Here is a 72,089-nt window from a genome sequence, read left to right as displayed (position 1 = left end):
CACTTGCAGGTCAGGCCTTACTGTACTTTGTGATTACCAGGTTTTGTGATGAAAACCAAACATTAGTATCCATCTTACAGGAGTTTCCAGAGTAGCATACTTTGATTCAAAAATTCAGCTGCAGCAGTATTTTATTAGCAGTATTCACTGAATACTGACACTGCTAAACTTTCTGCAAAGGAAGTATATAACATGCAGACTGAGTTGAATTTGCTACCCAGCTTCAAGCAAGAATTGAATTAGATCTGTCATGTAGACTTGCTTTATGTGTACCTTATGTTGCATGTGTTTGTTTGCGTATACAGCCATTTTATACACAGTAATCTCAGATTTTAATATGCAGTATTATGCAAAACCACACAAAAATACTTTATTCCTTTTTTTTTTTTTTCCCTCCCTTAGAAAGAGCTGTTCACAAAATAAACTCAGCAATTAAAAGCAGAAATGAAAATAAGTTCCCAAACTGCCAATCCTCATCCTGCTCACTTCCCCCCAAATAAGGTAATGAAACAGGAAAGCAAACATGAAGGCTGTTCAGCCAAAGTGCTGTACTCAACTGCTGTCCAGTGAAGGAGCTCAGAACCTCCATGGAGACTGAGTACAAACTTCTGTTTCTCCTGGGGAGCTGCAGTGAACTGGCAGTAGAATGTCTCTTCACAGCATACCTCACTGGTGCTACCCCCAGAAGCAATGAGTCTGCTCAAGTTGTCACACCATGGCTCCAGACAGCCCAGAAGGCTGATTAGAGCAAAAATCAGATTTCAATAACAGCTCAGATTTGGGATGGAAGCAACGTCTGTTTGGCATCAAGAATGGGCATGTTTGGATGAAGGAAGGTAGTACATTCAGGGACATCTCCTAGAGTATTTCTTGACAATAATCTCTCTGCTTGAACCTCCTGAGCACTTCTCTCTATTTCAGCTACATGATGGATAGTGAATATCTCAAAATAAGTGAACACTCACCTTTGTAAGGATTGCAGTATGCAACCATTATTAGTCCCCTTGCTCTGTAAAGCCTTCTGGATCAGGACTAAATAAATGTTTCAGCAGAAGCTAGGGTTGTGTCTTTGTCTGTTTAACTGTAAAAGGCAACTTTATTTGTTTTTTGCTATTAGTTGTAATGAAAATGAACTGGAAACAATGAGTTCGTTGCTTGGTAACTAGTCAGTGTTGCAGCAAACCAGGAGAAGAACAACAAAAAAATAACAACCTGTAAGGAAGATATATGTTTTAAGTATTTTACTTTTGCTCTCTTTGTTAATTTCTGTAGTAATTATGTATAATATATATTCACTGGCAGCACAAATTTAAAAATTGCAAGAACTTTACAGTATGGGAACCTGAGTATTACTTCATGCAAACAAAAACTGCTTAGACTGAATGCCTGAAAATGGACAGGAAGAATTTCTTTATGAAACTCAATTTTTTAATTTAACTTCAGTTTTGAGACTTGTTAGCAGAAGAAACAATATTCGTGGTCTAAAATGTAATTTCACTGCCCTTCACAGAATGGTAAAAAATTAATATTTATGCCAGGCTGTTAGCCCAATTTCAAGAATATCCTGGCTTTTGCTTTTGTTAGATTTTCCTGTCTTGAATGCAAGCAGCTAACATATTCCAATAAAACTTCAACTTGCTCTTAATTCCTGAAGCCTCCAGCAACAATCGGTATGTACTCATGTGGCAAAGCCTCAGCCTTTTTATCACCTCTCTTGACAGAAATGCTGTCACATCATATCTGTTCTTTTTGTAATCCTGTGAATTTATTTCAAGAGGGTGGTAGTTATACCTCACATCCATTTACAATGCAGCGTATCAGCCTAAAGATACCACATCTTCTCTGTCTTCTTGCTTCTACACAGAGTGGGAAATATATGTCTGTCACCAGGTCAAATGATGCACACAAAGCAGGAGGATGAGATGACTGAAGACAACTTGTACCCACAAATTATCTGGAATACCATCAAGTGCCTTGGCACTCCATGGGCTTTCAGGACAAGAATCAAGAGGCATCTGTTGTCTTAGGCTTTCCATAGCTTGACATGAGGGCAGCGGCACTCATTACTTGCTCTGTACAGCTTAAACTAGGCTGAAATGCCACAGGAACCAGTGGAAGCAACCAGTGTGAAAGTCACCTACAATGAATGTGAATTAGATCCTGCTGAAGATCATGTCTACCTACTAATGTGATTTACAAGACAACCTATTATTATTATTATTATTATTATTATTATTATTATTATTATTATTATTATTATTATTATTATTATTATGTTTTCAATTACACTTTATCACCTTTTGGTTCTCCAACAAAATAGTAGTTTTTAATCTGATAGCTACAATGCCTGTTGGTCATCTGTACAGGCCTTGGTTTGGACAACTCCATCTAAATTAGGTTTTTCTCATAAAAAGAAAGATGACAGTTTGATCCTAAGCCAGGAAGCATGTATATAGCTTCAGAGTCCACAGTAATGAGCTGAGTCTGGGCTGAGGAACAAAGCATATCTGCAGCCAGCTGAGAAAGAAGCTGGGAGCCAGCCAGACAGAGATTGAGAATCAGAAGTTAAAAACAACAATTCAAGACCTTTTGGAAATTGCTGTGTTGCGTAAGCCCCTTGGTGTGGCAGAAGAGCCTGTCCTCAGGGTACTATAAGACAGGCCTGTTTTGCATTGGTCAATAAGTGCTTCCTGCTAATGTCTGAAAAGAGAATTTTCAATACAAATATTGGTCAGACTATGAGTTATTAAAAGGTAGCAGCAATTTTTAAAAGAAGGGGGATGCAGAATGGCTTGGCCATTTCAGTGAAGCCACTGAGGTGAGGAACACTAGAGCAAGGGATCATGCTGGTGAACCCCTTCTGCAGTGGCTAAACCACAAGGATACCCTCGGCAAAACTGAGGAAGAGAAAGCGAGGGAGAGAGAGAGAGGGAGGGAGTCAGTCCCAGCCCCTGTCTCTGGGCTGGGAGTGAGACCTTCTGGGGAGCAGCAGCTCTGACTCGCCATGGATGGAGGCAAAGGGTTGGCCACCTGACCCCCCTCAGGTAGAAGAGCAGCCCCTGGGGAGCGTGGCGATCAGGAGCAGGCAAACAGGGTGTGGTGCGGCAGTTTGCACGGCTGTTTGCACAGGCAGGGTGTGCAGAGCAGGGCACGGGCCCCCTCTTGGCTCAAGGTAAGAACTCGGCTAGCGATCATCCCTCTCCCTGAAGAGGACCTAACTGCGGTATCCACTCGGGCAAAAACCATTTCCAGGAAGCCAGGGGCAATCCAGACAGAGGTGCCTCTCAAGAATGCAGCTGTCCAGGTCTCTGGCTGCACTGAATGTCTTAGCCTGTCAGTCGTATCGGGGGAGAGCAGAGAGGACACCTGTGTGTGCTGTGACCAGGTGAATGACTTACTCAGCCAAGTGGCTGAGCTGAAAGAGGAGGTGGAAAGATTACGGATTATCCAGGACTGTGAAAGAGAAATAGATTGCTGGAGTAATACCCTACCATCCTTGAGAAAAAGCCTTGAGGTGGAGGCCTCAGAAGTAGAGGATCCTCTGCCTTCCTGTCACCTGGCAGAGGGAGGGGACCTGAGAGAAGAGGGGAACTGGAAGTGGATCCCTGCTAAAGGCAACAGGTGAACCCGCTCCCGACTTCCCTCACCTTCACGTGTGCCCTTACAGGACAGGTATATGACCCTGGATCAGGAAAACCAGGTAACTGAGGTTACTGACAAAGATCCATCCAGGGAGCTGCCCCATGCATTAGGACTGCCTCTGCTAAGAAAAGAGGAAAGTAATTGTTGTAGGAGATTCTCTTTTGAGGGGAACTGAGGGGCCTATATGCCAGCCAGACCCAACCCTCAGGGAGGTCTGCTGGCTCCCTGGGGCCCGGGTTAGGGATGTTACCAAGAAACTCCCAGGGCTGGTGCAGTCCTCTGATCACTACCTGCTAGTGGTCATGCGGGTGGGCACTGATGAGGTTGCCAAGGGTGATGAAAAGGGATTTCAGAGAACTAGGCTGAATGCTTGTGGGGCCAGGAGCACAGATGGTCTTTTCCTCAGTTCCTTCAGTGGCAGGAAAAGCTGAAAGGACTAGGAAAACACAACTGATTGATGTATGGCTTAGAGGCTGCTGTCATGGGATGAACTTTGGGTTTTTCAATCATGGAGAAGTTTAGAGAACACCAGGTCTGCTACCAAACAATGTCATAGAGCTATCAACAAGGGGGTAAAGGATTCTTGGCCAGGAGTCAGCAGGGCTCATAGAGAGAGCTTTAAACTAGACTTGAAGAAGGCAGGGGACAAAACTCCTGGATGGTTTGATTTCCAGGACACCGGGTCTGCTGGCATTAGATGGGAAGACCCTGTCCTGCAGGGGACAAAGGGTCCTGGGGCAGGAGTTAGCAGGGCTCATTCACAGAGCTTTAAACTAGATTCAAAGTGGGAGGGGATTGTAGCTGGGTTTGAACTAGTGGGGCATTGTTCTAGTATTAATGAAGACCAGAAGGCCTCCCACCTCCCAAGGGTGCCAGCAGCATGCTCAGCTCACTCCCTGAAATGCCTGCACACCAATCCACTCAGCATGGGGAATAAACAGGAGGAGTTAGAAGTCTCTGTGCAGTCTAAGGTTTATGATCTGGTGGCAATTACAGAGACGTGGTGGGACAGCTCACATGACTGGAATGTGGTTGTGGATGGCTATGTCCTTTTTAGGAACGACAAGTCAGCGAAGCGAGGTGGTGGAGTTGCTCTTTATGTGAGAGAGCAACTAGAATGTATTAAGTTCTGTCCAGCGGCCGATAAGGAGCAAGTGGAAAGTCGGTGGGTACAAATTAAGGGGCAGGCTGGCATGGGTGATACAGTTGTGGGGGTCTATTACAGACCTCCTGATCAGGATGAGGGAGTTGATGAGGCTTTCTACATGCAGCTGAAAGCAGCCTTGCAATTACAGGCCTTAGTCCTCATAGGGGATTTTGACTACCCAGATATTTGCTGGAAGGCCTACACAGCCAGCCATTCACAGTCTAGGAGTTTCCTCCAGTGCATTGATGATAACTTCTTAATGCAAATGGTGGACACACCAACTAGGAGAGGAGCTCTGCTGGATCTTGTCCTCACCAACAAGGAGAGTCTAGTTGAAGCGGTGATGGTCAATGGCAGCCTTGGCTGCAGTGATCATGAGATGGTGGAGTGCAGGATCCTGTGTGGGAGGAGCAGAATACCTAGCAGGACCAGAACTCTAGACTTCCACAAGGCCAACTTTGGCCTCTTCAAACAATTGTTAAGCGAAGTCCCATGGGACAGGGTACTAAATGTTAAAGGGACTCAAGATAGTTGGTGAACATTCAAGGACCACTTCTTGCAAGCTCAGCATCAGAGCATCTCAATGGGTAGGAAATCAAGTAAGGGAGCCGGGAGACCCACATGGTTAAACAAGGAACTGCTGGGCAAACTCAAGCAGAAAGAGAGAATCTATGGGTCATGGAAGGAGGGGCTGGCCACCTGGGAGGAATATAGAACAGTTGCCAGAGGATGTAGGGAGGCAATAAGGAAAGCTAAGGCCTTCTTGGAACTAAACCTTGCTAGTGAGATCAAAGACAAAAGAAAGGGCTTCTTCAAATACATTGCAGATAGAACTAACACTAGAGGCAATATAGGCTGAATGAGGTGGGTGCCCTGGAGACAGAGGATATAAAGAAGGCAGAGGTACTGAATGCCTTCTTTGTCTCTGTCTTTACTGCTGCAGAGGCCCAGATCCCTAAGGCCCCAGAAGAAGTCAGAATGAAGGAGGAATTTGCTTTGGTAGATGAGGATTGGGTTAGGGATTTGTTAAGCAATCTGGACATCCATAAATCAAAGGGTCCAGATGGAATACATCTGCAGGTGCTGAGGGAGCTGGCAGAGGTCATTACTAGGCCACTCTCCATCATCTTTGGTAAGTCGTGGGCAACAGGAGAGGTGCCTGAGGACTGGAGGATAGCAAATGTCACTCCAGTCTACAAGAAGGGCAAGAAGGAGGACCCAGGTAACTATAGACCAGTCAGCCTCACCTCCATCCCTGGAAATGTGATGGAATGACTTATTCTTGGCACTACCTCTAGGCATATCAAGGATGAGGGCGTCATTAAGAGCAGTCAACATGGTTTTACCAAGGGGAATGTTTGACCAACCTTATAGCCTTCTATGAGGAAGTAACTATGAGGTGGATGGATGAAGGTAGAGCAGTAGATGTGGTTTATCTTGATTTCAGGAAAGCATTTGACACTGCCTCCCACAGCATCCTCATAGATAAACTGAGGAAGTATGGGCTTGATGGTCAGGTAGTGAGGTGGATCATGAACTGGCTGAAAGGAAGAAGTCAGAGAGTTGTGGTCAATGGCACAGAATCTAGTTGGAGGTCTGTGACTAGTGGAGTCCCTCAGGGGTCGGTGCTGGGACTGGTGTTGTTCAATATTTTCATCAACGACCTGGATGAGGGAGCAGAGTGTGCCCTCAGCAAGTTTGCTGATGACACTAAACTGAGAGGAGTGGCTGACACACCAGAAGGCTGTGCTGCCATTCAGAGAGACCTGGACAGGATGGAGTGTTGGGCCGGGAGAAACTTGATGAAATTCAACAAGGGCAAATGTAAAGTCTTGCATCTGGGGAAGAACAACCCCATGTACCAGTACAGGCTGGGGGCTGACCTGCTTGAGAGCAATGTAGGAGAAAGAGATCTGGGGGTCCTGGTGGACAGGTGGTCAGCAATGTGCCTTTGCAGCCAAGAAGGCCAATGGCATCCTGGGGTGCATTAGAAAGGGTGTGGTTAGTAGGTCAAGAGAGGTTCTCCTCCCCCTCTATTCTGCATTGGTGAGGCCACATCTGGAATATTGTGTCCAGTTCTGGGTCCCTCAGTTCAAGAAGGACAGGGAACTGCTTGAAAGAGTCCAGCGCAGAGCCACAAAGATGATTAAGGGAGTGGAACATCTCCCTTACGAGGAAAAGCTGGGGGAGCTGGGTCTCTTTAGCTTGGAGAAGAGGAGACTGAAGGGTGACCTCATCAATGTTTACAAATATGTTAAGGGCGAGAGTCAGGAAGATGGAGCCAGGCTTTTTCAGTGATTCCTAGTGATAGGACAAGGGGCAGTGGGTGCAAACTCGTTGTGGAGTCTTTTTCACTGCAGACATTCAAAACCTGCCTGGATGCGTTCCTGTGTGATGTACTCTAGGTGATCCTGATCTGGAAGGGGGGTTGGACTAGATGACCTTTTGAGGTCCCTTCCAACCCCTAAGATTCTGTGATTCTGTGATTAATCTGAAAACTTGAGAAATACTGAGGAACAGGAGTTGGGTTTTTTTCTTTTAAGACAGAAACTGTGCTAAGAGCATGGAATTCCTCTTTTAGTTGTTTAAAACTTTTATGTTGCTTAATGCAGATTATTGTTGAAACAGAAATGTGGCATGGCAGTACAAAAAAGCAAACACTTTGATAAAAAAAATATATGACTTTTTGTTAAGAAAGCTTCCATCAATGAACGTATCTCTGAAAGGTTTAAGTACATGTATTTAGCTCTTCATAGACATGAAAACAGCAGAACTACATGCTACTGTATAGCAGTACATTTTGACCACTGAGTGAGCTCACAGCTAGATTGAGTGTCTGTATGACTTACCTGCTTGATTTGTCTTTTACCTTTTGTGGGAAATGGTAGCCCCCCTGGCATCAGCTTGCAACACCTTTCTTGTGCTTTTGTTTGTTTGGTTGGTTTGTTTTTTGTTTGGTTGGTTTGTAATTTCTTTTAGCTTTTTGAAAGCATTACTGTAGAATTTAGAGTTTTGCCTCTAAAAGTTTCTTCTAATAGTGCATTTATTTTGTTACACCTTGTGAGCTGATGATGTAAATTTACTTTCTCTTTGTGTGAGTCTCATGCTAATAATCTAAAATGGAGAAGTTTTTACTAAAACAGGAATGAAATTGTATTAACAGAGTTAGATTACCTATACAACAACTCCTTTCCTAGTTTTGGGGTAGGATCTTTTTTCTGTCCTCTCCATTTCTACTGGAAAATAATTAAGATTGGTTCAATTGATTTCAGTGTTACCTTGCTTCTGCTATATCATTGATTGCACTATTACACTGGTTTCAGCATTACATTACATAGGACTTTTTAATATACATAATTTATGCAATTTATCTTTCTCACTGCTTCAGTGGTAGGTTTTATTCATTTTTGCATGCAGTATTCTATTTCATGTATTCATTAGAAAGAATTAGCATAGTTATATTTATTTAATTTATTCCTCTTTATTTGAGAAAGTAGCAATGATGAAATCCTGGACCAAATGAATTCAATAAGAGGCTAATGACCAGCCTTAATTTTTTTATTAACTCAGCACACTTACCATTGCTGAAATACAGGAAGTTAATTTTATGAACACATAGTTTCTGCCCTTTCCTTTTTGCATCTCTTGAAAATATTTAAGACACTTACTTCACTTTTTAGATTCTGACTCTTATCCACAGCCTTAAGATCATCACCACATGCACTCTGCAGTCCTCCTGGATGCCTCATGTGCTAAATCAACTTTCGGAGAAGTGTGATCACAAGGACAATTTTGTATTCAGCTGCCTGTGACCAACAGGATCTGTTTGGGGCTTTTTTTGGTCTGTTTTCAGTTTCTACTTTTTAATTTAGGATGAGGAGGTCAAATTGACCACGTGTTGCAAGAAGGGATGGTTCTTCTGTTGAGCCTTCTCAGAGGAGAGAAACTGGAAGAAGGGAGACAAAAGTGTCAGCATCGGTAATTGATAGAGAAGTCAAGAGATGGCTGCTGAGATTTAATGAGCAGCTGACTATGTCTGAGAGATGATAGAAGGAGCTTCCCAACTGGGCAACACCTCTTGCAATCCAGCAAATATTACAGTTAGGTGGAAAGGAGACTGGTAACAAGGACTTGCCCTGCAAAGGCACAGTGAGCAGGGAAAAAGATTTTTTACACTTTTGCTCTTTAGCTTATTTTCCACCTGTGATATTTTATGCTTTTAGAAACATTTTCTTATTCAAGTTTATTTATTAATGTGCTAAAAATAGCTTCCAGTAGTTTTGCTGACACTGAGCTAATTTGCCATAATTTTAAGCCATTCATAGAGTCTTCACTATGCTTTTTTCACTGTCGCTATCAAGCTGTCATTGTCTAATGTGATAGCCCCTTGATTAATTGAAAAAAACATGTACAATTTGAAAAGTGGACAGTCTGGGTGTGGTTTTTGTGGGGATCTCTTTAGCTCACACATTTTATTTTTCCTATTACTATAGCATTCCTATAACTATTTTTTGCTTCCTTTAGTGTATACACAGCCAGAGTACTTGTGTATATTGATGGTGGCATCCTCCTCATAATTAGCAGGCAAAGTATAACATAATTAACTGGAATTTGTATGTTAGCATGGTCAGTAGTACAGAACAATTAACAGCCATGTACTTTAGATACATAGTTCCGATTGTTGTATCTTTATCATCTAATGATCTTCAGTACATGGACCATTATAACACCATCATCTGGGACTGAAGTATTATAATTTTACTAAGAGAAGAACAAGAAAGGATATATAAAATAGAAAGTATTTTGTTGGAAACTAGCAAATATGAGTATCCTGATCATGAGACTAATAATTTAATTATGGGTTTAATATTCTTTTGTGGATGCAGCTCAACAGAGTTCTAATTTTAAAGATATCCTCCATGCTATTGAGTATTGTGGTTTTTGTTTCATTTGTTTTTATTCTAAAAGATGCCATTTTTATGAAGACAGCAGAAGCTGTGTTACAGGAACTGATGGAAGTGTCAAGTAAAAGGACAACTACTGTGGTTAAGAAAGTGAATCCAACTTCTGACTGCTCAGCAGGCTTTCTGCATCACTTGATAATAAGCACCTTCATCTTCTGCAAGTTGACAAGTCAAAAAACAAGTTACTCCTTTCCAGAAGTGAATTTGTCAAAAATTCACTGGACAATTTATAAGTGTGTGTCTACTCCTACTCCGTGCTTCCTGTGCGTGCATTATATTGTTTAGGTATCAGTTATGTACTGCCTGTGGTCTGGGGAGATGTGGGATTGTAGCCTAACCTGAATGCTAGCATAGATTCTCTCTCTGTTTGTTTTTGTTTGTTTGTTTGTTTTTTCCTGCAAGACTTTTGTTGGTAGTGGGTTTCCTTAGCTCAGCTCTGTTACCCCTGGGAACCGCAAATGATGGCTGTTGCTCTTACTATTATACTATGTGTCACAGAGATCTGCTTTGACTTTGAAAAATAATGCTAAAATCTCAGCTCCTTCAAACTTGGAGAAATAGCAATACCTAACTCAGAGAGGAGAGGAAGCAAGTATTTTGAAAGTGAGCTCCAGAAAACCAGACCTCTTCATTAAGGACATAGTGACTTCTCAGTGGTGTAACCTTGGTAACTGCAAGTAGCTTTAATTTAACTTGTAAACACACAGCTAGGGGAAGGATAGGCAAACTAAGTGAGGCTGCTGTCCTTAATGTCATTTTGCTGTTACAGTGTAAAAACTTAGGCTGTGCATCTGGTGAGTTAGTTTTCTTGGGATTTTCAGTTAGACTTTACAAATGACGTATCCAGAGATGTAACAGGAGAAAACATTTAATTTCTCCCAACAGGCAAACAAAATCTACATAAGGAAAATCTGATGATTTATCTTGGGTGAAGAGGACACTTACTATAGCATCAAACCTAAATGTGAAAATCCAATTGCAATAGTTTCCGAAAAGAAGAATAAATTTGCTAGGACTGCTGTAGTTATCATGCTTAGAGGAGCTTAGGCATGTTGTATCTATCTATGGATTAATAGCTTTCTTTGTCAGTCACAGATATTTTCATACAAATAAAACCATAAAACCACTACTCTCTTTCTCACAAGTAAGGGAATAATGACCAGCAAGACAGGGAAGAGAAGGGAAGGGAAGGGAAGGGAAGGGAAGGGAAGGGAAGGGAAGGGAAGGGAAGGGAAGGGAAGGGAAGGGAAGGGAAGGGAAGGGAAGGGAAGGGAAGGGAAGGGAAGGGAAGGGAAGGGAAGGAACACACACTTTCACACAGAATCACACAATTATTCCGTTTGGAAAAGACCTTTAGATCATCCAGTCCATTAACTTTTGGCTGATTTTATTCCCAAAGCGGTGGATGTTGGAGTATTAAGACAATACATATCATAGCCAGTCTAAGATGTGCCAGCACTGCTGATGATTGAACCTAGACAATCTCATTTGCTGGTGAAGGTATCTGTGGTACACAGGTAGTGGGAAGTGAATTTGTCAGCAAACAAGAAGAAAAATCAGAGGAACTTAACTTCAGTTGTGAAAAGGGATACTAGCATGCTGCAAGGAGGAATCTGGTAGTGGTTATATCATCTAGTTTTGCTTTATTTGCAACTGGTGGAGCATCCTTGAGGACATCTGTAACTTCACTCCTAGTTCCAGTGGCTGCAGATGATACTGTGGACACATTCCACAGGTGATGAGTGAGCAGGTGACACAGATGAGGCTTCACATCGTGTGATCTTCAGGGAGAATTAGTCTAAACTCATCTCATCTGTGCTGTTCCATCTCTCACCAAGGCCAAGTGCGAGGTCCTGCACCTGGGTCAAGGCAATCCCACACACAAATACAGGTTGGGAGGAGTAAGGATTGTAGACAGCCCAGAGAAGGACTTGGAGGTAGTGATGGACCAGAAGTTTAACATGAGCCATCAATATGCACTTGCAGCCCAGAAGCCAGCTGTATGCTGGGCTGCATCAAAAGAAGCTGAGCCAGCTGGTTGAGAGAGATGATTCTCCCCCTCTATGAGACCCCACCTGGAGTGCTGTGTCCAGTTCTGGAGTCCCCAACATAAGAAGGACCTAGAACTCCTTAAACATGTCTAGAGGAGAGCCAGAAAGATGATCAGCAGGCTGGAGCACCTCTTCTATGAAGACAGGCTGAGGAAGTCAGGGATGTTCAGCCTAGAGAAGAGGAGGCTCTGTGGTGATCTTATAGCAACTTTTCAATATCAGAAGGGGGCCTACAAGAAAGCTGGGGTAGGGCTTTTTACACAGGTGTATAGTGAGAGGACAAGGGGCAATGGTCTGAAGCTTAAAGTTGGGAGATTTAGGTTGGACGTTGGGAAAAAGTTCTTTCTTGTGAGGGTGGTGAAATGCTGGGACAAGTTGTCCAGGGAAGATGTGGATGCTCCCTCCCTGGAGGTCTTCAAGACCCAGTTGGATGGGGCCTTGAGCAACCTGATCTAGTGGGAGGTGTCCTTGCCCATGCAGGGGGGTGAAATTAGATGATCTTTAAGGTCCCTTCCAACCCAAACCATTCTGTGATTCTATGATTCTATGAAAAACTTTTTTGACAGAGGAGAAAAAAAACAATTATATTTGGCAACATAAATCATCCATAAGGTAGCTTACTAAAGCTAACACTTTGTATAAAAATATTTAGACATTGCTAAGAAACTGTGACTTAATAATCTGTCTAAAACGCAAGTATTTTGTAAGAAAGGTTAAAGGATATTTGTTTGTTTGTTTGTTTGTTTGTTTAAGGTATTTTCTCCCGTTCTGGTTATTCTCCCAGAAGTTAGCAGCCCTCATTGACAGGACTTTATGTTTGAAGGGGGAAGAGAAAACAAAGCCTGCTGCAAACACACCCAGGGTTTGCATGATGGGGGTTGAAGGTCTGGAAGTCAAAAAGGATGCAGGAGACAGGGAACACCTCAAGGGTATAAAAAGGTGTCCCTCTAAGAAGGTGACACAGCCAGCAGCCCAGCTGAAGTGTCTCTACACCAATGCATGCAGCATAGGCAACAAATAGGAGTTGGAAGCTATCGTGCTACAGGAAAGCTATGATATAGTGGCAATTACAGAAACTTGGTGGGATGAATCCTATGATTGGAGTGTGGCTATCAAAGGCTATAAGCTGTTCAGAAGGGACAGGACAGGAAGAAGGGGTGCAGCTGTTGCCCTCTATGTAAAGAATTGGATAGAGTGTGAAGAGTTGTCCCTAAAAAATGGCCATGAGCAAGTTGAAAGTTTATGGGTGGGAATTAGGGATCGAAACACTAAAGGGAGCCTAGTGGTTGGAATCTATTACAGGCCACCTGATGAAGTGGAACCTATCGACGAAGGCTTCTTACTCCAGCTTGAGGAAACATCGCGATCGCAGGCTCTCATCCTGCTGGGGGATTTTAACCATCCTGACATCTGTTGGAAAACTAGCAAAGCAAGTTGTTGGCAATCCAGTAGACTCCTGGAATGCCTTGATGACAACTTCTTAAGTCAGGAAAATGATAGTCCTACGCTGGGGGATGCATTACTGGACCTGATTGTCACAAATGCAAGTGAGCTCTTTAGGGGTATCAAAGTTGAAGGCAGCCTGGGCTGCAGTGACCGTGCACTAGTGCAGTTCACTGTCCTAAGGGGTAAGAGGCAGATGAAAAGCTTAGTCAGGTCTCTGAATTTTAGGAAAGCAAATTTCCAGCTCTTCAAGGAGTTAGTAGATAGGACCCCATGGGAAACAGCCCTCAGGGACAAGGAAGCAGAAGAGAGCTGGCAGATCTTTAAAGATGCTTTCCATAGGGCACTGTCCTGGCTCAAACCAGGCACAAGAGGTCTCAATCTCCTGGTATAAGAAATTGGGCAAGGAAGGTAAGAGACCAGCATGGCTGAGCTGAGACCTGCTGGTCAAACTAAAAGGCAAGATGGACCTACACAGGCAGTGGAAGAGGGGACAGGTATCCTGGGTAGGGTATACGGATCCTGCCTGGTTATGCAGGGATGAGGTCAGGAAGGCCAAGGCACAGCTAGAACTGATGAGGTACGTCCCAGAGTCCTGAAGGAACTGGCAGATGTAGTTTCCAAACCACTGTCCATATTTGAAAAGTCATGGCATACAGGTGAAGTCCCTGGTGACTGGAAGAAAGGACATGTTACGCCCATATTGACAAAGGGTAGAAAGGAGGACCCTGGGAATTACCAACCTATCAGCCTCACCTCTGTGCCTGGGAAGATCATTGAACATACCCTCCAAGAAGACATGCTAAGGCAGATGGAGGACAAGGAGGTGATCCAGGACAGCCAGCATGGCTTTACCAGGGGCAATTCCTGCCTGACCAACCTAGTGGCATTCTACAACAAAGTGACTACATCAGTCGACCATGTGAACCCCATAAATGCCTATGGAAGTTCTGCAGTTCTGGAAATCTTCAGAACTCTACCAAAAGCAAGTTTAGCTTCAACCTTTGCAGAGTCACACCATCACAGAAATGTTGAGGTTTCCAAGGCCCTCTGGATATCATCTACTCCAACACCTGCTCAGAGCAGGATCATCTAAACCAGGTTGACTAGTACCATGTCCAGTTGTGTTTTGAATACATCTGGGGACGGAGACTCCAGAAGCTCTCTGGCAACCTGCTTCACTGCCTGGCCACCCTCATAGTTAAAAAAGATGTGTTGTGTTTAAGTGGAATTTCCTGTATTTCAGTTTGTGCTCAGTGCCTCCGACTTTGCTGTCCTGGTTTGAGCCAGGATTAAGCCAATTTTCCTTTTACTGATTTTTTTTTCCTTCAGTGAGCTTTATTTTAACTAGCAACAGTGTGTTCTTCTAAAGCTGATAAGACAGTGGAATGTTTTTCTAACTGCTGGGTCTTCAAGGTCGCACCTTCACTCTGCTGGCTCAGACACTACGGGGAGATCTGTGACCCCCCACGTAGGAGGCTGAGTTAGACAGACAGCAAAACTGGCCAGAGATATTCCATTCCATATATCTACATAAGCTCAGAAGAAGGTCAGAGATCACAGAAGACAACTTCCTTCCTTCTTCTTCTTCCCTCCTCTTCCATCCATGGCCGGCACCTGGGGAAGACACCGTCCATCCATCACCATCGACCCCCAGGCTCGAGCTCTCCTGACCCTCATCACTCTCTGCTTTCTCCAGCTGCAGCTCCAGAATTTCTCAGGAATTTCTCCAGCTAAGGAGAGTGCTGTGGGAGTTGCTGGGGGTGGGGGGAAGGTGAGAGGCTTTTCCACATACCTGAAGATATCTGTATATAATTGCATATATATTTTCTTATATTATTAGTGTTTAATTAAAGCTGTGTTGTTTAGTTTTCAGTCCAGCCAAGTCTCTCTTTTTCTCTCTCTCCTTCCCTACCTGAGTGGGAGGGGATGGAGAGCGTTGTTGTCGGACCTGAGTCAAACGGTGACATTTACCCATTACCACTGAAATGTGTTTGCCTCTGCCATTTTTCCTCTCCCATGTCAGGTATTTATGGATAAGATCTCTCTGAGCTTTCTCTTCTCCATGCTAAACTGTCCCCTCTCTCTTAGCCTTTCCTCATACAGCAGATGCTCCACTCCCTTCATTCTTTTGGTGTTTCTTCACTAGACTGTGGTAAGGCCATGTTTCTCTTGTACTGGCGCCAGAACCTCAGATTTGCCTCAGCAGTGCTGAGTAAAGTGGAAGGACCACCTTCATTGACCTACTGACACATTCCTCCAAATGCAGCCCAAAAGACTGCTGAGACTTCTTTGCCTCACAGGTACATTGCTGGCTGATGTTCAGATTGTCCACCAGCACTCACAGGGCATTTTTCTCAAGAAAAGTTACTCCTCAGCATGTATGGGTGCTTGGAGGTTATTTCTGAAGAATCTGTATTTCACTTTGTTGAACTTCATGATACTCCTGTCAAACCATTTTTCCAGCCTGTCCAGATCTTTTTGGACAGCAGCACATTCTTCTGGCCCATCAGTCTTTTACCCCACTTTTGTACAATCTGTGAACTTGCTGAAGGTGCAATCTGTCCCATTGTCTAGGTCTTTAATGAGGATGTTAAGCAGTATCGGTCCCTTGGGAACACCACGAAGGACTGACTTCCAACAGGTGCTTTGTATCACGGCTTTTTGAGCTATCTGTTCAGCAGTTCACCCCACTGTTCACATATCTGGCCATAACTCTACCATTAGTTTGTCTGTGAGGATACTATAAGAGATAGTATCAAAAGCCTTACTAAAGATAAGATCCAGTGCTCTCTGTACAAACATCAGGCCAGTCACCTCATTGCAGAAAGCTATCACATTATTTAAGTATGATCTCTTCATAAAGCCATACTGACTATTCCAGTCACATTCTTGTCCTTCTTGTGTCTGGAAAATGTTTCCATGACTTATTTCATCACCTGCCCAGAGACTGAGGTGAGGCTAACTGACCTGTAGGTCCCCACACCTTTCCTTTTGCTCTTCTTGAAATAGAAGTAGCACATGCTTTCTCCCAGTCTTCAGGAACCTCTCGCAGTCACCATGACATATCAAAGATCATTAAGAGTGGGCTTACAATGCCATCAGCCAGTTCCCTCAGCACTTGTGGGTGCAACCCCTCAGACCCCAGGGACCTATGCATATCCAGATTGTTCATGTGGTCCCTAACCCAGCCCCTCCCTACTAACACCATGTCTTCCTTGACGTAGACTTTCTCAAAGGTCTCAGGACCTGGGATTTCTGAAAGCTGGTATTAACAGAAAAGTCTGAGGTGAAGATGGCAATTGGCATCTTGGCCTTTTCTGTGTCCTTTCCCACTATGATTCCTCCTTCATTCAGTAGTGGGACCACATTTTCCTTAGCCATCCTTCTACTGTTGATGTTCTTGTAGAAGCAATACTTGTTGCCCGTTCCTGCACAATCCATGTGTCTGTAGTCTTCCTGGATCATCTGTCCTGCTGCCAGCTTTCATACACTTTGTTTTTATCTCTGAGTTAGCCAGCAACCCTTCAGGCCTCTTGACACCTTTGCTTCATATACAGTTCACTGATACGGACCACTCTTAAGCTGGGAGGAGGTGTTTCTTGAGTATCAAGCAGCTGTCCTGGATCCTGCTTTCCAAGACGTGTCTTGGGAGGAGTGGTTAGGCATCACCAGGCCAAAATGTAAGGCATCCTACAAGTAGCGATTTTTTATTTGATTACCAGAAGTTTCCAGGAGTACCAGTCTGATTAGCTACCGTCATTAGTGATAGACTTTCAAGGCACACATTCTTATTGATGCTGAAGAAGGAAAAAACAAAGAGAATCACTGAATTCAGGCACTAATTTGCACTCATTATTCTGTTAATCTGTTCTAAGATAACTATTTCTGAGGTTGAAATGTTAAAAAGAAGCCATTTGGAGTCTTCTCAGTACTGTGCTCCAAACATACCACATGTAAGATGATAAAAATTAGAAGACTATTGGTGCTGGTTTGGTTTGGTGGGATTTTTGATAGTTGGGGAAAGGCCCCAGGGCTGGCTCCACTAAGAAGCTGAGAAGCTCCCCCTTCTCCAAAATGAGCCAAGGAGCCCTTAAAGGGGCAATAGATGCACCTCAGCGATTAATATACGAAAGAAATGAAATAAAACCTGAGCAGAGCCAGCAGCTGGTGAAAAGTGCTAATCTGGAGGGGCAGAGCAGTGCTGGTGGTTGGTGAGGAAGAAGGGGAAGAAGGTACCCAAACAGAAGTTTCCCTGCAACATATGGTGAGATGGCAGCTGTCCCCCTGCACTCATGGAGGATCGTGGTGGAGCATTCCCTGGGGGCACCAGGAGGGGTGAATTTGGCCAGTAGACTTGGATTCTGTGGCCAGTGGACTTGGATTATGCAGCTTTGGAAGACCCTGGCACCAGGGGAGGTGATTGTTCCCGAAGCAGCCTGTGACTCTGTGGGAAGCCCCGGCTGGAGCAGCTTGCTCTGGACCTCGTGGGAAGGCCTCATGAAAGAAAGGTTTCTGGAGGACTCTCTTCCATGGGAGAGACCTGGTGAGGAAGCAGGGAAAGACTGTAAAGAATGCTTCTTCCTGGGGAGGAAGGAGTGGCAAGAACCACCAGCCTGTGAACTGACTCTAAACCCCATCCCCCTGTGCCCCTGGGGGGAATGAGGTAAAGAAACCAGGAACAAAGTGATTTGGGCCCAGGAAGAAGGAAGGGGTGGGAGTAACATGTGTAAGCCCTGCTTTTTGTGCTATGTTCTATGTGTGTTTGATTAGTGTGAAACTAAATTATTATTTTTCCCCAAGTTGAGTCTGTTTTCCCCATGATCTTAATCAGTGAAGAACTCTCCTTGTCCTTTGTCTCAACCCATGAGCTTTGTCCTCCTCATCCCAGAGTGTGTGTGTATGTGGAGCTGAGTGAGTGGCCATGGGGCTGGTTCTTTGTTGTCATGTGTGGCCCAAACCACGACACTATCTAACTGTTAGATGGATTATATTTGTTGAAGCTGGAGTTATGCTTTGTAATTGCATACCCCTGATACATATTCATGTGGACTGCCTTGCAGTTAAACTTTTCAAGTTCAGTATTCAAATGCTAGTTTTGCTAAAATATATTCCTTTTTTTTTTTTTTTTTTTTTTTTTTTTTTTTGGACTATACTTAAAAAATCTCATCTATCCTTACGCATCAGGAAATACTTCAGTTAATAAACAGACCTGCAATAACAGACCTACTGTACTGTAGAACATTCAAATGAAAAGTAGTACCCTTACAGTCTTGATAAGGTCATATCTGTCAGGATAAATCGTTACTTTGTACCAGTCTCCAAAGGTTTCAATATACTTTCAGATATAAAACAAGAATAGTCCTACATGAACATATCATAAGACTAACTCAGATCCAATAAATATAAATTGTCCCTTTACTATAAGGTATGACACCAAGTTTGAAGAACTAATAAAAGAGGAACTAAAAATCAATGGTTTGTTCTGTGTTTTTTTTCTTTTTAATTTTATCTGACATGAAATGTTTGCCAGAATCAAGAGTTTTATTTGTTTTTTTTTCACTGATAGGCTTTCAGAAGTGATATTTAAAATAGACAATCTACACAGAAGACCTTACAGAGAATTCTTTTTTTAATCTGTCTCAAGGCATCATGTCATTAATGGCAATGGCAAACATAGAAAAAAGTAGCATTTTTGTTTTTTGAGTAGGCCTATAACCAAGAAATACAGCAATGAAAGTGTCTTTCTGAACTCTAAATGAACACACTATCGAATATGAATACACTCTGAATACACTATTTTTAATTTTCTTTTCAAGGACTTAAAAGTTCAGTAAAAAATATTACCTGGTGGAAGAATCTGTTGAGCAAAGTTGAGAGATTTAGATGTTCCCTTCTCAATAGCATTAATAACAGAGAGATATGCAAATCTGTGCCCTGCCAATTGTAGTTTTCCAACTCAGGCTCTCACAGTACTGTTAGGTCTTGCAATGTAGTAAGAGAAATGGGGAAAAGTACAAATTTCTGGACGTTCATAAATTGCATGGATCATTATGTGGACCAAATGCCACTGGGGTGCAATCATCTCCTATCCTAGCAACTACTGGATATATTAATAATATTATATTTTTCCTTTATTCAATCAGCAGGGTAGCTGATGCTAAGATTATATACATTTAGAGAAGAGAACTAGCTTTTTAAAAAGTGTAATGATGACATTTTAAATTCACACCAATTACCATAACTATCTGTGCCATATCTTGAACAGATCTGATAAAAAGAGTGTTTCATTGTTAATTTTCTGTGATTATTTGAAAATTCAGCTGTGGTTTTACTGCTGCAAATTACTTTGGTAAAATCTTTAACCTCTCTGTTACACTAGGCTCTTTTGCCTGTATAATGCAATAGCAATGTGCCTATCACCATCAGTGGGCATGTTACTGTAAAGAGTGAAAATATATGATACTACTAAAGTTTTGATTCCTTTATCTGAGACTTTAAATAAGCATGATAATGTGGCAGCTGGTATGAAATTCAGAGGAAAGGGAAACCAAACATTGTGCTTTTTCAGTAAGGACACATTTCCAACAGTCACACTCCACCTCAACAGCTCATGAGTGTTGGCTCTGGAAGATCCCCAGTAGTGTGAGTGTGAGCAAAAGGAGGCACAAGGTGAGGGAATATTTTTCAGCTTGCTGACAGTCCTCTCCTGGCTGTGCCTTTAACAATAAGTCTCCTTTTTGGTCCTATTTGCACCTTCTCTCAAAATTGTCTCTGTGTGTGCATCTGTGTAAGTAAAGTAGATTAAAAGAAACAGAGTTATTACACATTTAAAGCAGAAAACTGACAAATTTTTGCCTTGTCCCACTCGACCTCTGTTTGCTTCATTTACCTGCTGGCTTCTGAACACAAATAGACATCCCTGTGTATTTGCTGTGAAACGTGCTGTCTCTCATATTTCCCTTCATCCCATCTGCCATTTTGATATTGTTTCTTCTATTTTCCTAGCCATTTTACAGGCATAAAAAAGGTATTCCTCGGGCAGAGGGTGGTATTTCCTGGGCTGGCAGAAGCAGCCAAGCATCACTGAATGTGTAATTACACACTGCTTCAGTGTTTGTATTGAATGTGCATGTAGAAATACTTGTGTTTGCAAATCCAGAATACTGAAGTTGCCTTCCTGATATCTTCAGATCAGGTTAGTGTCTTTCAGTACCCTGTGGATGGTTTTCATCTAGCATGTTAAAGAAAGCACGGCTACTTCAGACACGGAAGTTGCAGCTCTGAGGCAGTCAATAACACTTCATTCTTTTCCTCAGAAATTCCCAGCAAAGTGTTCATTGTTCATGCTTGAGGCTGCAAAAGCATGTGAGCTTCATTTTCTTTACTCTTTCTTCTTTTTGTTCCCACTGCAGTTCTTGGGACTAGCAGCAAGATTGCTCCAGTAGGGATTAAATTTGGTCTGTACAGTGATTTATTCTGTGTATCACAATAACAGATAGTAAAAGGCTGTAAGAGAAGATTGACATGAGTTGGAAGTGTAGATAAGCTTCCTTTCCCATTCCAGAACTAACAGAAGAAGAAAAAGGGACTTCGTTCTCAGAGATGGGCCCAGATATTATGATGGAGAATGTGTCCACAACAGCTGAGAACAGCCTTTAGCTTGAGCATTGGGAAAACAGAGCCTTGCTTTCAGGTGGTACTCCCTTCTCAGCAAGACTGGGAGTCTCTTGGGCATTCCACAGGTGAATACAAATTATAAGCTGCCTTCCTGACATGATTTTGAGGTCTTCAGTTCCTGCCACTTGCAACAGTGAGCCTTCATGGAAAAAGGTAGACAGCTGAAACCTGCTCTTCTTCTGACTTCCTGTGGCTCTTCTGGTTTCTTTTTTGTGTCTTCAGTTCTGATCTTTGGTCCTGGCCAAAATGGCAGTGCCTGCACTTGGTGGTGGTACCTGCAGTTTCCCTATTTCTCCCTCCTGGACAGAACAGCCTTCCTCTTCACAGTCCTGGCTTTCCCATGATTAAGAAAGGCAGCACTGCCTCTTTCCTCACATTTGGTTGCTTTCATCAAGAAAACTATTTGAAACTCCCTTCACAGTCCTGGTGACCCTGGGACTGTAGGGTGTTTTGCACTGGTTGGGTCTGGCTGGCAGCTAAGGGTTCTGCGTCCCTCTCTTGAGGACATCATGCAGCTCACTCTGCGTGGAAGATGTGGGGAGAGCTATTCAGGACTCAGGAGGCAAGCCATCCTGGTGCCATGATCTCTTTGGTAGAGCCTGAAAAGAGTGATAAGTGCTCACCACAGCAATGGATTTATGGTGCAGGCACTACTGTGATCCTTGGCTGAGGTTGACTGTTTCTCTGTTTCCCTTCTCACTGGTCACCTCCCTCACTCTCAGTTTTAATGTGCTTTTACTGTGGCAGCTTGTAGCCATGGTTGTGTTATTAAAGCTTTCCACTCTGCAAGAAGGTCCAGATGCTGGTTGCAAGCTGTGTGCACCGCAGGACATCAGCAACAGGAAATAAAATGAGAGTACAGATAAGTGAAAGACAAATGCTGTTACAGCAGCTGCTGAATTTCTACTTGTCTGGGGTGAGAGTGTCTTTGCCTCTGCTATTGCTGGGTCTGGTTGTGGCACACCCATGGTCACACTTACATGCAGTACCATTGCAGCTTCCATACATTCATCTAACACATTCAAAAGCCAGGCTTGGCTGGTGAGAAGGAAGATACAGCTTTTATTTTTATGAGCTATTGCATTCATTTCTGGGACAGCATTAATCAAAGAAATAACAGTAATGTTCAAAGAGAGGAAAAAAAATGTCTGAAGATGCCATGCAGGCAAATCCTCTCACACCTGTCTGGTATCTTTTTATTAATAAAGACTCTTGGACCACAAGCTAACCTGATTGTCTAGCAAGGTGTTAATAGCTGTGTCTAATAACAGGCTGGATTGCCTGTTGAAAAAGATTTAGAGTGCTCTTGGAGTGGTGGGGATCTTTGATAGTGTAAAATCACTTTTTGAAGCAGCTACAAAACAAACAGTTGATGTGAAGAGGAAGCAGAGGGTGATGCTTACACCTTATAGAGAAGATGAGAAAGTACATTCAGAGAAGCAAAGACTGCAGAAAGTGGATGCTCAATGGCAGTGAGATTTTGTGAATATACAACACTTTCCCAAACAACATGGTGGCAGTGGCACAATAATAAATGTATTATCCAAACACATCTGGTTAGTGTGTCAGATAGGCAGAAAGAGTTCTGCAATACCTGTAGCCATTAGTAGCAGTTTTAGCAGGGGCTACAGACCACAGAAACTACAGATAAACTGCGGCTAAAAGGTTTTCTAAAACAGCCTTCACACAAGCAGTTAAAGCAATATAAAGTTCACCACTTCGCTCCTAATAATGTAAAAAGATCTCCACTATAGTGTGTTTTACCAGGAGGCTACAATTAGAGATGTGGTGATGTTTTAAAGTACACAACACCTCTTGGTATGTATTACTGGAGCTGATAAAAAGCTATAACCACAGTTTCTCTTGAACAGTAAAAGACAGACCTGCTGATGTGACTCCCCTCCCCCGATGCTGAGAGACTTTGAAAGACTGTGTATGAGGATTAGCTTAAAAGTGAATAAACTAGGCCTCTTTTGAGAAAGGGAGAACACATCTTGGTATCTAAAAGAGATGTTTGATATGGTTAGGAGCAGACTTTCACAGCAAAATTTTTAAAGCTAAAGCTAATGAAATTCCAGAACAGATCAGATGCTTGTGAATGGCTTCTACGGTCTTGATTACTTGGTATTGCAATCAAAATGAAAGATCAATGAAAGAAAAAGGGAGGGAGAGGCAGAGGCCAGACTTACGGTCACTTTTCTAGAAAAAGTGCTGAAGAAACCATAGCCTGTGTGGGGTGGGAATGGACTGCAGAGGGTTGGGTCAAACTGATGAATGACAGCTTTTAAAAGCTGGGACAAAGAGAGAACAGCATGTCAGCCAGGATGAGAAGAGGGATAAGAGCAAGCTGAGTCAAGCCAAAACCAAGATAAATGGTTCCCACTCCATAAAGAAATAGTAAGCCAGGGCAGAAGGTTACACTCACAGTATAGCATGTACATTGTGATCCTCAGGAGAAGCCCCAAGGGAATATTCAAAAAGGAGAATGAGCAGCAGAAGAAATGAAGTTTGGTCTAGCAAATAAGAAACAGACTGGGTATAAAGCAATGTTGATGTGTTAAATGATAGACAGTATATTTGGGATCACTGTCATTACATATTCTCTCAGTGGCCAGAGATACTGTAAAACCAGTACAAACAAGGTCTTGGAGCTCACGGACCATAATTATTATCTGCTACCATGGAGAGGCAGTCAGGATGGTGTTCATAAATATAATTAATATGTTGGAAAGTTATGAGTTAGTTCAGTTCTTGAGTTGCAGGGGTGTGCAGCTAGCATGTGTGAGAGTTTAAGCTGTCCTAAATGCACTGTAGGCCAGGGAAGCATTTCAACAAATAAAAAAAGTCCTTGCTATTAATAAGTAAATTGATTGTCCACCTGTTACTGTGTGAGAGGTGTGGAAAAGCCTCACAAATGTAAAGGCTGGAAATGCAGTTAATGCCATGGGTTTATCTTGAATATAAACCAAAATTATATCTCATGCCCAAGATAAAAAGGCACAAAACAGGGAAGGGCTGTATTTTTATAATAGCCAATGTATGCAGGAAACTGGGCCACCTTTTATCTCAGCAGTTAGCACCAGGAGCTAGCTGAGAAGGTAGGGGAAAAAGTAGAAAAAGGCAGAATTTACAGGAGACTATTGTCTCATGGACTGTATTCAACTCTTCATGGACACAGAGTTTCTGTGCTATTTAGAGTATGACATAAGAGACTGCGGGGGATACTGTTTTGTTAGTCAGCTTCTGAAAGCAAAAATGGACCTGCAATTACTCACCCAGGTGGCAAAGTCATGTGTATACAATTCCTCAGCCTAAGCAACATTTCATGAGCTCTCTAATTTTTTTAACCTATGAAACTAAGCAGCCTTCTCCAGGCATAAAGATCTGAGGTTTGCAGAGATTATTTTCCCCATTTTCTTTACACTACTGAAAATCAAAATCCTACAGGCCATCTTCCACTATGAGATGGACAACATGCTGTTAGAGGAGAAAAAGCAGCTATCAGCATGGCATAGAGGAAACCAAAGAAATATCTTTGCAATGCAAAAATAACTCTTATTCCTGCCAACAAAGTATGAAAATGTTAAGGAACATCTCTTGGTTACAGAGGACAGACCTTGTGAAGACTTTTCATGAGGAAAATGATGAAAATGTGAACATGGATCAGTGTAGAGCTCCTTTTCAGGCTATTGCACTGGTCAGCACTTTCATGTCTATGCACCTATTTATCTTCCTCAGGCCTAAAAGACTGTTGTTCTCCTAGCACTCAAGGACAGAAAAGCTGGGGAGGGAGTTTTTCCAAGGATGTGTAGCAATAGGATGAGGGGCAATGGCCCTAAACTAAAGCAGGGTAGATTTAGATTAGGTATTAGGAAGAAGTTCTTTACTATGAGGGTGGTGAAGGACTGGAACAGGTTGCCCAGCGATGTAGTGGAGGCCCCATCCCTGGAAACATCCAAAGTCAGGCTCAACCAGGCTCTGGGCAATCTGATCTAGTCAAAAAGTTCCCTGCACACTGCAAGGGGTGCTGGACTGGATGACCTTTAAAAGTGTCTTCCAAGCCCACACATTCTATGATTCTGTAATTCTAAGAAAAAGATTTAGAAACCCTTTTTTTAGTGGGATATTCATCATGCTAGTGTTGTGGAAAAGGAAAATACCAAAAGCTATAAAGAATTACAAGGTGCTATCATACTTCGATGACTGATGATCTAATACTTTATGGTGCTTGGTAACATACCAAGGTGGCCCTTGAGAGGGTTTTCCAAACTCTTAGAAAGCTTAAAGGGCTACCTATTTAGGACAGTTCAAGGGCAGCTCTGGATCTACCCGTTTTTAAACTCCAATGACACATCAACACAGCAATTCCTCTCTTCCTATATGATGCTACTGCTGTTTCCCATTCTCAAATCAGACAGTGGTGAAGGGTGGTGTAAATTCCCAGTAGACATGCACTCCATGTACAGATATAAGTAGCCACAAATCAGCATAGACAGAACAGTGTGTTTGCAGGCACCCATGTAAACACAAACAGCACTCATGTAAACATGAGTAACACAAATGGCCTGATCTTGCTCTTACTCACCAGCTAATAAGGCCCAAAATTCAGCAGCTGGATGTCATGGATACACATGCACCCCCATGAACACAAATACTAGCTCACCTGGATGTCTCCAGTAGCTGGTTCTGAGACCTGTGGTACCTCTACTGCCTGAATCCTGGGTTCTTGGTCTCTCTAGTAGCTTGTTCCTAAACCCACATTTTACCCCATAAACACCTACCAGATCTACTTGCCAACTACTGCAGCTCCAAGCTCACTGCTAGATCACACCAGCAGATGTTTACATACATACGGAATATAAGGAACACACACACAAAGCAGTTCTAAAGAGAAGCTGGTAAGATAATAAAAGCTGTCATGATCAAGTACAGGACTTGATTTATTGAGCTCTTTTAACTCTTGTCATGGCTTGGGCCCAGCAGGACAACAAAGAAACAGCCACATGGCCACCCACTCAACTCTACCCCCACACACACACTCACACTCTCTGGGATGAGGAGGACAAAGCTCATGCATCAAGACAAAGGACAAGGAGGGTTCTTCACTGATTAAGGTCCTGGGTTCTTCACTGATTAAGGTCCCGGGCAAAACAGACTCAAAGGTCCAGGGAAGAAGGGAGGGCTGGGGGTTACATGTGTAAGCACTGCTCTTTGTGTTGTCTGTGTCCTGTGGGCATTGGGTTAGTGTGAAATTATTATTTTTCCCCAAGTTGAATCTGTTTTGCCCGTGACCTTTATTGGTGAAGAACCCTCCTTGTCCTTTGTCTGGACCCATGAGCTTCAAGCTGGGCTTTGTGCTCCGCATCCCAGAGTGTGTGTGAGGGGTGGAGTTGAGTGAGTGGCCATGGGGCTGGTTCTTTGTTGTCGTGTTAAGGCCCAAACCAAGACAGGAAGCATGGCCCTTTGTTAGGGGGAACTTTATCTGCTGAGTGGATCTGCTGGCTATGTCAGTTGAGTCAAGTGATCAATTATATCACTTAAGTGACTGAACCACCTATGACATTAAATGTATTATAGACATTTTTAGTAAGAATCACATTTGTATTTTGATTCAGATGCATGTTGCAATTACTATAATCTGCTAAGAGCATCTTGTACTTCTGATTTACATTCATTGCTTTATTGATCTGCTAGTCTGTGTAGGATAGCTTCAGATAAGGAAGTCTGATATTAAATATTAAATTGCCCATGTGTGTAATATTGAAAGTAATCTGGTCAAGAACTGCTGTATTCCAACATTAGTTGGTGCCATGGACAGAATATTCTTGAGGTTTAACATTACCAGTTATTGCAGTTATTGTACTAACAATTTGGCAAAAATGTGATTTCTGATTGAGCATACTAGCTTATTTTATTCCTTTTTTAAAATCTTTGTTCTGATCAAGGAAGACTAGTGACATGATTGCTTAGAAGAGATATAAGTATTTAGAAATGTTCGCAAAGATTGTAAAAAGCTAGCCCATAAATTTAAAAAGGATGGATGAAAAATCCCGAGTGGGAATTTTCTTTGATAGAAGAACACTCTACTGATCACAGAGATATTTAGGAGGAAATGAAGAAATGGAGAGGTTATAACAAGTTGAAGTTGAAGTAGGAAAAGGGAAAACCAGGTTTGTGCTGGCTGCTAGGAAGTTGCAGCAGCAGTAGAGAAGCGAGAAGAGTAAGCTTATGTAAGATAAACATGCTACAACCATAGATGAAACAGTAGTAAGAAACAATATCATAAATATGTTGTATAAAATGTGACAGATGCAACTATAAAATCAGAAGAGGCTGTTAGAATGAAAACTGCAGCGTTAGATTGCAGCTGGTGTCCCCATATGCAGGGATCACCTACAATGGCCTAGGCAAATAGAACCTGGTCAAGAGATGGCTGCTATGTATACTGAGAATGATAAATGGTGAGGAGATACCTGGTTTGATACCAGTTCTCCCAATAATTCTCACAGTGATGATTCAGATGAACCAGTGAGAAGAAAATAAGGTGAAAGCTGTTACTTCTATGATAAAAATAATAATAAAAAAAAATACTGGATGCCCAACACCAGACAACTGCAAAAGGTTTACTTCCTTGGAGACAAATGACCTCCAGATGAAGTTTTCAGCTAAGTCCAGGAAATGCAGTCCTAGAAAAGATGGCCAGTTTAAGGTGAAAAGAAGCAAATCAGGTACCCTCACTGTGAATGAGGCTCAAAATTTGGTAGAAGGATCACCAGTACTCGTACAGATCCCTGCCACAGCAAACTCTGAGGGTCTGCTGTCTGGCAGGCGAAGCAACTCCCTTCAGCAAGGGGATGGGGCGGGGGAATTTTTCGCCCTCAAAATCTTGCCTATGAACAGAAATCAAGTGCCTGTATCATAATACTTTCTTCTTTTTCACTGTTTTTTTAATAAGCTGTTTATCTTCTGTGCAGGTTGAATAAATTTTCATTTTTTTCACCTTATTTTAGAGCCCCAGATGCCTGTGATTTTTAGATATTTGTGGAAAGGTATGGTTGGAAGTTTTTTAGAGTCTGTGGGAATTTGAGGTCCACTTTTCCCCCCTGGATGATTTTAACAGAAAGGCTATCAAAGACATCAGGTTCAGGCACATTTCTTGAAAACAGATGAGTAGACAGCAGAGAAAGAGCACGCCCTCAGAGTGAAAGGTTAGGAAATTGTTCCTTATTAGATATCTGAGAGCCCACAGGCAATTGCCATCAGAAATTGAGTTTCAAGAGAACTACTGCTTAAAGAACTGATTAATTTTTTTTTCTGATTATTTATTTTATTTATTTTATTAATTATTTGTATTTGGATTATTTTTTTTCCCCTTTTAACATAAATTCAAATTATTTTTAATTTTCCTGGTATTTTTTCCTCTATTCTAGCCAGTGTAAGCTTACTTCTGCAGAACCAGTAACATTACAAAGCAATCACAGACACAAGTGTTTGAGTTTGTCTTCTCATGGACAAAGACTAACTGTTTTTTTTTTATTTAACAGTCCCTCACACTCCTGTTTTCACAGAAATCCAGACACACACTGTGCTGTGTTGTGGGGGAGTGCTGTGTTGGGCCTTCTTCTTCACTAAATCAATTATTATTTGTTTCTGATGGCAGGAAGGTTTAGCAAGACCTTTTCAGTATTTATTCCTCACAGCCCTAATAAGTGGACAGCAGGTTCAGAAATCTTTCCTGTGTCCCTCTGTTTCATTTCCAGGACAAATTTCTGGGTCAGCACTCTCCGTTCTCAGCACACTCATGTTGGAGCCCAGCCTGGGAAAGGAGGAGCAAAACAACACTCAGCTATGCAATTTTGCTTTTGCACTTTCCCATTGATTGTTTTTCGGTTGGTCTAAGCTGAACTTTATGGCAATCTTATTTGTTTTAAAATGTACTTAAGCCCAGGGAGTTTGTCTTTAGATGCTCCAGCTCTTTGTTTTACTTAATTTACCTGTCCTTAATGTCATGTGAGTTAGTTTAAGAACAGAACTTTCAACCTATTAGCTAATTAGCAAGCTCCATATACTTTATTTACTACCTTCTTTATCTGAGGATGCTTCTCCATTAAAGCTTTGGAAGAAGACAATATGGCTATTTTGGAATCTAGTTCTTCACTTGGGAAGAATTTTCATTGCCTTTTATTTCACTGGTTTAAAGTTAAAGGGTTTCCATGTAAATTTATCTAGATTCCTTTCCATTTCGACTTCAAATTAATACTTAGAGAACCCTATTTGATACTAAAGCTCACTCTTTTTTGCAGCATACCTTGTTGACTGGTATAGAATACATGTATACTCTAGCATTTCACTACCTTTTTTTGCCTTGCTGCCAAATGACGAATAGCTTTACAGAAACTGTTAGTCCCCTTTTGATTGTAAAAGACATATAGTTAAATGTCTAATTGGTAATGAATTAATGCATTTGCTCTTCTGCTTCTTAAATGTCAGTGTTCTGGCATTGCTGAAACTGGAAGGAATTTGTGTGTGTTGAAGAATTTGTTTAAGGGAAGTGAGTGGCCCAGCTGCTGCTGTGCACATGCATGACTACAGACACAAAACAGCTGAATTGTACTTACTTTTCCAGGGACTGAATTTGTTTCAGTGGGAAAAGTCTATAAAAAAAGGGATGTTACCACACACTAATCCTAGCTGTAGTCGTACCCAGAAATACAAACCTAAATTGAAGGGCAAAAAAAAAAGCATTTTCTAGATGGGCTGACTGCTTCTATCATTCAAGAACATGGGGCTGGAACTGAAGTCAGTAATACTGTTTTTTTTGCTGCACAAATCACAGATGCTGCGTATTTCCAGCCATCATTTTGCAAAGTAATCTGTGCATAGTAACTTTCAAGCTAGAAAGTGTATCCTTACAGGAATCAGAAACAACAGTAACAGAAAACTTGGCCAAATCCTTGATAGATGGTTCAGAATGTCCTCCACTTACTTGGGAAAATGTACCTGGTCATGTGCAGCAAGTTCCATGCATTAGGCTTCCAGTATTGGTTTCAAACATTCATCAGACAGAAGGCTTAACAGTTGATGGGTAGGAGCGAAAACTGGCCATGTAGTACTGCTGGGGCAGTTACCATGTTGAAGTTTTTTCTCTCTTGTCTGTGTATGATTTTGCCTAGGGACCATCCTGTGAAGATGAGTACCACTCTAATCCAGCTGGAAGACTGCCATCACTTTCAGTGGAGTCAGACTTTCACCCCCACTGTTTTATTGCAAAAGCCAACAATTAATTAAAAAAGTATCCCACTAGTCTTTGGCCCCTTGGGGAGGAGTGTAATAATAAAAACTGAGGAAAGCCAAAATATGCATCACTGAAGCATCCAAATGCAAAGTACAATGTAACACTAGTCAAGGAAGATTTTTAGGCCTGTCTTCTGATCTGGTAAAAGTGTTCAGCTGCACTCATTCAGTTTTTTGAAATATGCATCTGGCTTTATATCTGCGTGGCCCTTTTGCAGTAGATACAGCCTTTATATCTCCATCTTTGAGTTTTCCCTTAGGGTCTTAGCAAATGTGAGAAAGGTGACAACTTTAGGCTGTGGAAGGGGAAAGGAGGAAAGGGGGAAATTCATGTTTGAAAGGACCTTCAATGATTATCTAGTCCAACTCCCTAACCACTTCAGGCCATGGTTAGAAGTTGGCATTGTCTGAAAGCCCCTTGAGCACTGACAAACCCAGGGCATTGCCCAGCTCTCTAGGAAGCCTGTTCTAGTGTTTGACCACCCTCTCGGTAAAGAAGTGCTTCTTGATATCAATTCTGAACCTCATGCAGCACAGCTTTCAGCCATTCCTTTGTCACTGCATCCCACAGACAACAGTTTAGCACTTCCCAATGCACTTCCCACAGAAAAGGGGCAGGTCACTGTCTGCCACACCTATCTTCTTCACTGCTTCTAAAGACACCTGAAACTGAGCCCTGCACACACATACATCCACAGGTCCTGAGGAAGATGACAGATGCTGTTGCTAAAGCTTCTGTCCATCATATTTGAGAGGTCGTAGTGGTCTGATGAAGTTCCTGCTAATTGGAAAAAAAAATTAACATAGCCCCTATTTTTAAAAAGGGGAAGAAGGAAAACCTGGGGAAATACAGGGTGGTCAGTCTCACCTCTGTGCCTGGCAACATCATGGAGCAGATCTTCCTGGAAACTCTGCTAAGGCACATAGAAAATAAAGAAGTGATTGGTGACAGCCAACATGACTTCACCAAGGGCAAATGATGCCTGAACAATTTGGTGGCCTTCTACAATGGTGTTGTCAGCTATTAATTGAAATAAGTAAAATTTGGGGGGAAAATAACATTTGGGGAAAAAATCACATTAAAGAAAACATAAGGGACATGCACAGTAAAAACAAAAGCCCAGAAAACAGTGAAACAGTAAGAATTGGACAAAAACAGATTCCAATTAGAGGAAAACACTCCCCAAGTAGCCACCAGACCAGCCTTGAGACAGGCCTGCAAGACACCTGCAGGACAGATGGAAGGGATGGAAAGGAGCAATGCCCACAGCTTGTCTTGCTTACAGCCTTGAGCACTGGGGAAAAACACATTGAGTAATTGAAATCACCGTATTAATGTATTAATGGGCCATTAGCATCCTGAAATTCACACCCACAAGCTAGAGGGACCCCTACTAAAAACAAGCCCCTCACTCTTTGAGCATGGGCAGTGAAATTCCTGAACACTGCCACTGTAAATGGAAGCGAGGGATTAGTGACCCATTGTGTGTGCCAGTGATAGAATAAGTTAAGAGATAAAGTTCTTTCTGACATCTTGGTTATAAAAGTAGCTTGTGTTTCAGGAAACTGAGCTTGCTTTCTGGAACACCCCCCTGTTCCCTGTTCTCCTCAGAACTGGATATTAAAGCAAATACCTTGACTCAGTGTTCAAATTGGCTTTTTGCATACTGGGTAACAGGCTGCACTTTTGGGGCAACATAGTGCTACAGATATGATGAGTAGTGGAAGTGGAACTGTTGTAATCTACCTGGATTTGTGCAAAGCATTTGACAGTGTCCCACATGACATCCTGGTCTCCAAACTGACTAGACACAGTGTAGAGTCCAGAAAAAAATATTATCTCAAAACAGCCACCCTGACAAACTGGACATTGTGCCTGGGTGGGTGCCTCATTCAATAACCACCTGGACCCTGTTCTCACATGGAGAGCCCCCGCGTTTGGTAACCACCCTGATAAACTGGACACTGTCCTTTCAAAGGAAGCCCCTCCTTTGGAAGACACCTCTATAAATGAGACACTGTTCTTACTTGATAAGGAGCAGTGGCCAGCAAGACGAGCCCCATGGAGGCACAGTGCTATCTTGCCAAAGACTGCTTTCCTGTTTAAGGACAGAGCGCATGTATGAAAATAAAGGTCTCTGCTCAGTAAGCCAGGATGGGGGGTCAAGTGATCACTTGGATCCCTGTGCCCCACTGACTTATTTCCAGAACATTCCCAAATCCAACACTGAGTCTGCACAGAGTAGGCCGAGCCTCACCTGGAGAGGCAGGGCCAGGTGCCATAAAAGAGGCAGACTCAAAATGCTCGGGGCGCACACCTGCCATCCAAGGACCACATCATCATGCTGAGATTGTCACTGGATCCAAAGGTGGTGGTATCTTCCCTATCTACTCTTCTTCATCTCTGTCTCTCTGTCTCTCTCTGATTGTCTTCATCTCTCACTCTCTCTCTGTTTCTAACCTTATTCTTGTCACATAGGGGTAACATAATTTCTAATTTGCTCAGTTTATCTAGTGGTAACCTGTTATTTTGAGAGTACTATTTTGCTAAGTTCTGCTAGTTGTAATCTGTTGCTTTGAGAGTGATATTGCTGTGTGTTTCCTTCTGACAAGCTTTATAATCTTACTCAATTTTAAGTAAAGGTGTTTTGTGAAAGCCTCCTAGGTTATGATCTTACTCCTAGAGTACTGTGCAGAGAATTCCTGAGCTTAATCTTGCAAAATGGATTGTTAAAAGAGATTAGTTAAGAGAGGAGGACTGGATTCAAATCTCCTTGGGTCAGCCATCACCTCCAGGGAACCCTTGATGTACCCACCTTGTGGGATGTGATAGAGCCATGCCCACTTTGTGGATGTGAAAGTGCCATGCCCACTTTGTGGGATGTGACACATGGATTTGACAGATGGACCACTCAGTAGATAAGAAACTGGCTGGATGGCCACATCCAGAGACTTGTTGTCAATGGTTCAGTGTCCAAGTGGAGGCAAGTGACGGGCTGTATTCCTCAGGGGTCAGTGTTGGGACCAGAGCTATTCAACATTGTTGGTGACATGGACAGCAGGATTGAATGTATGTCCAGCAAGTTTGCTGATGATACCAAGCTCTGTGGAGTAGCTGACACGCTAGAGGTAAGGGACACCATCCAGAGGGACCTTGACAGGCTTAAGAGGTGGGTCAGTGCCAACCTCAGGAAGTTCAACAAGGCCAAGTGCAAGGTTCTGCACCTGAGTCAGCACAACCCTAGGCATAAATATAGGCTTGGGGGAGAATGGCTAGAGAGCAGTCCTGAGGAAAAGGACCTGAAGGTGGTAGTAGATGAGAAGTTTGACATGGCGCTGCCAGTGTGTGCTCACAGCCCAGAAGGCCAACCACACGCTGGGCTGCATCAAAAGAAGTGTGGCCAGCAGGGCCAGGGAGGTGATTTTCCTCATCTACTCTGCTCTGGTGAGACCACACCTGGAGTACTGTGTACAGCTCTGGAGCCCTCAGCACAAAAAAGACATAGACCTGTTGGAGGGGGCTCAGAGAAGAGCCACAAAGATGATCCAAGGACTGGAGCACCTCTGCTATAAAGACAGGCTGAGATAGTTGGGGCTGTTCAGCCTATGGAAAAGCAGGCTCTGAGGGGACCAGCTTTCCATTACCTGAAAGGGCTACAGGAAAGGGGGAGAAATTTCTCACTAGAGAGTGTAATGACAGGACAAGGGGTAAAGATTTTAAATGGAAAGAGGGTAGATTTAGGTTAGATATAAGGAAGAAATTCTTCATAATGAGAGTAGTAAGACACTAGAGTAGTTTGCTCAGGGAGGTTGTGGATGCCCCCTCCCTGGAGGTGTTCAAGGCCAGGCTGAATGAGGCCTTGTGAAGCCTTGTCTAGCATGAGGTGTCCCTGCTCATAGCAGGATGGTTGGAACTAGATGATGTTTAAGGTGTCTTGCAGACTTAACCATTCTATGATTCTATGTTTCTATGATACATGAATGCACAGCACAGGAACAGATACATCCAGCAGGATAGACACCTACCCACCTTCAAGAGGTTCCTGCTTTGTTTCCATCTGTGGGGTGCAGAGAAAAGTACTGGAGGTGGAAAGGTTGCAGGTCATCCCAACTCCCCTTCTTGACTGCCAGCAGAGACTGGGGGTGATGCTCAGTTGGGACCCCACTGCACCTGCAGCAAAACCAGCATCTCCTCCTGCCTGCTCTGCCTTCAGCATCTCCTGTGCCAGGGGTGCGTGGCTGCAGCAGGATTTCATGCAGGAGGAGGCACTGCCAACATGGCCCCTGAGCTCTGGTATGTTGTGCAAAATTTTGGAAATGTCTCTGGTCCTGCTACCTCTATTCAAAAAAACCCTTGTGCTTCCCTACTCAGGAGAACTTACTAGACTTCTGAATCACTTTGCCCAAGTCTAGGAGTCAGGCACTTCCAGAAGTTGAGTGTTGGGTATAGCAAGAAGTTGATTTGTCATCTGGGATGACCAGACTGTCTTTCATCACTTTCTCTGGTAGCCAAATGAAAAGAAAGTGCCAGCCTGCATGAGATAAAAGCTGAAGGCCTCTTTTTTCTTGGTAAAGGCTGGGGCTGGTAGAAATCACTCTCTACCTGCAAAATACAGTTACCCCAGCCAAAGCTTGCCTCTGGCTCAGATGCCCCTGGCCTGTTCCCATGTGTCCTTCACAGCCTTCCACATAACAAGGTTGCCCTGGCTGACAGCAGACAGTGGAGATAAACCAGAGCAGAGCAGAAGTGTGTGGAGCTGAGTAGAGAGAGGGATGGGGTGCAAGCTGAGGGCATCTGACCTGTGACAAAAGCAGCTTCCCCTTCTGCCAGCTCTGCCCTTGGAACCAGCAGTGTTGCAGGTGCTGCAGGATTTCCTGGGGGAGGAGGCACTGCCCACATGGGGGCTGGTGGCTGTGTCTCCCAGCAGGATGATGCTACCCATGGAGGGACCTGTGGGGCAGGGAGAGGTCCCAGGAGAAGGGGGAGACAGTGGCACCCAGAGACTGTGTCTGGGAATAGGTCATTTATTTACCTTTTCTTAAGAAGAGGGTTGCTGTGGCCCTGCTGGTGCTGTCGGTGGAACTGGGGACAGTCCTTGGGGGCTGGGGGCCCTTCTCTCTGTGGGGCACTGAGGCCCCTGGGTTGAGTGGCCACTGTGCAAGAATGCCCTGGAAATGTTCTTCAGTACATTCACCACTGTTCACCCTCATAGAGAACCCTGAGCTTCCATTTCAGGCATGGCAGCAGTTTATTGTCCCAGGAAAGGAAATGCTGTACTTCTACTGAGGAGAATGAAGAATTGTTTACCACTGAAACAAAAATTTCGGAGCTTCCAAACCCCCTTGCTTTCTAACACTCCTCACCGCAGTGGGAGGCTGGGTGAGGCTGGGTAAGGATTCCGAGGTCAAGACCCAATAACAACAAACAAGCTGTTACTGAGCAGGCATTCTTTATTGCAGCTCTGGGCAGCACTGGGGATTCTCCACCATGAGTGCTCCAATGAGTCAGTGAAACACCCCAACTAATAGACACAAAAAACATGCATATTCAGTTCCATGTCAATGAGTTCCTAGAATTCTTTTACATAGTTATTTTATTTCCTGGAATTGGCTATCTTTGTAATTATGCATGCTCGAGGGTCTCCTGTGGGGGTCTTTGTTGATTCTAGTCCTTTGTCGTCTTTGTCCTGATCTCTCGTCCTGGTCCTGTCTCCAGTCTCCCGCTGGTAGATTGCCCAGGTGGGTCAGAATCCAGGTAACTGTCGTCTGTAGGCGCTACAGGTTCTCAGAAGACTTGATGTTATCACAACCTACAGGATGCTTGGCATAGTTGACTGATAGTTTCACAAAGCACATCTTTTTAAAAGCAACTCTTAGTATAGCAAATTCATTATTTTAGTAAACTTTTATTAGGCTATATTTCTATTGAATTTACTAACAAATATCCTATGATGTATCACCACACATATGTATAAAATATAAGTTTATCAAACTTACTTTTTTGTATATATTAATTTAAGAGAGGCAATGGACTCATGGCAATGCCAATTAATTAAGTCAGGTAGAATACTATTCCAGCATTTGATCTCTGTCTGTGTCTGTCTGAAGTATCACATGTAGAATTAATGTGCATAAATTTCTCTTCCCTGTTTTTGTCAAGTAAAGCCAGGCTTGTTCCAAAAGGGATTATCACTTCCAAAAGTTAGAAAAGCATCTCTGACCATTGCAGGCTTTGCAGTAATGAAATTATTAAACTGTGGACCATTGGGTGAAACTGACAACTATTGTCCAAATCATGTTACCCTGGAAAGGATCTGCCTTTATTTACTATTAGATTAAGTGGCATCCTTACAAGGGTTTGTGATACTCTTGCCACATGTTTTTGAAGAATTTTCCACCAGATCTGCATATTACTTCTACCATTTTTATTGCTGAACAAGGGGTAATTTCATACCACTGCCCATTTTTACCTATTTTAGTTTTGGAGTGATTTTATAACCGGTGTCCCCTGCTGCTTGCACAGACATCCTCACTAATACAGCTCAATAAAACAGGATGAGGACACTTAAACTGGCTTTCAGTATTACTGTTGGTTTTGACTGTTCTTTTCCATTGTGTATTTCTAGTACACAGGTGGGATGTTTTGCACTATGTGCATCTGTAAGATAGAACTAACTTCCAAGAAGTTAAGAAAATCAGCTTATACTTTTTTTTTTTCTTTTTAATGGACTTCATATAAGTGAATACATCAGTGATTGCAAGGGTGATGAGAAATCAGCAAGACTGACACAGTTGTGTTTATTTCCATAATCATAGAATCATAGAATGGTTTAGTTTGGAAAGAACCTTAAAGATCATCTAGTTTCAACACCCCTGCATTGGCAGGGACACCTCCCACTACACCAGGTTGCTCAGATTCCCATCCAACCTGCAAAACTAGCAGGGAAGGGGCATCCACATGGGCAGCCTGTGCCAGTGTTTTGCCACCCTCACACTAAAGAGTTTCTTCATGATGTCTAACCTAAATCTCTCCTCTTCCAATTTTTATCCATTACCTTTGTCCTGTCACTACAAGCACTTGTAAAAAGTCCTTCCCCAGCTTTCCTGAAGCCCCTTCAGGTACTGTGAGGCCAGTATGAGGTCCCTCTGGAGCCTTCTGTTCTCCAGGCTGAACAGCCCCAACTGTCTCTGTCTCCATAGTAGAGGTGCTCCAGCTCTCTGATCATGTTCATGGCCCTCCTCTGGACTCACTCCAACAGCTCCATGTCCTTCTTATGTTGGGGCCTGCAACTTAAGTGAGCTAAGTATTGCATTCTGTACATGAGATTTTTTTCCATGGTTTGATACTAACAGTCATGTGGTAAATATGCTCTGCATTGTTATATAAAAATGTATTTTTCAGTTTTAAGGTCTTGACATAGCAGAATTGTAGAAATTGGACAGTGGTAATGAAAATGTTACCACTGGCTCAGTGTTTGAAGAAGATTGTAGTGCTGGCATAATGTGATTTCTGTTTGGTTTGAATGTGGTTTGCTGTATAAACCAACTTTTCTTCCATCCTTTCTTTAGCTTCACTGTGAAATGTGCTGAAACTGCTTTTTAAACTCATAAACTCATTTAAAAAAAAATTAAAATTAAAAATGTGATGTCAAGGTCCAGGTTTTCATTCTGGCCAAGGAAAATCCCCATAGGCTTCCTTTTTTATACCAACATCTGTACTCTTGTCAACATTACCACCAAGGTAAATGCAATAGTTCTGCTAAGTCTTTGAAAATCATGCATTGTTTGAAATAAGTTAGGAGTAACTTTTTAGTTTTCTCCACTAGTGAGGAGCAGAGATGCCCTGCTGGGATCTCTGACAGTACAGTGTTTCAGTGTCCATCACTGGACCTTATCTGTAGGTTCAAGGCCTAGGTTAAAAAAAACCTCAGATGTGAGAATGACTTTGTGGTGAACTGAGTGTCAGTGTAATGGCCTCAGGACTGAAAGCCCTGGTGATGACTGTATAAGAGAAGTGAGCAACAGAGAACTGAGCACAGCTTTCTACTGTGGCCACTTCTTATAACAGCATGAAGAAAGAGTACAAAGAAAAAGGGCATGCAGGGAAGAGACATCCGCAGGGAAAGGGAGTCACCAAGATAGCAGCAAAAGATCAGTTTCACATATGGTGTTTGAGGGGCTTGTTCCTACACCTCTGTTCTCTCTGCAGTAAAAATATACCTCTGGATCACTGGAACTGCTTATCACTCTTCCCAACATTTAGTCAAGGGCCTCAATGTACTCTGCAATTATTTAATAATTCTCCAGAAAATTCATTGGGTAAGGTGGATATGCAGATTAGACTTTTCTACACTTCACAAAGTGTAAAATTTGGGTGTTTTGAATAAGGTACAGAGAGGTACACTGAGGATGTACCTCTGAGCTCCATATTTTCTAGGCCTTGTTATTATTGTCTTATCAAATGCAAATCACCAAAGCTTCTTCAAATGGAAGTGGTAATCCCTGTACACATGGGGAAATAAACAACATGTTTTTCCAAACACAAAAGTATGAGAAAAGAGAATTAGAAAATGTTGATGCCAGAGCATTGCAGCTACCAAGGGCTGGTGCGTGCCAGGAGTGTTGGGGTCTTCCCCCCACGTGGCAGGGCAGGACCTGGCAACCATGACCATCCCATCCCACTGCCCCATCCAGGGAGCAGAGCAAGTGGGGAGAACCAAGAACAGCCCCAGGCAGAAGGCATCACCATGCCAGGGGTTTGAGAACAGTTCAGGGGGAGGATTGGCAGAAAAGTCTATGGGTACCCATGAATAGTCCTCCTAGTATGCTAACATTGATTTAAAGAAACCACTTTGTTGTGTTTGTTTTTTTTTTAAATAAATGCTCTAATTTTACTTTTGGTTCAAAGTGGTGGAGGCCTTAAGAGATGAAGTCTAGTACAGTAACTTGAAAAACTATGTTTCCTGTCTGTCAAATGAAACATTTCATCTGGCTTGATATGGAACAAAATATTTCATCTTCAGCCAACAAAATATCTTTTGTTGACAGAAATAATTTTTTTGTTTCAGTTTTTTTTCTCAGTTAAATACAAAAAAATCCATTATTCGTAGTGCTCTAGTCTTCTCTGCCTGCCAAATTGCAGAGCTGATGACATTGGTAATAATTTAAATGAAATTACATAACACATTCTGGCATACTCTGCCATTTATTTATGGCTTTCTTTCATTACTAACCTTGGCCAGACTGGAATTACCAACTGAAAGCACAGCATTCACCATCTCTTGATTTATGCAGGGTTCAAATCAAAAGTTCTGTGCTGGGCTATTGAATTATCTGAATAAAATAACAAAACTCAAAACCAAATAAACTTCCCTTTTAGGGTTTTTTCTGTAGTTTTATTTGTATTATTACAAAGTTTAAAGTCCAAATAATGAACCAAGTAAACAAAATACTTGTCCTGACAACATAATCCCTAAAGGTAGTGTTTTCCACCCAACTCAATGCTTCAGAATTTTTCAAGTAATTAGGAAAAGAACGGGAGATAATTATGTGATTATTTGTATGGTTCCTAGTATTGCTGCAGAAATTGTACTAAGTTGAAATTTGTTGTGGAGACTATTGGGCTGAAGAATACTTATCCCTATAGTCAACCCTATACCTACTGCAATACTACTTTAAACCAATTTGGTTCCACTGGGCTGAACAAGAGCACAATAAAGCCTAAACAAAGATTCAGTTTCTGCAGGTTTTGCATAGGGGATTAAATCAGGGGCTTTTTCCTTCTGATAAGAAGCTGAAGTCTTGAGACTTTGACCCCAACTTCTAAGAACAACACTAGTGGAAAGATTCCTACCATGCTGAAAAAAACATGTACACAGATGTTCCTTCTTTCCAGGTATAAATGCACCACTGGAAAAAAAAACCTCAAGGGCATTTGAAGATCGATCCTTGGCAGTTTGTTTTTTTTAATTCAAAGATTCAAATAAAACATTCCTTCCTCGGTATAAAAGGGTTAAGATGGAAAAAATTGTCTTTAAACCATATTTAACTGTTTATTAATAGTTTTAAAAGAAGGTGAGGAAGTTATCTCATTGGGTATTCTCACAGCCTGCATGAAAAATTTAACAGAACACTTATATTCTGTCTCTTCACAATCCCATCTCTGTGTCATAAGGATATTGTGAAGTCACCAAGTGACTGATTATGATTAGAAAGATGTATGTAATACTGTTTTATTTAAAAAAAACAAAACAAAACAAAACCAAAACACCAACCAACCAAAAAAAACCAAACCAAACCAAAACCAAACCAAAATCAAAAACATGCTTCTGAAAATGCTAATGCAGCACTGCAAAGTCATTGTCTGCTTGAGTGTGGCATACTCTAACCTTAACAGTAAAGAACGAAACCACATTAAAGTGCTAGCATGGTTAGATTGCTTCTGAAAGGAAAATTATGTTATTTCTGACACCAGTTGTGCAGAAATTAGTGTCAGAGATGAATAAGCTAATGCCAATCCCGCTTTCAAACTGGCTTAATGATCAAGAGAAAAACAGTACTGTTTAATATGGAAACAAATTGTTTAACTTTTGAACAGTAATTTATACAAGTTGCCCAGGGAGGTTGTAGAAGACCCCTCACTGAAGGTGTTTAAAGCCAGGTTGGATAAGGCTTTTTGCAGCCAGGTTTAGCCTGAGGTGTCCCTGCTCATAGCAGGGAGTTTGTAGCTAGATGATCTTTAAGGTCCCTTCCCACCTTAACCATTCAATGATGCTATGTTTCTATTTGGTGGGTTTTTTCTGCATAGTAAAACAGGTGGAAGGATTGTTTAAAGCAACTTAAGGAGAAATAACAGGAAGTAATGTGATAAATTTCAGTGAAAGAAGAACAAAGGTTGAAAAACAGACAATATATGTAACTGTGGTCAATCAGAACACGAAATAGTTTCTAGAGAGCAGAGGTGAAACTGGAGCACTGGAGTTCATGTTTAGGTTACACACTGTAGCTGGAGATGTTCTGTACCGTGTAATTCAGTCTGAATTGTAAGAGATACCAATTTGACATATTATTTAGCAGGTTTGGAGCTTGTATCACAAGTTTGATTTCAGCCCCAGGATCAACACGTTTCAGCAACACTGGCAATTTGCTAAAGTGGGGAGTTTTTTCTCTTCTAAAATCTCTATTTTTGTATATATGGTTTCAGCATTACAGAGGAGTCTTTTGTATCACACAAGTCTTAGATTAAGTGAAGTGTTTAATACTTATTCATATTTAATATTTCAGAATGAGATTTTCAAAATGGTATAGGCCCAGAATTTAAAATGAAATTTGGTCTTTGAATTTCCAGGACTGTGTTGAAAAACTCTTTTAAAGTGGGGTAGTGACAGTGACAAGCGGGTCTTGGCAAACTGCAACGCCTGGGCTCAACCCAAGTTATCCAAAGCTTACCCTTGTCTATGAAAGCTCTTCCTTCATATTGGGTGAGGAGGTAGTCAAATCTTTAAAAGATGTCTGAAAATCAAGTCTGGTAATCTGGGTGACTGAACAAGCAGTTGCCAGGTACATTCTTCTAACTCAGAAAAAACTGACATTCTGTCTTACCATGGTGGTTTTAATTCATCACTGTCATTTTCTCTTGCAGAAATCTGCCAGCCATTTGGGATCTTCAGTCCATACAATTTACATAACAAAATTTACCCTATCCTGACTGATCTGATGAATCCTCCAGTGTCAGGGTTTGGGGTCTTTTTTTGTGGTCAAATACAGAATTTCTCAGGAGTGCTTCTAACTGACCTGGGGCTCATGTGGAAGCCAGATCTTTTTTTCATCCTTCTGCTGTTGCTTTTCAAGTTTTTTATGAACTCCCAATAGGGGGAGTTACAAAGTGGTTTGGTTTGGTTTTCCAAACATGTACAACATTAGGGGAACTTGGCTCTGGCCTTAGTTCTTACCACTCAACGTTCTCAAATATGCTGTCTTCCACACAGGGCACTAGAGAAAAAATATTACGTATGCTGTTAAACATTGCTTTCAAAGATCACAATAGATTTTTATTATTTTTACTCCTCCACTGGATTTTTTAGTAGCTGTACATTTTTTCAGCTTTTCATGGCTCCCCGAGCTCCATTCCTGGCTCCATCTCTGGCCAAGCACATCTTGTTAGGGAAGGTATCAAGTGGATACCTGGTTGTTGTCAGCTGGGCCTAAAGCATGACACCAGTATATTCATGGCCCACTTAAGAGGGCATTCTTGTTTCATGGTGGAGGGTTCTCAGTAGCCAAAAGTTAACGTTTGTTTTTTAAAGATAATTAAATCTTACGTGATAAATAATCCCCACTGTTCTCCAATGTTCTTGGAATTCTTGCTTGGGATACTATCTTGCACTAGGTGAAAATGAAGACACAGTTTCAGTCTCAGAGTCATGGTTAGTATATTTTCTTGTCACTATGAAATGTCCCAGATTTCTCTTAAATTTATTACCCCCAAATAAAGTGTTAGGCAATTATAGTGCCCTTGGAAGGCTGAATCTGAAGATTTTGCCATGGATTAAGAGAGGGCTTCTTACTTGTGCTTTCTCTCAACAGCAAAAGAAGATGCCTCCAGCCTTGTGAAATATTTTGTTGGTTGTTTTTATACATGTCCCTTCAGCTGCAACTAGAAACTATAGCTGCTGTATAAAGAGGGGTGAGCACATTATTCAGGATTGTGTGATTTTTCTGAATCTTAATAATGAATTTGTTTGCTGCTTAGATGAAGAGCTGTGAGTAAATGAGAACTTCTTGTTCTAGTCAAAGCTTAATTGTCCTCTCTGTCTGCTACATACCTCTTTAATTATTTTACCTGTTTGGATTTGACATGTGAATATTTGCTATTTTCTTCTGTGTATAAAATTAGTCTCACTATTACATTATTCTCCATGGTAATGAGATAATTATTAATGAAAGGCAGAACCCATTTTGACAGATCCCTAGACATGGAACTACGTATTGACTCACAGATGAGTCAGAGATATATTCAGGTGGAGGGTTTCAGAAGTACGAATGGATGTTTTTGTTTGGAAGTCACTTACTGAAGAGAGCTGAATTTGAATGTTTTAGCTTCCCACAGGTAAGGAATGTAGTCAAATTGAGTTTATGAAGACTCTGTTCCTCTTTCTGGAAGGAAAATTTATCATCACAGAGGATGCAATGGGTCAGTGAAGGTAGAAATGACAGAGAATTATTTTTTTAAAAAATCTTTTTTTGGATTTCTGTATGGTAACTTCCCTTCATTTCTACTCATACAGCCATTGCCATGGTGATGCAGATACAGTGAGTCTGATCCCTTTCTGTTATTCTGTTGTGAATTATTTTCACTATCATGGTCTGGGCAGAGCAAAGGAAGGCACGGTGATGTCTTTAGATGTCTTCTGCGGTGCATAGTGAAGTATCCCAGATAATGTCAGCTTCCATAGGAGTATCAAGGGTTCAGAACATATCCTCCCAGAGAGGTGGAAATGCTGTCTACCCCTTTTCCCCCTCCTCAGGGGCTACCATGCTGTAGGGAACAGCCTATTGAAAGGCAGGGGAAAGGAGAGGAGAGTAAGTATTTCCCTCTTCAGTTCAAGCTTATGTCAAATCTGGGCTTCGCTGGTGATGCAGGCACTTGTATGAAGCTGGTAGCTGGAAAAGGCAAAGTGCTGACTCTCCATATCCACTGCCCACTCCTAATAGGGAATTCACTCCATGAAACCAAATCTTTCTTCTAGGTGAAGCAAAGGCTGACCTGAAATCAGATGCAATGATGAAGATCTCTTCAATAGAGGAGAAAACTGCTCACTGTGCCAGCAACTTATGCAAGAAAAGAGCACTGATCCTCTCTTGTGTCACAACAGCAAAGAAATAGTGGGAAGGGAAATGGCTAAAACTCTGCTCTAAGGTTTTTTGTACAATGCAACATTTTCTTCTTGTGCCTGGCCAGACAAAAAAATAATCTAAATTCATCTCTGTGCCAACATTGTCCTACTGACAGTTAGGAGCAGTATTTCTGATTCACTCTCACTTAAGAGTATGCAGTGCAGCAAACAAAAATAATGGAAAGAATCCTTCTGAAAAGGCAGGTTTCCCACTGCTTTCCTCTAAATCTGAGTAGTAAGACTTTTCCTAGCAGTAAGATTACACAAAGACATTATTTATGGAGCTGGTAGCTACTGCTTTCTAACCATAGACACTCTCAAGAGGAAAATGTTTTTTCTTTAAAACTTCATTTCCTCCATCTTCTCTTCTTCCTTTTTTTCCTCTATTTAATCAACACTTTAAAGCAAAAATTAAAATATTTTCTCTGAATATATATAGATTAATGTAACTACATGTCTGAAAAAATTCTCAGCATGACTTGAGATCACATAGATGCAACAGAGAAAAAATTTAGGAAGACCAGAGAATAGTAGATCCTTGGGCATGCAGGGAAAGGAGTCATAGAATCATAGAATTTTAGAATCATAGAATGGTTTGGGTTGGAAGGGACCTTAAGGATCATCTAGATCCAACCCCCTGCATTGGCAGGGACACCTCTCACCATACCAGCTTGCTCAGAACCCCATCCAACCTAGGCCATTGAACGCTTCCAGAGATGAGGCTTCTGCAGCTTCCCTGGGCAACCTGTGCCAGTGTCTCACCACTCTCACACTACAGAATTTCCTCCTAATGTCTAACCTAAATCTCCTTTCTTCCAGTTTTGATCCATTACCCCTTGTCCTCTCACTACAAGCCCTTAAAAGAGATCCCTCCCCAGCTTTCCTGAAGCCCCTTCTGATACTGGAAGGCTGCTATGAGTTTGCCTGGGAACCTTCTCTATTCCAGGCTGAACAGCCCAAACTCTCTCAGCCCACCTCCACAGTAGAGGTGCTCCAGCCCTCTGATCATCTTCATGGCCATCCTCTGGACTTTCCCGAGGAGCTCTATGTCCTTCTTATGATGGGGACTTCAGGAACACCGTACTCCAGGTGGGATCTCAGAAGAACAGAGTAGAGGGGGAGAATCACCTCCCTTGACCTGCTGCCCACACTCCTTTTGATGCAGCCCAGGACACGGCTGGCTTTCTAGGCTGCATGTGCACATTGCCAGCTCATGTTGAGCTTCTCATTCACCATCACCACCAAGTCCTTCTCCTTTGCACTCTTTTTGACCCATTGTCCACCCAGTCTCTATTTTTGCTTGGGATTGTGCTGACCCATTTGCAGGACTTTGCACTTGGCCTGCCTGAACTTCATGCAACTTGCATAAGCCCACCTCTCAAGCCTGCCATCTCACAATGGGTTGCAAGGAAACTTCTCCTTGGGCACCTTCTTCTCCTTCTTTCTCACCCACTACCAGCACCACTATGCTGCTCCAGCACAGCTCTTCTCCCCCTCCTTCTCTGCTCAGGTGGTATATCAGTTCTTTCATATGTGAGTCCCTGAAGTGCATCTATTGTCCTTCTAATGGCTCCTTGGCTGGGTTTGGAGCTGGGGCAGCTTCTCAGATTTTTACCGGAGCCACCCCTGGGGCCCTCCCCCGCTACCAAAAACCCCACCAAACCAAACAAGAACAGCTCCCCAAGATAATCAAGGAGGACAAAGCGAGCTCTGGCCTAAGGTGGGGAGTGACCATCACCCTGCCTTCCTCACCCCCAGTAGATGGATGTGCACATCGCAGGCAGGAAGCGGACCACGTTCATGTTTGTAACCATGGATCGAACTGGTTTTTTTTTGCAACTACACTCACCAGGTGAATGAACTATAAAATAATTTCTTTCACCACTCCACATCTTTTTTGCCCTCCCTACCTTTTTGCCCTCTACAGTCTTTATTCTCACCTTGGCTATCTGAATAGAGAGAACAACTGGCTGGGTGGCCCAGAAACTTCCAGCAGAAAGCTGCCTTTTGGCCAGCAAGTTGTCCAAGGGCAAAAGGTGTCTCATTGGCTGACCACTCCTGCCTCTGAAACCCCATCCTTCCAGGTCCTCTATCCTGCCAGCTAGGAGTCTGCACACCAGCAAAAGTGTGAGTGGGATTACAGCCAACAGTGTGTGAGATCATGTGTTTCCTCATTTCCTCTGTGCTTGACCCATGCTGCTCATCCCTGTGGAGCAGGAGCAGCCCCAGGAGGAGCTGGGGGCAGTGGCAGCAGGTCTCTCTACCCAGGGCTGCCAGTGCAGCCCCTCAGCTCCTGGCTGGGGTAGGGACCTCTAGCCAGGGGAGCCCTGGTGCCCTCAAGGAGGAGGGCCCCAGCCCCTTCAGCTGGTTGTTTTTGTAACATGTATTATCAGGAGATTGGCATCAAACCCCAAAGGATTTCCTGAGTTGAGGGCACTGAGCTCAGCTTAGGAAATCCAACATCTGCCACAGGCAGCCATGGCTTTCCTGTGCTGCTTTGGGAAACCAGCTCATCACTCTCACTGCACCCACCCGCAAAGCAGGAATAAGATAGCCCACTCACAGTACCAGCTGCTCTTCAGCAACCTGCTCCTGCTGAAGGCAACCAAGCTGCATTAATCAGCTCTGGGGCTGTTTGAGATTCCCTGGATACTCTGCCTGGCTTCCAGGTGCCTTTGGAGAAACAAGGTGTCTTATTTGCCAAACCTGGGGCAACTGGAAATCTCAGAAGTGTGTAAAAGGCAGTTAAATCCACTGAGGGAATTTCTTGCTCTGCATGTGTGCAGAGTCTCTCTATACAGGACTGGAATCTTTATTGTAAGACTGTGCTGTAAGGAACAGGCAGTAATCCAGCCTGCACCCGGAAGTGTTCTCCTGCTTTAGCATCCATCCACCTGCTGTGCTTCAAATGAGTACTTAAGATGAAGGCACATGCCATGGGTAAGCTATTAATCTCATTGTAGGAAACTATCTGGGGAAGAAGCATGTTACAGTATACATTCCTGCCTCCAAACTGGACCAGCATCCAATGGCTGGCTGCAGAAAATAGCAGTGCTGTGAGCATGCACATGTTGAGCACTTTATAAGTTGGTGGATCAGTGATCGACAGTGTCAGAGGTGCTTGGTGCCTGAGATTCAAGAAGTTTCAATCCTTGCTTTCCAGCAGGCTGGGGCAGTCTGCAGTTCAGTTTTCATGGCCTTTGACATGGAGTGACAGAGGACCTGAAAATTAGTTGCTCATTTAAGGTGTACTTTCAGTTGTCTCCAAAAGGGGAAATAAATTCTGGATTAGCAAAGGCCAAAGGAAAGTAGAGAAAAAGCCCAGTTCCCTGGGATGCTGTTAAAAGTTTAGTTCTAAGAAATCATTTGCATGAGTTGGAGAACCAGCTTACAACTAAGTTAATCTTCAATCCTGATGAATAATAGGGCTGGCTGCTCATCAGAAACATGTGAAGCAGCATGTGTGGTAGTATTATGACTTATCTCTTGAAAACCTATAGCCCTTAGAGGTTATGCATCCAGTATGTTACACAGAAACAAATATCAACCAACTGACAAGTGCTGTCGCTGAATGAAAATGAAGTGAATAGCGGTAAAGAGATAGCTGTGAAGTAACTTTTTTAAAGATCATTCACAGTAGTGAATGTAGTTGGGGTAATAACAGTTTGATCCTTTGCTACCTACTTGAACATGATCGCACAACTCCTTCAAACCACAGGACTTTGTGCTGTGAAATTATAGTAATTTCTTCTGCTCCATTAGCTGAGGCAGGAAAAGTGTATGTATATAGGTATGTATGTATATGCTTGCACACTTGTGCACATTATGTGTTTAAGGAGAGAGGCAGAGAGCACAACTGAGCTGTCAGAAGCCTATTATATCCTGGAAGAGCAGAGCAGAAAAGCATCTTCTGCATCCACATTTATTTTTTTGGACATGTAAAAAATATCTGAAATAAAGAAGGGAAAAAACCTCCAGTGGACAGGCTAGTGTCCTGTAAGACTTACAAAACTGCTAGATTTAGAAAAGTAATTTTGCGCTTGCTGGTGTATTGAAAGTTCTTGAATGTGTTCAGGCAATTTGTATTAGACTAGTTATCTCCCGGTGTGACAGCTACAGGAAGATGTCCTAGATTCAAGCCTCAGGACTAACTTTTTTGGCCTAGTGAAAGACTACAGCAAATAGAAGGTGTATTTCAAAAGTTGATGCCTGCTTGCAAAAGCAGGTACATAAGAGAGCAGCTTGGGGTAAGACCTCTTTGAACATCAATCCCACCACCAGGACACAGCCAAGAAGATGGTGGAAAACAAATGCCCTGTCTGTGCTGCCTTCCCCACCAGGTTTTGAATGTGTGTGCATCCACCTGCTGGTAGTGAGGAGTCTGTGTTCCACCCCTGAATTACACTTGGATGCAAAATGTGTGAAAGGGATGAGACCCCAATCACTGAAGCACTAGTGAATGCTCTAGTGAAGCCATAAAGACATTAACATTCAAACTCAGAATACCATGACTGGGGAAGATGGTAAACTACCAGTCAATTCTGAACTTGTTCAAGACTTGTTGCTCCAGCTGGATGCACGAAAGTTTATGAGGCCTAATTGGATTTATCCCAGGGTACTCAAAGATCTGGCTGATATACTGATCTTTCAGGTAGGGAGTGATGAGGTGAAGAAAAGAGGTTTGAGAGTAATAAAGAAATATTTTAGGACATTGGGAAAAAGGGTACTAGGGCAGGAGTTAGTAGAGCTTATTGATAGGGCTTTAAACTAGGTTGGAAGGAGGTGGGGATTAAAGCCAGGCTTACTACAGATGAGCCTAGGGGTGGTGTGGTTATAAACTCTAGGAAGGACAGACAGAGGAGACAGGGTGGGGTGTTGCCCTCTATGTCAAAGACCAGGTGGAGTGCATGGAGCTCTCCCAGGGGACAGATGAGGAGCCAACAGAGAGCTTATGGGTTAAAATTAAGGGGAAGAAAGGCCACGGTGACATCATGGTGAGGGTTTGCTACAGGTTGCCTGAGCAGGGGAATAATATAGACAAGGCACTATATAGACAGATAGGAGAAGCTTCACATTCACAAGCCATGGTGCTCATGAGAGACTTCAACAACCCTGACATCTACTGGAAGAACAACTCTGCAAAACACAAACAATCCAGGAGGTTCCTAGAGTGTAAGGATGATGACTTCCTTTTCGAAGTAATCGAGGAACCAACCAGGAGAGGTGCTGGATCATGTCCTCACCAACGAGGAAGGGCTGGTGAGGGATGTTAAGCGCAAGGGCAGCCTTGGTTGTAGTGACCATGGTGGAGTTCAAGATCCTTAGGGTAGCAAGGAGGGCTTACAACAAGCTTACTGCCCTTGACTTCAGAAGGGCAGATTTCAGCATCTTCAGGGATCTGCTCAAGAGAGTGTCTTGAGATAACATCCTAGAGCGTAGAGGGGCTCAGGAAAGCTGGCTGATATTTAAGGAACACCTTCTCCAGGCCCAGGAGTGTTGCATCCCAACTAAGTGGAAGTCAAGTAGAAACTCCAAGAGGCTGGTGTGGATGGGCAGGCAGCTCCTAGAAAAGCTCAAGCTTAAGAAGGAAGCATACAGAGGGTGGAAGCTAGGGCAGGTATCCTGAGAGGATTACAGAGTGGTTGTCCAAGCAGCCAGGGATCAGGTTAGGAAAGCCAAATTCCTGCTAGAATTAAATCTTGCCAAGGATGATAAGAACAATCAGAAAAGCTTCTTTAGGTATGCTGGGGAGAAAAGGACATCTAAGGAGAGTGTAGGCCGTCTCCTGAAGGAAACGGGCGAGGTAGCAACAGAGGATATTGAGAAGGCTGAAGTCCTCAGTAACTTCTTTGTTTCAGTCTTGTCTGACAAGTGCTCTGGCCTCAACACAAAGGCTACAGAAGGTGAAAGCAGGGACTGGGAGAATGAATCAACCCCCACCATAGGTGTAGAGCAGGTTCGTGACCATCTAAAGAACCTGAAGGTGCATAAATCCATGGGACCTGATGGGATTCACCCACAGGTCCTGAGGGAGCTGGTAGATGAAATTGTTAAGCCTCTGTCTTTCACATTTGATAAGTCATGGCAGTTTGGTGAGGTTCTTGCTGATTGGAAACAAAAGGAACATAACTCCTATTTTTAAAAAGGGGAAGAAGGAAGACCCAGGGAGCTACAGGCCGGTCAGTCTCACCTCTGTGCCTGGCAAAATCATGGAGCAGATCCTCCTGGAAAGTCTGCTAAGGCACATAGAAAATAAAGAGGAGATTGGTGACAGCCAACACGGCTTCACTAAGGGCAAATCATGCCTGACCAATCTGGTGGCCTTCTACAACAAGGCCACAGAGATTGTGGATGGTGGCACAGCAACTAACGTCATCTACCTGGATTTGTGCAAACCATTTGACACTGTCTCACATGACATCCTGGTCTCCAAACTGACAAGGCATGGATTTGACAGATGGACCACTCAGTGGATAAGGAACTGGCTGGATGGCTGTACCCAGAGAGTTGTGGTCAATGGCTCAATGTCTGAATGGAGGCGGGTGACGAGTGGTGTCCCTCAGGGGTCAGCATTGGGACCAGTGCTGTTCAACATCTTTGTTGGAGACATGGACAGTAATAAATGGGACATGGAATTAAGTGTATCCTGAGCAAATTTGCTGATGATCCCAAGCTGTGTGGTGTGGTTGACACCCTAGAGGGAAGGGATGCCATCCAGAGACACCTTGACAGGCTGGAGAGGTGGGCCAGTGCCAACTTCATGAAGTTCAACAAGGCCAAGTGCAAAGTCCTGCACTGGGGTCGGCACAACCCCAGGCACAAATACAGGCTGGGGGGAGAATGGCTGGAGAGCAGTCCTGAGGAGAAGGACTTGGGGGTGGTATCAGATGAGAAGCTCAACTTGAGCCAACCGTGTGTGCTGGAGCCCAGAGAGCCAATTGTGTCCTGGGCTGCATCAAAAGAAGTGTGGCCACCAGGGCCAGGGAGGGGATTCTGGTCCTCTACTCTGCTCTGGTGAGACCCCACCTGGAATACTTTGTACAGTTCTGGTGCCCTCAGCCCAAGCAAGATACAGACCTGTTGGAGAGGGTCCAGAGAAGAGCCACCGAGATGATCAAAGGCTGGAGCACCTCTCATAGGAAGACAGGCTGAGAGAGTTGGGTTCAGCCTAGAGAAGAGAAGACTTCAGGGAGACCTTATAGCGGCCTTCCAGTACTTGAAAGGGGCCTTCAGGAAAGCTGGGGAGGGGCTTTCATCAGAGGACACAGTCATAGGACAAGGGGTAATGGTTTTAAACTGAGAGAGGGGAGATTTAAGTTAGATATTAGGAAGAAATTCTTCTCTATAAGGGTGGTGAGGAACTGGAATGGGCTTCCCATGGAGGTTGTTGATGCGCCATCTCTGGAGGTTTTTAAAGCCAGATTGGATGAAGTTTTGTGCAACCTGGTCTAGTGGTAGGGCACATGGCAGGGGGATTGAAACTTGATGATCTTTAAGGTCCCTTCTAACCTTAATGATTCTATGATTCTATGTCATTGTGGGACAACTTTCCATTATTTTTCAATAGTCTTGGGAGCCTGCATAGGTCCCAGTTGACTGGGAACAGGCACTGTGTTTTGATAGGGGTTGCAGGTAAGAGTCATTTATTATAGAATAATGTTCCTGCTAGTGGATGACATTACTCTTACACTATGATACCATCTGTTAACTTCTGTTTGCATGACTATTGTGGTCTGTCAATGTTATCTTCATTCAATATCCCTAAAATATACTAAAAATTTCATTACTATCCATTCATTAATGTGTGTTCTAGAAAGAGGTCTTGACTGCACAAATTAAGTTTCAGTGCTTCCTCCTTCCTGCTTCCTTTGCCTTAAAGGAAACAATAATTCTTCATGTTCTGTAGCTGGGCTTGCATTGATTTTTATCCTGATGGGTATTTTTCTTTTGCCTACAGGCTGGAAAATAACTTTCTGGAAAATCTAAAATATCAAACTAAGAGGCCACTCATCATCTTGGCCATAAGGCCATAGCAGAAGCAACCCACAGCTGGATATCAGTAGAGTATTTAATGTCTACATCTAAGCTGAAATGATGCATTTGGGTAGAAGAATGCACACAGTTGTTTGCATTCCCTGTTGGCTGCTCTTTATCCAGTGAAGGGATGGTTTCAATGACCTTCTCTGCATGAACCAGCCTGAATGTATGTGGGTAACAACATACAGGAGTTGAATCTGTTTACATAATTTTTCATGTGCTAAGACCTGCTAGAGCATATAAAGTGAAATCTGAAATGTCAAGAAAATTTAGCTAAATTGTTGGTGTTACAAAAATAGCTGGGAAGGCTATGCAGGTCCTAAGAACTGTTACGAGAAAAAAAAGCCATCTGTGATCAGTTAAATCTTCAAAGTTGGGGCTTGTGGTAAAGCAGTTAGTGAACCTTTAGTTAATTTACAACACTAGAAGAAGAGTTCTTGTGCATTAGGGTAGAAAGTCTGTTTCAGGAAGCAGAGCCTTGTCTTTCACCGCTGCCTTCAATTGGCAGCTTTTAAGTCCAATGAGTCAATTACTATCAATCATCTTTGTCACCATAATGAAGAAGAGCAGTTGCTTTTTTGACATCATACTGTCTGCTGCTTTACAACAATACTTTCCAATAAAATTCCTTCCCATAAGGGTGGTTTAAAGCATATCCACCATGTCTGTTGATTGATCCACCTGTCTGACAGCTGTGGAAGGGAGTGACCTGCCCCTTGACTGTAGGAAGTGGATTGGGAATTGCTGAGCTCTTGTCTCTGGGATCCAGTGACAGGACATGTTAGAATAGTTCAAAGCTGTGCAACAGGAGGTTCAGACTGGAATTTAGAAACAACTTCTTCACTGTAAGACATGCTTCACTTGTGTCTTACAAGGAACAGACAATAATCCAGGCTGCACCAGGAAGGGCTCTCCTACTTTAACATCCACCTACTGTGCTTCAAATGAGTACTAAAGATGAGGGGACGTGCCATGGGTACATCGTTCATTTCACTGTGGACAATGTATCTGGGAAAGAAGTGTGTTGCAGCGTATATTCCTCACATAGAAGAGTAAAGTAAACTTGCATGCATCTTAATCCATATACCTTGTGATCTCCAGCAAAGCAGGAGCGCTGTAATGCTCTGGGCCACTTCAGGCTCCTGGCAGGTTCTGCCAGACTCCTCACATGCAGCAGAAGCAAGGAGGTGAAAGCACAGCATAAACTCATTATAATAATGAACAGTAGAGCAGGAAAGAACAAGAGAGAGGCAGCAATTACCACAGCAACAAAATGTCAAAGGGAGCAAGTTTTGAAACAAAAGAAAAATAGGTCAGGCTTTATCTTTATGGGAGTCTGAAAGAACATAAGTGACATATGAGAGAAGTTTTATTTGAATTGCTCCAGGCGCTGTGTTATTTGGCAGTGGATTGTTTCTCCAGTCAGATTTTAATTTTGTCCTGTTTTGCAAACCTTCAAAAGACATCCCTCTAGGAGAATTTTCAGAAATAGCAGCTGTTGGGTTAAAGTCACAAACAGCCATGAATGTGTCTTGCCTCCAAATGGATGGAGCTGCATATGAGCCAATTCTTGCAACGTGATGCTGGTACAAGTGCACTGCTGTTTACCAGATCCAGGTTCCTTAATCTCTGGGATGAAACCTTTGCATTTGCAAGAACTATTGTGACCTCCAATTATGTTTTATAGCCAGTGGCTTATAGACTACCTTGCACTGAGTATTCTTCAAATGTACAGATACACCTGCAAAGTCAGTCTGTTTGAAATAATTATAGTTCTGACAGTGTGTCCTTCATATGGAAAACCTTCATGTTATCTGAAGTGAAGAAATGGATTCCTGTTTGGCTTACACAGAACCAGAATTTCACTCCTTTCTGATCTAATATGCCCATTGTTTCCACTTAAAAAAAATCTTTGTTTCACTTCCACACATCATTTTGCCTCTTTTTTCCCCAAGGTTTTTGACTGAAATATGTAACATTCTTTTGAACTAGAATTGCTGAAAAAAGTAAGTATTATGTCTCTTCCTTTATAACTTCCCAACTCAATGTGTTTTTTACCCCATTAACAAACTTTGTGATCATGTGCCTTCTCCTCACTGGTGTGCTTTCCTTGGGAAAGGCTGGGTGGAGAAGGATGTTACTATTTTATGCCTGTCATTAGTTGTTTCTTTTTTTAAAGGAAGATTTGTCTGTTTTGCTCTTCAACCAGCACTCAATAAATAATTCATTAAGTTCCAACAGAAAACTAATTAGAGGGATAGTTTTCACCTCTGTAATGTACTCACAAACTTACCTCCAGTAGAACAGATAAAACAAGACAATGAATGTATAGTGTTGGCCAAAAACAAAAATAAGGGTGAAGAAGTGTACTAAGTGCTATTTAGTTATGTTAGTGACTGCATTTTATTACTTGCTTTTGACCCACTTCACATCTTCCTCTGCTCTAAATAATCTCTAGTACCTGATGGCAAGTACTGATATTTCAGATTTTACAGGCCCCTTGTCAGGACCCAGCAGAAAAGTCAAATAATCCTGGCAGCGCAAATACTCCTTCCTCTTCTTCATAGACAAAGGAAATCCCAGCAGCACAAAATGATCCACTTGAATGAGTAAGTCTCTGTGACCCTGTCTGGGGTAGTGTTGCAGTAGTCTAATCCATTAGAGGTGGTAAATTATGTTTTTTGAGATGAACTATAAGATTTCTTGTGGTATGTAACAAATGTTGAAAAAATCTCCACTAACATTCACAAATTCATCATGACACTATAAATTTAGTTATGGTCTACAAAGTAATTTAGCAGCTTTTTAGAAGGTCCTTATGTTATTATGTCTTCATTTTTATTTATTTATTAAATAATTACTTGAAACATGTACCATTATTTATATGTACAGAATTATTATTATGTATTTGCAGAATCTCTCTTCTTCTATGTCACATAAACACAACTGCCATTCTCTCACACAGGAAACAAACCCAGAAGCAAAAAGACTTTGTAATATTTAAGGGCCAATTCAAATTAGAAATCAATCACACAACCAGAGTTCATTATCATAATCCTCAAAAAATAAGGCTAATTAATCTTCTGTCTTTCTGTATAGCATGACATTCCTTCCATTGCTCAGAATCTTACTAGTTTTCTCTTCCCAACAGTTCCTTTAAATTTCTATAGAATGAAAAGTATTGTATGAAAAAATGTATGACCAAATTTAGTATCTTGGATATGAGATGTATTGCCTCTTTTTTCTCTGTCTTGTTGCACTCTTACGTAGGAGACTGTGTCTGCTTCAGATGAAAAGTAATGTTCTTCTGTGGTGGTTATATACCTCTCCCTGGTCTGACAAATATTGACACCACAAGCTCAAATCTTGTATCAAACCTTATAGGTCTTTATGCTCCTAGAAGCTAGGTTAGATAGGACTTTTTGGCCCTTGAACTTGTGAAATTTAATTATTTATTTGGTCATTGGAAAATGTATCGGAGCCCATGAAGAGCTGAGGAACCTGATCTGACTGTTCCACAGGCTTTGCTAGATACTTGTTTTCAGCTAGGTGCTGCCTTCCAGCTAAATCTCAGAGAAAGCTGTATAGGTACAATTAAGTTTTGTCTTGTGAATAATTAACTTTCAATGCAGACAACTGTTATTGGACAGCCCTTCATGGCAGACTGATAACTTTCACTATAGGAACTCAAAGGTTCTTTTTTCACTATTTATCTTCCTAGAGCTGCCATTTCAATATTTCTTCTTTCTAAGTAATGCAAGAAATGCGTAGATGTTGAACTTCAGGGCATGCTCTAGTGGCCAAGATTATATGGGAGTTTTTTGTGGGTGTTATTTGGTGGAATATGTTTGGTGTTTGTGTTTGCTTGGGGTTTTGTTGTGGGTGGGAGGGGGGTTCAGGTTTGTTTTGGTTTGGTTTTTGGTTTTTTTTTTTTGTGGTGATGGACTCGGTGATCTCAGAGATCCTTTCCAGCCATGACTGTTCTGTGATTCTCTGCCCTTACCTCTTCCCACACCAGTCATGAAGAGTGACAGTCCTGCAAAAAAAATAAATTGGTATGAAATGTTAGTTTAACTATGTGTGTGACACATGCTTTCCCCTGGCAACTGCTGTCATATCTGCTGAGTTTGATAGTCAGAAAAATGTTTTTATTACCTTGTGCTTTGCAGATTAATCTGAATTTAGGAGAATCAAACTGACTTTATTTGCTTTGTTCAATATTGGCACTATCAAGATACTACAAAACATGTTCAGTTTCAGAAACGATTAAGGTTGTTGAAGATGTAAGAAGCTGATAGCAGGCAGCTTGACTTTGACTAAGCTAAATTGCCCCTGTAGGGCTTTTATTAGCTGAAAAAAACCAACATAACAGTGACTTCACAGAGGCTCAGTATATACACAATATGCTGTTTCACTAAATTCTCTTCTCAACAGATCAAGGTGAAATATGAAATCCTTACTGCAAAATACTTTGAGATTCCAGATTTTTCATATGGTATGCAAAATTCAGAGTTAACTCATATATGCAACAAATACTATTAAGATTTATAGGAAATTTCTTTAAAAGGCAATGTAGTTGTAAGGTAAAGATAGCCCTTTTTCAAAGGCTATCTTCTATGTGTCCCCAAGAAAAAGGAGGCAGGCAGGAGGGCCAAGAGGGCTGTGTGGATGAGCAAAGAGCTTCTGGACACAGTAAAATGCAAAAACAAGGTATATAGAGAGTGGAAGCAGAGCCAAGAATCCTGGGGGGAGCATAGGCCAAAGCACAGCTAGAGTTAGACCTCACCAGGGATGTTAAGAACAGCAAGAAAAGTTTCTACAGGTACATCAGTGATAAGAGGAAGACAAGGGAAACTGTGGACCCACTTCAGAATAAAAGTGGAGACCGACTCATGCAGGACATAGAGACGGCTGAGGTACTCAATGACTGCTTTGCCTCAGTCTTCACTGCAAGACCTCTGGTCACACCATCGCAGTCATAGAAGGCAAAAGGAGGGACTGGAAAAAGGAAGATACCCCCCTGTAGGAGAAGAGCAGGTTTGAGACCATCTGATAGACTTGAAGGTGCACAAGTCCATGGGACCTGGTGGGATTCAACCATGGGTCCTGAAGGAACTGGTGTATGAAGTTGCAAAGCCTCTGTCCATCATATTTGGAAAGTCTTGGCAGTCTGGCAAAGTTCTCGCTAACTGGAAAAGGGGAAACATAACTCCCATTTTCAAGGAGGGAATAAAGGAAGCCCAAGGGAATTATAGAGCAGTCAGTCTCACCTCTGTGCCTGGCAAGATCATGGAGCAGATCTTTCTGGAAAGTCTGCTAAGGCACATGGAAAACAAAGGGTGATTGGTGACAGCCAATGTGACTTCACCAAGGGCAAATCCCACCTGAGTAATTTGATGGCCTTCTACAATGGGGTCACAGCTTTGGCTGACAAAGGAAGAGGAACCAACATCATCTACGTCGACTGGAGCAAAGCTTTCGACACTGTCCTGTACAACACCCTCATATTGAAACTGGAACAACACAGATTTGATGGATGGACCACTCGTTGGGTAAGGAACTGGCTGGATGGTTGCACTTAGAGTGGTGATCACGGGCTCGAGGTCCAGATGGGAACCTGTGACAGGTAGTTTTCCTCAAGAGTCAGTACTGGGACTGTAGCTGTTTAACATCTTTGTTGGCAACATGGATAGTGGCACTGAGTGCATCCTCAGCAAATTGGTTGATGATACCAAGGTATGTGGTTGGAGGGAAGAGATGCCATCCAGCAGGACCTTGACAGGCTTGAGAGCTGGGCTGGTGCCAATAGCATGAAGCTCAGGCAGGCCAAATGCAAAGTCCTGCAAATGGGTCAGCACAATCCCAAGCAACAATAGAGACTGGGTGGACAATGGGTCAAAAAGAGGGCAGAGAAGAAGGACTTGGGGGTGATGGTGAATGAGAATCTCAACATGAGCTGGCAATGTGCACATGCAGCCTAGAAAGCCAGCCGTGTCCTGGGCTGCATCAAAAGGAGTGTGGGCAGCAGGTCAAGGGAGGTGATTCTCCCCCTCTACTCTGTTCTTCTGAATCCCACCTGGAGTATGGTGTTCCTGAAGTCCCCATCATAAGAAGGACATAGAGCTCCTCGGGAAAGTCCAGAGGATGGCCATGAAGATGATCAGAGGGCTGGAGCACCTCTACTGTGGAGGTGGGCTGAGAGAGTTTGGGCTGTTCAGCCTGGAATAGAGAAGGTTCCCAGGCAAACTCATAGCAGCCTTCCAGTATCAGAAGGGGCTTCAGGAAAGCTGGGGAGGGATCTCTTTTAAGGGCTTGTAGTGAGAGGACAAGGGGTAATGGATCAAAACTGGAAGAAAGGAGATTTAGGTTAGACATTAGGAGGAAATTCTGTAGTGTGAGAGTGGTGAGACACTGGCACAGGTTGCCCAGGGAAGCTGCAGAAGCCTCATCTCTGGAAGCGTTCAATGGCCTAGGTTGGATGGGGTTCTGAGCAAGCTGGTATGGTGAGAGGTGTCCCTGCCAATGCAGGGGGTTGGATCTAGATGATCCTTAAGGTCCCTTCCAACCCAAACTGTTCTATGATTCTACAGTTCCCTAGTGTTACAGTGCACATGCAAAAAGGGAACTTTGGGTAACTTTTCCTGCAGATTCATAGAAAAGAAAAAGCACCAATCCAGCTAGGAGGGGAAAAGAAATGATGAAGTGTTCTTATGCAGATGTTCCTATGTGGAAAATTCTTGCGAAAACAGTTTATTCTTGCACAATCACAACTGGTTTTTTACATGAACTGCTCACTTCCTGTGATAAACTACAGTCTGGAATATTTCCTCCTGTCACTGTCATTGATCTAAATACAATGTTTCAGTGTTACTTAGGTAACCGAAGCAAGACAGAAAATCACCTGTGTGATAGCAGGGGTTCTGAGGGCTTGAGTATGTTTCTTTCATCATGTTACTGTAAGCCATGATATAGGTACTTACCTTGCTGTCTCCAAACCTCATTAACAAATTCATCCCACTAACAGAAGGCTGCTTTCCAATACTGTTTTAGTAATTATATAAAGAACCTTTGATAGTAAATAAAGGCCGTAACCAGCTCTCAGTGCTTTCATAAAGAGTAAACGTAGCATCTGTGAGTGAGCCTATTAGAGATACCAAAGATAACTGTTCCCAACTAGTAGAGGATCATAGGAAAAAGATAAAATAGGGAAATGGCAGTTTCTGTTTCCTAAACTACAACAAAGAACTACTTTCATATGACACCTAGGACTGCTTAATGCATCCCAGTCTTTCACTGAAATATGTTGGCATGAAATGTGCCATAATATTCATGGGGACTTGTTGTTTGTTTTTTTACCTTCTAACTTCATTCATTTTACCTGTTTGGAGGAATCGAGAGCTAGAATCTAGGAAAGAAAATACCTTGAAATATGATAAAATCAGTAGCTTCCTGAGTAGCTTCAATAAGTTAGCTTGCTGGTACTTTGCATTTAAGAAAAATATGGCCATTGGATTGCTTAGAAAAACTCAGTAAGTATCAAATACTGTTTTTGTTGCATTCACATTAGAGAAATGACTGCATTTGTTTCTTTTCTGCACTATTTTCCAGCTGAAAAACCCTCTCTTCCTAGCTGTCAACAGTGTCACTTCCCTTTTTCCTTGTGATGGGTTTCTACTCCTTCTTATTTTGAAACAGAGGTGCTAATTAATCTTCCCACATTCAAGCACTGCAAACATATTTTAATTTCAAATGAGATAAGATCCACGCTTGAAACACCCACACTTACAATTTTAGATAGCTTTGTACCACATATTGTAACTGGCCTGAATTTTCTTCATGACATTGACATCATCAGCAATGATCTTGTACAGATTTATATCTAATAGGCAGCGTCTACATAATAGCTCACCAACTCATATGGGATTCAGAGAGTTGGAAAAGTACAAGAAAGAGAAAATTAAGAAATGCAGTTACTGTTAGCCTGCATACTGGGCTCCTGCCCAAGTATCCATGTACAATATCCTCAAAATCCATGTACATCAGCCTACTCAGATATATACTGCTCATTTTCAAATCATTTTCAAATTTCCAAAATCTGCAGGACTGTCATGCCTCATTCAGTTACTTACTTAGTTATTTACTTAACTCATGTTTAAGACCAAGAGGCACAAACTCAAGCTCAGGAAATTCAATTTAAACAGAAGAAAATACTTTCTGTGAAGTTGATTGAGCACTGGAGCATGTTACCCAGGGATGCTGTGTATTCTCCACCCTTGGAGAAATTCAAAACCCCACTGGACATCACTTTGGGCAACCTGAATTCTATTCTGAGCATGGCTTCAGGGTCTTGCTGATGTTTCTTTAAGCTCCTGAAGACTACAAACCTCTTCACTTCCAGGGACAATTGAACGTAATCCTAAACCATTCTTTACTTAATACATCATTCCTCATCACTTGGCATGAATATATGTAGAAGGTAAAAACTTGGTGCAGGGTCCTAACCTGAGCAGATGAAGACTCCAGATCTGCTATACTTGCATTTCAGTACCATAAAATGGTTTGGGCTGGAAGGGACCTTAACAATCATCTGGTTCCAAGTCCTCTGCATGGGCAGAGACACCACTAGATGAGGTTGCTCAGAGCAAAACCTGGTCTTGAAGACTTCCAAGCATGAGGCATCTTAGCTGGAGAACCTGTGCCAGTGCGACCCTCACAGGAAATAATTTCTTCCTAATGTCTAACCTAAATCTCCCTCTTGTCCAGTGTCCATTTCTGAATCCCACAAAATAAGAATGACATGGAGCTCCTGGAGAAAGTCCAGAGAAGGGCCACAAAGTTGATCAGAGGTCTAGAGCACCTCTCCTAAGAAGACAGGCTGAGATAGCTGGGGTTGTTCAGCCTAGAGAAAAGAAGACTCTGGGGAGACCTTATAGTGACCTTCCAGTACCTGAAGGGGCTTCAGGAAAGCTGGGGAGGGACCTCTTTTAAGGGCTTGTAGTGAGAGGACAAGGGGTAATGGATCAAAACTAGAAGAGGGGAGATTTAGGTTAGACATTAGGAGGAAATTCTGTACTGTGAGGGTAGTGAGACACTGGCAGAGGTTGCCCAGGGAAGCTGTAGAAGCCCCAAGTTCAAGGGCCTAGGTTGGATGGGGTTCTGAGCAAGCTGGTATGGTGAGAGGTGTCCCTGCCAATGCAGGGGGCTGGATCTAGGTGATCCTTAAGGTCCTTTCCAACCCAAACCTTTCTATGATCCTATGAAGATGCTGTTCCCCTTCCCTAGAGAGAAAGCAGTCCAGTTAGTAAATAATAATAAATCATAGCTCTTCATGTCTATCACAGTGAAACTGTGGTGATTTAGGTTAATCATCGTTTCTTATAACAAACACTATGGCGTTTGATCCAAGTAACTTAGGATATGTTTTTAAGGAATGCATTTTATAATCAGGTGAAGCGGCATGCAGTGGTGATCATTTAGAAGGCCATACAAAACAGTGAATAAAATGCAGACATTGTAAGCAGCTAGAAAGGCTTAGCACTAGTTATTGGAGCAGCAGGAACATTATTGCCACATCTGCCTTTGCTCCTGTAAAGTTACAAAGACAGGTTTGCTGCCTTTGTTAATTTTCACAGCTCTGTTTGCTTAAATGTTTTCCTGAGTGATCAACCACCTGAACACCTGTCCCAAGAACTCTCTCTCCAAGTCAGCAGGATTCCCAGCAGAATGGTCTTAGGAATGGAAAAGGCTGAAGGAAAACACTGAGGATCTAAAGATATGCTGGATTTTGAGAATCTTTTGTTTTGGTGTATAATTTGGGATGACATTTCCTAAAGATTGGCTATGATTCTTAAATTAAAATATTTATTTATGGCCACATAAGAAAACAATTCTTCACACACCATATGCTTACATTTTCCCCAAAGGGCTTTGCATATTTTCAGGAAGAAATTACTCTAAATATCCTGCTGTTTTCTCAAAAATGTTTCATAATTATACAGTGTCCCTGTACAGTACAGTATGTGCCCTTGTAATATGCCAAAATTATTCTAAATTGCTGACAGAGTCCTCCAATATTGTGAAAACATAGTAAAAGCTTCTGAAAAGGATAGGTCCTTTCTGTCTTCAGTCAAGATGCTCAAAGACTGCATGAGCTTTGTTAATGTATTGTTATAGAAAGCTTGATGTGAGGAAGTCACATAGGAATAGTGATTCACAATCTACTATGAGTAGGAAATGTAGAGGAAATTATCTACTGATATTTCATTTTTAACAGCCTTTAATGTCAAGTGATTGCCAGCTTCTAAATATCTTCTCTTGGCAGTCTTTAGGTAGCCTTAGGAAGTTCCTTCTTTAGGTTTATACCTAAATGCTACAGTTTGCTAGGAAGCATTTTTATGCTGTTTTTAAACACCTCGCCTTAACCACTGCATGCCCAAATCCTTCCTGGTATGATACAGCTCTCCACACAATGAACTCAAGACTTAGTAAAAAGGCCACACAGGTGAGTAACAGAGTGAGCAGTGCCAGATTTAAGTTCCAGTTGGATGAACCGGTAGAAGAGAGCAGAAGACCCCAGTTAAGTTGAGTAGTTTTAAATATGTGTTTAATTTTAAGCACATGACTTGTGTGACATTTCTGGGGCTATTTAGATTATTTAGCAAATATTTTACAGGAGTTGGGCTGTGTCTTCAGAAGGGCTTGTTTAGACTAATCTCTTGCGAAAGGACTTACTGATATACTTGTCCACATACAGTGCAGTATAGACTATAGGTATAAATAAGGACAGTAGAAGCAATCATACTTTGCTCATTTTGTAATTTATTTTTCTTTGTGAAAAGCAAGACATGAGGTTTCTTTGAACTTGAGGCACCCCAAATCTTCAAAAATTGCAATTGCATGTATTTGTTAAAAGGGGTGCCAAAAGCAGCCCTGGACCTGGGAAACCAAGATCCAGGTGCAAAATGAGGAATAGATCAAATAACCAATGCCCACCTTAATTATGGAGCATCCTTGTACTTCAACACTTTAAGCTCCCTGGTGCATATGACATTGTGAAGGTTCACACAAATCACAGAATAGCCATGGTTGGAAAGGACCTCTGAGATCACCATTAAAAAAAAAAAGACAAAACAAACCAACCAAGCAAACAAAATCTAAAACCAACCAACCAAAAAAACCAAACCAAAACAAACAAAAAAACAGCAAAACCTAAACCAAAACAAACCACAAACAAACAAACAAAACCACAAACAAACAAACATCCATACCCCAAAAAACCCACAACACACAACCTACAACATCAGTCACTAGAGCATGCCTTGAAGTTCCTCATCTATATGTTTCTTTAATACACCTGAGGATGGTGACTCCACCACTTCCCTGGGCAGCCTGTTCCAGTGCCTGACTACTTTTTCAGTAAAGAAATTCTTCCTAATATCCAATCTAAACCCCCCTGCCACAACTTGAGGCCATTTCCTCTGGTCCTGTCATTATTTACCTGGGAGAAGAGACCAACACCCACCTCCTTACAACCTCCTTTCAGGTACTTGTAGAGGGCAATGAGGTCTCCCCTCAGCCTCCTCTTCTCCAAACTAAAAATCCCTAGTTCCCTCAGCAGCTCCTTATATGACTTGTTCTCTACACCCTTCACCAGCTTGGTGGCTCTTCTCTGGACACGTTCCAGTACTTCAGTGTCCTTCCTGTAGTGAGGGGCCCAGAACTGAACACAGTACTTGAGGTGCAGCTTCACCAGTGATGAATACAGGGGCACAATCACCTCCCTGCTCCTGCTGGCTACACTATTCCTGATGCAGGCCAGGATGCTGTTGGCTTTCTTGGCCACCTGGGCACACTGCTGGCTCATGTACAACACGCTGTCCACCAGCACCCCCAGGCCCTTTTCTGCTGGGCAGCTCTCCAGCCACACTTCTGCAAGCCTGTAACATTGTATGGGGTTGTTGTGCCTGAAATGCAGGGCCTGACACTTGAACTTCATACAATTGGCCTCTGTAGAGCCTTCCTACCCTCTAGCAGTTGATGCTCCCAGCCAGTTTGGTGTCATCTGCAAACTTACGGACGGTGCACAGAAATGGATGGTACAGGCTGTTTAGAAGGGATAGGCAAGGAAGGAAAGATGGTGGGGTAGCATTATATGCTAGGGAGTGCTTTGGCTGCCTGTAACTCAATGTTCAACACCCAGTGCTTATGGGTAAGGATAAAGGGGAAGGTCAACAAGGCTGATATGTTGGTGGGAGTCTGCTACAGACCACCCACCTGGGATGAAAACACTGATGAGACAGTCTTTCAACAACTAGGAGATGTCTCACATTCACTAGCCCTTGTTCTCGTGGGGGATTTCAAATTACCGGTTGTCTGCTGGAAGTACAACACAGCAGAGAGAGGGCAGTCCTAGAGGTTTCTGGAGTCTGTGGATGACAACTTCCCTGTTGCAGCTGGTAAGTGAGCCTACCAAGAGTAGTGTCTTGCTGATCCTGCTATTTATAAACAGGGAAGGGCTGGTGAGAGATGTGGTGGTTGGAGGGTGTCTTGGGCACAGCAACCATGATATGGCAGGATTTTCAATACATGGTGAAGTTAGGAGGGACATCAGCAAAATCTCTACCTCAGATTTCCAGAGGGCTGACCCTGGTCTATTCAGGATGCTGGTTTGGAGAGTCCCTTGGGAAGCAGCCCTCAAAAACAAAGGGGCCTAGGAAGGCTGGGCTTACTTTAAGAATGAAATGAAGGTGCAGGAGCTGCTGTCCCTGTGTGCCGAAAAAGAAGCCAGCGAGGGAGAAGACTGGCCTGGTTGAGTGGGGAATTATTACAAGAGCTCAGAAATAAAAAAAAGAGTGTATCAACTTTGGAAAAAGGGGCAGGTGAATCAGGAAGTGTTTAAGGATATTGTAGGGGCATGTTGAAAGAGAATTAGAGATACAAAAGCTCAGCTAGAACTTATTCTGGTCATCTCTGTAAAAGATAATAAGAAATGCTTTTATAAATACAATAATAACAAAAGGAGAGTCAGGGAAAATCTCCATTCCTTATTGGATGAGAGGTTTAACATAGTCATGAAAGACAAGGAAAAGGCTGAATTACTTAACACCTTCTTTGGTTATCCTCAATGCAACTGGGCTCCTCAGCTGGTAGACAGGCAGGGATGGTGAGTGGAGTACCCCTCCTGTAATTCTGGAAGAAGTAGTTAGGAACTTTCTGTGCCACTTAGATCCCAACAAGTCCATAGGTCCAGATGGGATTCATCCTAGGATGCTGAGGGAGCTGGCAGAAGAACTGGCCAAGCCACTCTTAATCATTTATCACCAGTCCTGGCTGACTGGGGAGGTTGGCCCAGATGACTGGAGGTTGGCCAGTGTGACACCCATCCACAAGAAGGGCTAGAAGGAAGATCCGGGGAACTACAGACGTGTCAGCCTGACCTCAGTGCCTGGCAAGGCTATGGAGCAGGTCATCCTGAGTGCCATCAAGCAGTAGAAGACAACCAGGGAATCAGGTCCAGCCAACATGGGTTTAGGAAAGAAAAGTCCTGCCTGACCAATCTCTTCTCCTTCTATGACTGGGTGACCTGCCTAGTGGATGAGGGGAAGGCTGTGGATGTGGTCTACCTCTGCTTCAACAAAGCCTTTGACACAGTCTCCCACAGCATCCTCCTGGAGAAGCTGGCAATCTACAGCTTGGACAGGTGCACCCCTGGCTGGGTTAAAAACTGGTTGGATGACTGGGCCCAGAGAGTGATGGTGAATGGAGCTGCATCCAGCTGGCATCTGGTGACCAGTGGTGTCCCCCAGGGATCAGTACTTGTCCCAGTCCCATTCAACATCTTTATTGATGACCTGGGTGAGAGGATAGAGTCTACCCTTAGTGAATTCATGGATGACCTGGACAGGCTGGGTCGATGGGCTGAGGCCAAATGTATGAGGTTCAAGAAGGCCAAGCACCAGGTCCTACACTTTGGCCACAATAACCCCATGCAATGATACAGACTAGGAGAAGACTGATTGGAGAGGGGCCTGGCAGAGAGGGACCTGGGAGTACTGGTTGACAACCAGCTGAACATGAGCCAGCAGTGTGCCCAGGTGGCCTGCAAGGCCAATGGCATCCTGACTTGTATCAGGAATAGTGTGGCCAGCAAGACTAGGGATGTAATTCTGCCTCTGTACACAGCACTGGTGAGGCCTCTTCTTGAGTACTGTGGCCAGTTCTGGGCCCTTCACATCAAGAAAGATAATGAGGTGCTAGAGCCGGTCCAGAGAAGAGCAACAAGGCTGGTGAAAAGACTAGAGGGAAAGCCTTATGAAGAGAGGCTGAGGGAACTGGGGTTATTTAGCCTGAAGTAGTGGAGTCTCAGGGAGACCTTATCACTCTCTTCAACTACCTGAAGGGAGGTTGTAGTCAGCTGGGGGTCAGAATATTCCCCAAAGCAACTAGTGACAGGACAAGAGGGCACAGCCTGAAGCTGCACCAGGGGAGGTTTAGGTTGAATATTAGGAAGCACTTCCTCACAGAGAGGGTGATTAAACATTGGAATGGACTGCCCAGAGAAGTGGTGGAGGCACCATCCCTGCAGATTTTTAAGGGGGGATTACATGGCACTTAGTGCCATGGTTTAGCTGGTGTGGTGGTGTTAGGGCATAGGCTGGACTTGATGATCTCAGAGATCTTTTCCAGGCTCAAAAATTCTGTGATTCTGATTCTTCGAAATTGCTGGATATGAGTTATTTTGATCATTGATACAGGGCCTTCCTAAAGTAACTGCATTTCCTATGTTTTCCCAATATTCTTCCATTTATTTCCTCTCAGCTACCAGACATGCCATTATCTGTCTTATTAATTTATGGAATATGCATATTATGTTACAGATTAATTTACCAAGGTGTAACCTTAACGCCTGCATTAGGAAGCTAGTTTCCTTAAGCTCTTTCTGTAGTCTGCAGAGAGAGGTTTATTTAATAAGACTAAGAGCACCGGAAGCAGATTTCTGCCCTGGATCATTTTCTGGGGGAGCATTTCTCTTTGACGACATAAGTATCCAGAGACAAATCTTTGAACACAAACACTGAGGCACCTTAAAAATAGCGTGAGTGCTCCTATGACTTGCCATTTAGCAGCTTTACATCACTATGTAAGTTCCTCTGCATGGCTGGAAAAATGGACTGTCAGTTTTCAGAGGTAATAGGATCCTGACTGGAAAGACAAATTCCCATTGCACCTTTGGAGAGTAGCTCTAAAAAGCCCCTAGAAGTCCATCTTGCTACATATGGGGTATGAAATTTAGAAAGCTATTATCAACAATGGGCAGTGGATTTTTCCCCTGTAAGCAGCAGGTAACTTTTCTTCAAAAATCCTACAAAAAAAGACCCTCTTTTCTATGTAGCATGCTACAGGTGCCTACCTACTTCTGGCTGTCTTCTCTGTGAGTATCCCAGCAAGCCAATCCCACTCCAATAACTCCTAGATGTGTCTCTGTATAGATTGCTGTTCTCTGAAGGTGGGAACAAACACTGCCTTCTTTTTTGCCTCTCCAGCCCCTGACACTGCTCATGATCCAAACTGGAAGATCTAACTGCTGTTGACCCTAGGATGTTTCAGAACTAACAGCCGTAGATGCAGTAGGGAAATGACTAAAAAAAGAGTAAGTTAACTAATGTATTATCCCTCTGTAGCACAGTCTGAAACCATATGTGGAAGAGAAAGTTCATAATTGCTGCTATCTTTTGACAACGATGCCAAGGGTGAGGCTTGAGCTGCTTTTCATGATGTACATTTCTATGGCTGTCATTCTGCAAATGCAGTGTAGGGAGAAAAGAAAGTAGCTGAAAATTGTGATGCCTGTTTTAAATTTTTCTAATCACAGTGAAGTGAAATGCGTTCAAGAGCTCTGTAATGCCTGTATGCTCCACATAGTATGCCTTCCATCAAGGTGCTAATTTCCTTTCTTCTAGTGATAAAAAATAAATGCGACACTTTCTTAAACCCAGCTGTTAGGCTATCAAAGGAAACAAAATGAAAGGAAGAAGTGAAGTGAATGCAGCGTATAAAGGCAAAACACATAGAGTGATAATGAAATGAAAAATTACACCAGAAAAAGGAAATTGGTATGTGAATAGAAATGGTGAGATGACAATTTTTAGTCACTATCTAAAATTCCTGTAAAAATATTACTTATGAGCATGTCAATCAATGTCAAGACCTGGTTTCCACTCTAACAGAACCAGAGAATGATGATATATAGCTATACTACTTTCACATGGTTACAATGTTTGCAGTCTTTCTTTGAAAAATGTATTTCTTAGTAAGAGTTTCTTAAAATTATTGCAAATGAGGAAAAACGGTCTTCCAACTAGCCTTCCGCAGCATGTACTCCATTGTTAGCATCATTTTCAATGCCGTCAAAAGCCTCTATAAAAGACAGGGTTTATTTATCCAGTTTTTGTTGTTGTCAGTTATTAATTGAAATAAGTAACATTTGGGGTGAAAATAACATTTGGGAAAAAATCACATTAAAGAAAACATAAGGGACACGCAGAGTAAAAACAAAAGCCCAGATAACAGTGAAACAGTAAGAATTGGACAAAAACAGATTCCAATTAGAGGAAAACACTCCCTAAGTAGCCACCAGACCAGCCTTGAGACAGGCCTGCAGGACACCTGCAGGACAGACGGAAGGGATGGAAAGGAGCAATGCCCACAGCTTGTCTTGCTTACAGCCTTGAGCACTGGGGAAAAACACACTGAGTAATTGAAATCACCGTATTAATGTATTAATGAGCCATTCCTGAAATTCACACCTACAAGCTAGAGGGACCCCTACTAACAACAAGCCCCTCACTCTTTGAGCATGGGCAGTGAAATTCCTGAACACTGCCACTGTAAATGGAAGCGAGGGATTAGTGACCCATTGTGTGTGCCAGTGATAGAATAAGTTAAGAGATAAAGTTCTTTCTGACATTTTTGGTTATAAAAGTAGCTTGTGTTTCAGGAAACTGAGCTTGCTATGTGGAACATCCCCTTGTTCCGGTTCTCCTCAGAACTGGATATTAAAGCAAATCTCTCAACTGGGTGTGTTGAGAGTGTCTTGCACACTGGGTAACAGGCTCCTCTTTTGGGACAACAATGTGAGGAAACATCTGTGGCTTTGCAGTTTTGATTATTGTTTGAAATCTAAAAGACGGCAGAAGAACTGGCTCTGAGGGACCAGCCCTCAGGACCCACACCTGCAGGAAGTGGTGTTAAAATCCAGTTGTCACCCCTTGAACAAAGTCTCGTTTGCACCCCAAAAGGCTTGCCTGAGAGGATGGAGACAACGCTGATGGCCTGCATATGGCTGATATACACCATTGAGAAAACCACAAGGATCGAGGGAAGGAGGGGGCAGAGGTTCACTCCAGCTGCTCAGCTTTATGACTTAATCTTACACCTACTTGGTAAAAAGGAAATTAGGCCTATAAACTCGGGGGCTGCAATGGTGGGTTTTGGGAACCTCACTGACACCAACCCTCCCTCATTGGCTGGCCCAATGTTGAATCCAGAACTGGTGATTTGCTATTATCTGTCTCTAACTTTTCTTCTCCTTTTTCTCTCTCTCTCCCTTCCTAAATCATTAAGTAATGCAAGGCCTAACGACGATTTTTTCTCAGGATGTGCAGCTTGAACATATATGTATTGTACTCTCATGATCTAAATGTCAGCCTTCATGATCATGCAGTCTAAGATAATAATTGAAGTATCAGTATTCCTTCTATAGTTTTAATTAAACCTAATATTCAAATAGAGACCTTGAGTGTCTTTTCACCTTCATCTGATCAAGGGGTGTCAGACTGTGACATGTTAATCACTGTCCCTGGAAGGGCCATGTTTAAGACAAAAGTTTGATCCACCTGCACCTCAGCTCCTCTCTGAGGAGGAGTTTAGAAAGCAAAGGGCACCAGTCTGGATCTACCCAGGTCATTACACTGGCACATTTATTTCCAAAGAGCATTTCCACTAATGAAAATAAATATACTCTTGTTCCTTCTTAAGAGCTATTTAGAAAATAATTTTCTTTCTTGGGGACAGTGTGATTCAGAACCTCTTTCTGTGGTTCCAGAGAAGGGGAAGGTGCCAGATCTTAAAAGGATATAGTGAAAAGGACTGTGTGTGTTTAAAAGGGTCTAGGAGAACTGAGGCTTCCTTATGAGAAGAGGAAGAACGTATCTACTGTGCATTCCCATTACAAGGGGACAGGGAAAGAATGACACTTTGCTCCTCTCATCAGTTCTGAGTTGTGGTAAGAGTAATTTCATGTTCTATATTCTGTAGCAATGAATAGGAGTAAAAAAAATTATGGGAACTCTTCAGTTTGTGCTTTGCTAGATGGTAGATTTCAGAGGAGCATGAGTTTGACTGAGACTGTAACTGTCAGAAGGTGAAAAAGATAGATGTTCTGACTTCCTAAGGGAAGTGCTAGACCCCTGTGACATGGCTTCTCAAATTCACTTCCTCTGCTGTTTCAAGCAGAATTGAGTGTCCACCTTCTGTTTTGGATTTCTCAATAGAAAATGATGAAATTAGCAGCTGGTCTGTAGCAAGCCATCAAGAAAGGCTGTCAATCTTCCCTTTTTACTGAAGCACGGGAGTCCTGGATGTCTGAAAATAAAGGGGTCTGGGAGCTGTGATCTGTGTTTAATAACAAAAGGAAGGCAAAAACCTTTTAATTTTATTGCAACTGTCACATAATTCCTTCTAAATTATCTTTGTGTTGGTGGCTTGGAGTCTTTTTCAAAATCTTGGTCCAGGCCAAAAATTGCTATTGTACTCTTAAGCAAAAACTGTCCATGTCTCAAACAACTTATATTTTAATTTGCAACAACACAAAACAAATTAGCTCTTCCTCAGATGCACACTCTCCTCCTCTCGCCTCATCTGCGCTGGAGAAGAAAATTGTTTCAAATACCTTCATGGGAAGTAACTGTGCCTCTTTCAGATTGCAGCAGTCTTTCCCTCCCTAGCTTGATAAGAGCAGAAAGTGTCTGCTGGACGTTGGAAACCTTCCTCCTGAAAATGTGAGGAAAACCAATACACCCCTGCAAAACATTTACTTGACATTTTTCACTAAGTTCCAAATGTGACAACCAAGAGAAACGGGAAACCTGTGAAGAAAATTTGGCAGGGGAGTGTGCAGCTAGGACTGAATGTCATATAATTTTGGTTTTTTATCAGTTTTCCCCATTCCTAACACTATATTTGAGAAAAGGGAGGTGTCAAAATTTGGACCATAGATATTATATGCAGAAAAGACAAATAAAAGATAAAGGAAATACAGAATTGTAATTCCCACAATTTAAAGTCTTCAGGCTTCTTCTTAGACACAAGGTTTTAACTAAAACATATAGGCTTGTGGCTTTCCTGCCTATCAAAGACTGCTTTTTAATTAAAATAAGAGTTTTCATTTTTATGCTGAGGTGACTTCAGCTCCCATTTATTGTGAAGTATTATTTGATACCGTGAAGAGAATTAAAACTTAAAAGAGAATTAAAACATATATGATGAGCTGGAATATCAGTCTCTTGAAATAGTGAACAGATAGCCACATGAGTAATCTGATCACTGTTGGGGAAACTGAATGTAGTGTGGATAGGCAAAAAGTAAGACTATTTATCTCACCTTAGTATTTCTCATTGCTATTGTTATTGAGGCCAAATCTTACAGTGCTTAGTCTAATATACTACTGAAGATCATGGGATTATATTTGTCATGATCAAAGCCTAAAAGAAGTCCACAGTTTGGCCCATTGTAATTTTATTTTAATTTTAAATACCTCCTCAGAGCTCCCTGGTGCCTTTCCCTAGAACTTATTCTGCCACAAAACAAAAATAGGTGGTGCTGGCCCCAAAGACCCAACAGCTTAAGACCTGCTAACACTCAGTGAATGCTTAACTTC

Source organism: Apus apus, chromosome Z (genome assembly GCF_020740795.1).
Source record: "Apus apus isolate bApuApu2 chromosome Z, bApuApu2.pri.cur, whole genome shotgun sequence".
NCBI classification, from domain to species: domain Eukaryota; kingdom Metazoa; phylum Chordata; class Aves; order Apodiformes; family Apodidae; genus Apus; species Apus apus.
The sequence above is the reverse complement of the archived record's forward strand: the minus strand, read 5'-3'. Positions refer to the sequence as shown.